Source organism: Nuphar pumila, chromosome 6 (genome assembly GCF_984573655.1).
Source record: "Nuphar pumila chromosome 6, dmNupPumi1.hap1.1, whole genome shotgun sequence".
NCBI lineage: Eukaryota > Viridiplantae > Streptophyta > Magnoliopsida > Nymphaeales > Nymphaeaceae > Nuphar > Nuphar pumila.
Genome location: NC_143254.1, coordinates 115,779,138 through 115,832,547, shown reverse-complemented (window position 1 = coordinate 115,832,547; position 53,410 = coordinate 115,779,138). Strand labels below are relative to the sequence as shown.

The following is a 53,410-nucleotide window of genomic DNA, read 5'->3' as shown; positions in this document are numbered from 1 at the left end:
CTTTTATGTTTTGTTGGTTCTCTTTTGTTTAGAAATGCCTACAAAGAGTTGGTAATGTGCACCGTAACACTAGAATCAATCTACCAACTATGCAATGAAACATGAATCAATTGCACTTATGAGAAATAAATGATTTATTACCTTTATTTTTGAGTTATTTCTTATGCTTCAGAAAGTTCACTTTCTTATGTCTCTTCTCCTTGTAAAAGAAACGCTTTATAGAAGAACCTCTTGCCTAGGATAGAGTTTGAACTCTCCTCAGAGGTTTTTTTCTTATTCTTCTTTTTGAAGGAATTTTTCTTTGCCCTTGGCTTATGTTTTTTCTGATAAGAGACTATATGTGCACTCAACACTCTCTCAACCTTCACTCTTTCTTCTTCTTCAACACACTTGGTCAAGAGGTCATTAAAAGATCACTCATCGGTATGTGTATTGTAGGATATCTTGAAGGGCCCATATTCACTAGGCAACGAGGTCAAAATAAGATGGATAAAAAAAGAGTCTAAAATATCGAACTTTATGTAATTTAGCTGAGATGCAATGTCTCTCATCTTCAAGATGTTCTGTCGGATATGACTCTTACCAAAATATTTCATAGACACCAACTTGGACATTAATATACTGGCTCTAGCCTTATTAGAACTAACAAACTGAGCTTCAATGGCTCCCAAGAATTCCTTTATTGTTTTGCATTGAAGAGTGACACATCAAATGTTCTTAGCTACTTTGGATTGCAAAAACAATAAGCTAAGTCTATTCGAGGACTCCCACTTCTCAAAGGTAGCCTTCTGTTTGGCTGTACTATGCTCTGTAAGAGTGAAAGGTTCGTCAATTCTAGATCCATGTAATCGAGAGTGAATAATATTATTTCTTTCTAATATGAGAAATTACATCCGTCTAACATGGGGATATTACTAAAGCCATCAATGATGAAAGAATCTGGTATAATAAAGAATAAAAAGTGAAGAACTTATAATTGCTAAAACTACTCATGTTGAAAAAGTAAAAACTGAGACCCTTTATTATTTACCTCTTTTGAGACAAACATAATTAGGCCATTATCGTTTTACTTTAATGGAAACACTAATACTCATAGTTGCTTCGTCTCCTCAATTCACAAGAAATTGACTTCAATCCATGCTATGTGAGAAATTTTTGAGTGGGTAATGGTCTGAATCAAATTATCATTTGAATCTTTTTAGTGGTTTGGGTCTAATTAGTAATGGATCAAAACCTGGTATCCACGTAAAACTCAACCCAATGGGTGGACATTGAATTTGGCTTGCATATAGGTAATACTGATATGACTTAATCGGGTTATGGGTCTGCTTGGCTTAAAGTGGCACATTGGATACACTTCCAACATGGTCAGATTCAGATGTTACCACTACCCCGATCCAAATTTGGATGGAGCTGAATCTAGCCCTTTTAACCAATCGGAGAACCAAGTAATAGCATAATAGGTGTCCATTAAATTAAATTTCAGTAGATTAGAACTAGGGGCGGGCATCGGGCCGGGCCGGCCCGCTAATGTACCGGGCTGTTGACTGGGCCGACCAAACCCATTTACTATTTGGCTGGGTTTGGGCCCGATTCTTAACGTGCTCAAGTTTGAAGAGACGCCCATGGCCCAACGTTGGGCCAATGTGAAACATGCCGAGTCTGGGTGGGCCCAAATTAAACGATTACTACACAAAACAATCTTAGCGAACTGTGTGTGCGATTAATGTGATTTGGTGTAATTAATTATCTTTCTTCTAAAATTAGTGTATTTAATTAAGTAATTAAAAGTAATTAATAATTTTGCATGTACCCAAGTTACTATGTGATTTTTAGTTTTCACAAAAAATTTATTTTTATTTTTTATAACACAAGCCCGTCGAGCCAGCCCAGCGTACCCGGCCCGCTAATGAACCAGGCTGGATTTCAGAATGGGCTCGGGCCTAAACCCGGCTTATGTCTGGCCGGGTCGGCTTGGCCCATCTGGCTGCCAGGTTTAGGCCAGACATAAGCCGTCACTGGAGGTTGAGCACCGCCAAAAAACTTTATGTTGGAGCCGAGCTTCATCGAAAGCTCCCCCCTCTCTATCAAAGGCTTGCCAGCCAGATGCCAGATGCCAGATGCCCGCCTGCACCCTACGCTAGAACCACATTCACTAAAAAAATGAACTTATACATATATTCATTCGTTCTTTGAAAAATAAAGACATACAAATTTTTATATAATTCATTCATTCTTTAAAAAAATAAAGACATACAAATTTGTAATGACATACAATGGGAATCACAGGTTGCACTTTCTCTCTTTTTTTTTTTGGTGCCCAATAAAATTAGGCTTACAAATTTCTCTCTATCTATATATATTTTATCGAACTCAAATCAGATGCAGCCTACGTCCGAAACTCCCCGTAAAAACTCAAACTCCGATAACGAACAACTGCATCACATTCACAAACTCGTCACCACGACAATGCAAATCCCCCATCCAGAATGCTCGGAATCATTCAATCCCTCCCTAAATGTAAGCCTTCTTACTCCGTTACCGGCGAAGAAATGCTATCCATCCCTTCACATTCCTCAGATCCTCCGGCAGACAGAGAGAGAGAGACCGGACTGGAATCCTCTCTCCTACATTTTCAAAAAAAGATTGACAAGACCATTCTGCAAAAGCAGGTCTGGCTTTTTGAAACTGGAGACCAGTTCTGACTGGTTCTCACAGCCTTCCCGCTTCTCATAGTTCGGAGATTATATATATAATTACTAGAATACGAGAACTAATGTGTGAAGTACGATTTTTATGGATTTTTTGTTCTTTTCTCTTGAATCTAACTGTAAGAACCCGCTCTTGAATCATCGTATTTTAATGCACAAATGAGATTTTTTAAGGCTTTAAAATCAGTGGCTTATAATCTTAAGCATTGAAAGATCTCAGGTCAATCCATGCTATGTGAGAAATTTTCGAGTGGGTCATGGTCTGAATCAAATTATCAATTGGATCTTGTATGCACTAATCAATATGTTTGTTGGATCTTTTTAGTGGTTCGGGTCTAATTAGTAATGGATCCAAAACCTGGCATCCACATAAAATTCGACCCAATGGGTGGACATTGAATTTGGCTTGCATATAGGTAATACTGCATTCGAATAGGGGGATATGACTTAATCGGGTTAAGGGTCTAGTTGGCTTAAAGTGGCACATTGGATACACTTCCCACATGGTCAGATTCGGATGTTACCACTGCCAGATCCTAATTTGGATGGAGCTGAATCTGGCCTTTTTAACTAATTGGAGAGGAGTTCAACCGAGAAATAGCATAATATGTGTCCATTGAATTAAATTTCAGTAGATTAGAACTAGGGGTGGGCATCAGGCGGGCCCGGCCTGCTAATGGACCGGGCTGTTGACCGGACCGACCCATTCTTAACGTGCTCGAGTTTGAAGAGAGGCCCATGGCCCGGAGTTGGGCCAATGTGAAGCGTGCTGGGTTCGGGCGGGCCCAAATTAGACTATTATTAAACAAAACAATTCTAGCCAACTGTGTGTGCAATTAATGTGATTTTGTGCAATTAATTATTTTGTTTTTAAAATTAGTGCAATTAATTAGGTAATTAAAATTAATTAACAAGTTCTCTTATACCCAAGTGACTATGTAATTTCTAATTTTTAAAAACAAATAATTTTATTTATTTTTATTTTTTATAACTCAAACCCATCGAGCCGGCTTGGTAGCCCACAGACCCGGCCTGCTAATGAACCGGGTCGGGTTTCGGAACAGGCTCAGGCCTAAAATCCTGGCCTAAAACTGACCCATGGCCGGTCGAGTTCCCTTGGCCCATCGAGCTTCCCGGCCGTTGCCCACCCCTAATTAGAACCACATGCTAGCAATTGTCACAAAGCTAAGTTGAAAATGTCAGAAAATTGAGACTATTATTGTAATATTTAGAAATTTGAATTCAGAAGAGGAGGCATCTATTTTATCTTATCAACGTGCACATGATGCTTAAAAAATTACACTGCTACCCTGTGCGTGACGGGAGCAATTATTCTCAAATAACAGAATTATTGCACCAATTTAAAAAAAAAACACAGATACCACACCACAGCACATTGTATTGTATGTCATTAAAAACTTGTAATAACTACGTTACAATTTTGCTCAAAGTTGCCTTCCGTCCATCTTTAAGTATAGAACCCGGTTGCATCTCTTACCCATATCCAAAAAGTCATATTAAAAAAATAGTAAGAAAAAACCATCGTCTGGCACACCTCTCCATCATTTTTGATGAAAGTGGGTTCTACCAATCTTGATAACAGTGAATTGTCCACCAAAAAAATTAAATGCGATGCGAAACCAAATCTTGAGAACTCATCCACCAAATGGAGCTTGATTAGCAATTACTGGAGCTTAGGTTGAGCGGTGCTCATTGGAAGTTGGGAGCACCGCTCACAAAGTTTTGTGTTGCCTGGAGTCGGTGATCATAAGTATGGCAGGCTAAGGCTAATGAAGCTATCCTAGGTTGTTGTTGGACGGCTAGGTATGCAGGTTAAGATCAATGTGGATGTGGCCGATCTTCGTATAATAAACTATTATAAAAGATTCGGGTCTGATAACAGATAAAAGCGTTCATTAGTAAAAAAAAAAAAAAAACAGAAAAAGCGTTCAGAACGGTTATTCTACGGCATAGACGCATTAAAATTTCAATTGAAGTGCTCCACGCAAAAACCTTTACGAGATCGGGCATATATTCGCGCACGGGGAACGTGAAAATACAACCCAGAGTCTGGATTGCGTCAGATGAGACTTTCTGATTTGATGCGTTGAATGGACCAGGCGTCCCCGACACCGTTCGTTGCCAACCAAGTGAGATGAAAGAAAGGAAGATGACGCTTTCATGGTTTATCATGCAAATCGATTCACTCTTCCAAAGCCGTGAATTTCACAAAGGTGGCAACCTTTCAAATCCCACTTTTCGCTTCTCTCTCTCTCTCTCTCACTGTGCAAATTTGATTCTGTCTCGTCTGCCGTGTCTTGCATTCGCGAATGGTGAATAGCGTGGTGCCCCCTTTCTTTTCCTGCTTTCGGTAGCTGCCTGTGCAGGACCTCCACCCACGAAGAATGTTATGGCCTCCCTTGAATCGTCCCCACCAAAAAGGAAGAAGGACGACACGGCCTGAGGATGGGTAGATAGATGCGGATTCCCTTGGTGGGTGACACGGAATTTTCTCCTTTTTGCTCGTATTAAAGGGCCACCACTCGCCTCGAAGAAAGCGGGATCATCTCGACGTTGGTTTTGTTGGGAATTGTCTGGAGAAGCAGAAGAAAGCCTTCCTAAGAATTTTGAGATTGCCTGGTAAACGTATGCCATGCTAACGGTGCCCACTCCATTCGTTTTTTTTTCTTTTTCGTGCTTATAGTTATTCGATTACAGCTGAGGATTCTCTTTTTCGATCGTTAAACGTATTGAATTGTATTGTTTTTTGAAGAAGGAACTGATTTTCGTTGTTGGTATTTGATATTTGCAAGTTTTTGTTATGATAATTCCTCCTTGATTGATTCCTGTGCGTCGGAAATTCATCTGCTGAAGTCGCTATGGTTTCATCTTTTTGGTTGTTTTATTGCTATTTGATTGATTGATTTCAAATGACGAGTACTGTTGGAGTATTGCTTGATGCTTCGAGATGGGGACGAGATGTATTTGCAAGTCTTTTTTCCAGGCTGACTGGCTAGAAATTGTTCAATTTTAAAAGCGTTGCTTCTAGTTTGAATCCTAGGTCGATGATTATGCTGAAGTTGGCTTCAAGTATCTGGAAGCATATTAGAAGTACTCAAACTCAAATATTTCCCAAGGAGTTGTCGAATACACACAACGATGGATCAGTTAGGATCAACAAAATCTTGGTTTTACGAAATGATTCGCTTGGACATGGAAGGTGGCTGTGGGTTTTGATTGCTCCTCTTTTGAGAAAACAGTAGGCCATGGAAGTCCAATCCAAAGATCAAGCTCGATGCACATCATCGGAGCTATTTGACCCAACTGAGATCCATGTGTATAACTTGAAACCCAATTGATATCCATAAATGTTACTATTCTAGTCTCTCCCTTTTCAACTTGGTAATATTTGTGTCTTTAAATTATTGAGGTTGTGTTAGCAGGAAGATATTAGTTTTATCCCATGAACAATGTAGGTAAGGCTTGATCTCATAACCTTGGTGTTGTCTTCTTTGACCTTGACATGGGTTTTCCTCATTTTTTTTTCTTCAATCTTCAATTTCCATGTAAAGCATGATCATTTGCAGCATGGTTGAACTCATTCCATGGGCAAATAAGACTTATCTACATAATCTTGATAAAGATTCTCTGATCTTGAAATACAGGTTCTCCATTTTCTTTTTAATTTTTCAACTGGATGAACTTGTAAAATACGCATCATGTTGGACCTGTATATGTGTGTGCAAGTATATGCATGCACATGCATCAATCATGACTTTAAGATGGTCTTCGAGTCTGTGAAATATCTTCTGGCTAAGAATGATGTATTTGTTGAGAAGTCCAGGGACTTTTGTCATTGTACAAAACATATAACCCCCTATCAGAGCACTTGAAGAAGTATCACAACTTTGTTGCATGCTGAAATACTCAATGACTGCTTCTAGATGCAACAGTGGGTTTCAGGCCTCCTGCCTGGGATTTTCATGTTAATGTATTGATTTTTGTGGAGAAGATATGAAATGCTAATTATCCTCTTTCACCAAGTCAATTTAGTAGATTAGGATGATATTTTGTATTGTAGTTTTTGTGTTTTTTACTCATGTACTGTTTTGAACATTTTCACATTTTCAGGGTGGGATCTTTGATTTCAATTTTCAATTAAATTGAACAGGAAAACCTCGATTCTTCCTTCTTTTAAGAAACCTAGAGTGCAGCAAATAAATTTTCTGGTTAATTATTCCGGGTTCTACTATGGACTACATTACTTATTCACTTCTATGACATACTTTTATAATTGGAGGCTTATGCTCTTTTTTTCTTTCACTGACTCATATAATGCAAAATTCTAAGATGGAATCTCATATAGTGGCAATTGACCCTTTTATGCAGGAGTTCTGCAACCCACTTTCATCTTGAAGGAGACTTTGTACTGAAAATCCATCTTTGAAAATGGGCTTCCTGGACCATGTAAAAAGTTGCACTGATTCATGTAGCTTTTGCTTCATTTTGAATATGTTTCTTTTTTCCAACAGCTCCTTAAGATCAAATAAATTTAAGCTCTTCATGAATTTGTATGCTGAGAATGGTATGGGCTTGGGTCAGGCTGAGACCTGCTCAAACCTTGCCCCTTAAGCAAATCGGCCTGAAAATGAAGCAGGCCTAGTTCATTTTAATCAAATGCTAGGCACATACATGGTATAGTCCTAGCCCAAAATGTTGACTTCAGAGCTGATGTGTAGTCTTGGCGGATCATCCAGCACTAAAGGCTTTGATAAGGTGAGTGTATCTTTTGATTAGCTAGTTTATTTACATGTCTCTGCTGATGCAGGTATCTGATGAAAGATCTTACTGGGTGGGATCCTTGGAAGGTACTCATGCATCTTTTAATTTCTCTGCTGCCATTTAAATGCCGTTTTCCCCTCATTTTCATATCCTTGCTTGTATGGATGAAATCTTTACTTTGGATCTTCTCGTTCATGCAGTATTTTTCATTGGCTGATTTTTGAATGATTCATCCGACTGAATGTTATTCTACTAATGGATATTGCTTTTAGATTGACAGACATTGTTTTGATTTCAAGAAATACTTATCCACAAAAACTTACATGCATGATCATATAGTGAATAAGGCTTCTAAAATTTGAGATTGGGCATCTAGCGTTATATAATTATTTGAAAGATTCTCTAAGCACTACAAAACTTCATATATATATATATATATATATATATATATATATATATAATGGAAATGGAAAGTTACAAAATGGACATGGTGCTAAATGAAACATGATATTGTATTTCTGGTGTTTCTTTTGAAATTCTGAGCGCATATTTGTGTTCAACATGATTGATTTACTAGGAATCTACACTTGAATCATGCATTTTGGATGAAAAAAATGATATTTGGAACCTCGAAAATTTATGAAAATTATAAGCCATTGATTTTTGAAACCTTATAAAAACCTATTAATGCATCGGAATCAAATGCTCCATGAAGTGATTCCTATAAAAACAAGTAGATCACAACTGTATGGTCAGAATTTAGAAAAAACACTGGAAATCCAATAGCATGTTTAATTTAGCACCATGCCTATTTTGTAGGTTTCCATTTCCCTATATATATATATATATATATATGGGCAATGAAGAAAAAATCGATTGAGAAACTAATTTTTGGAAATGTCACTCCATTTTGTAGTCTTAATCAATTTAATAACACAAATGAACATTTCCCATGAATGGTTATATTATGTAAGTTTTGTAATCAGAATTGCTATAGTTGTTTCTTTCATAAAGGAAAAACAGAATTGCTATAATTTGTGCCCAAGGAAAAAATAAATATGGGTTTTTATCATTAACTCAATTTTATGATATATAGATTCACAAACATGTAAATTTTGTTTTACAAGGAATGGCATCTATGTGTGTTTCTTGTAAACATCAAGCAAGAGGAATGTCCAGAAGAAGCCTAACCGCAGCCTCTCAGAAAACATGAAAATTCCCTTTGTTAAGAGCAAAAATAGGACGGGATACGACCACTTGGAATGAATGGAACATCTTATTAGGAAACATAAAATTGTATTCATTTCATCTGTAGAATAACAGATACAGTAAATTGCCAAACTTTCACAACTGCTTGTGTTTTGATGATGGGTAGGTGCAGTCAAGCTACCCTGACCTGTCTGGTTTGATTGTTAAGCAGTTCTAACAGATGGGAAATAGAAAACATATTCTTGAAGAACAAAAGTATCCAATATTATGGTTCTTAGCTAACTGGCGGGAATAGTTCATGAAACAAGGAAAAAAAATGAGTTGGCATTATTCTTGACTATGCCCTTGGTTGAAGGCTACTTTGGACATAGTGTATAATGTCATCAAGATAATAACTCTTGAATTTGCTTCATTCACTGAATAAGGTTTTACATATATCATTAACATATTGCTTTTGGGTATGCTTCATGTGTTAAAAAGGTACACTAATCTGTGTATGTGTGTTGGAGTATGTGTGCACCTCACACACACCTGTGCATGTGTTACCATTGGAGTGCTGTTAGATGTGCTTCATGTGCCACATAAAGTGTGCTTATGCACACACATTCATTTGTGTGCATGTAAGTTTATGAAGTGGTCAACATTTGCCATGGCCATTGTATGTTGACAAGTTCAAGAAAACTCTTTTTCCACTAGAAAATTTCTGAATACCATGGTGGTTCCTTATATTATTTGCTATCATGGACAATTAAGAAATTTTACAAGAAAATACATCACATTTATTAGTTCTACTCTGATACAGCAAGAACCTTTTAGTGTGGCTTTTACATGAATTTACTAAAATACTGTTGGTATAACAATTGATATTTGACACCAATCTGGCCTTTTAAATTTGATAGGGGCAAAAAGTTCTGGTGAAACTTTTACATGTGGCGTGCAAAGCCCAGATTAACTAACAGCAATCAAATGTAAAAGGCCAATTGGCCAAATGATGAGATGCTACTTTTTGGCACTCATCCTTGATAGAAGAAAGAAAGACCTGCTTGTTGCTCTTGCTTTTTGAAGAGAAGCGCCACATAGTTCTGCATGCATGTTTCTGCATACAAGTACAGACACATACATTCATGGTTGTACGTGTGCTCACATTCTTGTGAATATCTATTTCTCTGTCTATCTATCTGTCTATCTCTGGATGGCTACACATTCAAGCACACACATGCACACACGCGCATCCATGCACATGGCCACATATGTGCTTGTGTGTGTGCATTCTTGTGTATGTGCATGAGACACACACATATAAACAGATACATGCATTCATGGGCTACATTTGTGCTTGCTTGCCTGTACAGATTTGTCTATTCCTTCTATCTATCTATCTACTACACACATCCATACAAACCACACACACACACACACACACACACACACACACACACACACACATATATATATATATATATATATATATATATATATATATATATATATATAGAGAGAGAGAGAGAGAGAGAGAGAGAGAGAGAGAGAGAGAGAGATGGCTGATTCAACTAAGTTTTTTATGTTGTAGATGGAGGAGCGTTTAAAGCTGGACGAGAGATACTTTTACAGGTATACTTTAAATCTATGCTCCTTACATGAAGAAGTGACAAAAATTTATGTTATTAATGTGATAAACAATTGATGGCTTGCAAGTTTGTTGCTTATATCCTTTTCTTGATCAATATAATTTGTGCTATTTCATCCATGATACACGATTTTTTGGTTTCATTCCCTTTTATCTGTAGTTTACTCTAGTCCTTATAGAGTCTTATGTGTTGATGACTTCACTTTGGAGACGTATCTCTGAGAATAAGGTGAAGAGGAAAAATACAAGGAGCAATTAGGGATGAAAAGGAGCAGCCCGTGTCTTCCTCAATGTGAGTCTGTGAGACATCCAGTCTATTGAAGTACTTTTTTTAGGGTACAATACATCTTGACCAAACTGCCTTATGTTACACATAGACAACATAAAGATATTGCATATAAAAATGGCACTCATCTAATTGTAATGAAAAAAATTCCCTGAACAACACTTCCTATCAGCCTCCCTCAGGCTGTGTATTGACTCTGATCATGGATAGTTTGCCTTTAAGAAACTAACTTCTAGCTTTCTTCAGTCCCTTATCACACTTCTATCTCTTTATCTTCTATTTTCTCCCTGAAGTACTAATCTATTTGAATATGCTGCACCTTTTGATGAAGGAACTGAATAAATGAAAAACACACGTAATATTTTGAGGCACCAGGCCTTATCTTACATATAGAAAATATAAAGATTATCTACCTATGGTTCATTGCTTTTTACTACTTCATGAGATAATACTTGCCAAAGAACAGAGCCTAGCCTAATATGGATCTTATCATGTTTGAATCTCCAACCTAGTCAGCGTCTAAAAAGTCAACTACAACCACTGGATGTCTCCCTTGCTTCACAAACTTTAACCTATCATTTGATCATCCTGTTCACACGTTGCAAGATGCACATTTTATTTTTGAATGACCAAATCTATGTCAATGATATGGATACATGTACAGATGACTCAAATTCATGGCATAAATTCAAGTGTTTTTAAAAAATTAGGATACGAGGGTGCTATTATGTATTCTACATAGATAAAAGAAACATTTCTTTATTTACTTTTTCTTTTTACATTCTGTAATATTTTATTTAAATTGTTGAAATCCTAATATATTGTTTAAAATTCCTTCCTAAAGTCACTGGCACTATATCTCTCTTTAAAACTTTAAAGGAAAAAACATTTTTTTTAGATCTTGTTTAACATGAATAGATCAGCCATCTTTTCAGTTTTCACATTTCAAAGTTTTTAATTTCACTTCAAATAATATCTTTTACTCTCTTCAAAATGTTATAATGATAGATACTCAAGTGTTTTTGGGGCCAGCCCGTGTCACCTGGGGTTTACCATTCAAGCAACTGAATGGGTTCCTTGTTATAAGAAATAAAGATGCTCAAGCTTTTTATAGTACCGAGGCTGACAACAACAATAACACCCACTCTCTAGTATTGAGATTGATAACAATGAATAGCTCTCTCTCTCTCTCTCTCTCTCTCTCTTACATAAAAGTGAAACAAACCTCTTCTAAGGTAATTAGGTAAGCATTACCATAAAAAAATTACGTTTTTAAATTTTATTTTCCAAAAAACACAAAATATACTTTGACACTTGTTTGACCATGTCCAGCATGGTCAAATGTGTTTGACTTTATCAAACACAGTCAAACACTTGTCCTTAGTGTCTTGCATGGTTATCGGCTTTGGAGGGTGTGTTGAGTTGTGTCACAGGTGACACACAACCATTTTGGCATGTCCATATGAGTCTATGACACAGGACTTAATCAAGGATCATGTGTAAATTGTGATACTTGGTTAATCACATATGAAATATCTAGCTGAGCAAAGGTCAATCATTATAAAGAATCTATAATACCTCTATATGCTTTGAGAATTGCACATGATTTTCTTTTGTTATACTTTAGCCTTTGATTTATAGGAGAGGGTTTATTTACTCATTTTTCAGTTCTTCATTCCTCTCATCTTTAATAGATCTATAGCACACTTTTGTTGAGAAAAGAACATAAGTTCTAACTCGCTATCAACTTCTACTCCTAAGAAGTACTTGACCTGTTCCTAGTTTTTTATTTAATCTTATTCTTTCATTTCATTACTATGTTTCAAGAACATTCCCTTGATCACATTATCCATGTAGAAGAAAAAGATTGTTATTCCATGGCGAGCAATGTTAATAAATAAGGAATAGTCAATAGGATGTCTACTAAAACCATATGATCTTATTTCATCTGAAATTTTTTAAAATCAAGCCCTAGGTGCATGTTTTAGACCATAAAGGAACTTCTTTAATCTGCCCACCTTTATTAGATCCTCTTACAAATACTTGTAATGAGATATAGCGGAAATATAAAGAGTGCTTACAAGCACTTACAACAATGAATAAAAGAGACAATATCACAAATCCACAAAGGGACAATACAAGCACAAGCCTTTAAGAAGGCAACAATATAAAAAGCCTCTTATTGAAAAGAGAGAGAGCTCTCAAGAATGAAAAATATACAAGGGGATCACCCCTATTTATACAAAAGGGAGAGGAGAGAATGGGAGGCAAAATGCCTCAAAAGGAGAGCCCAAAAGGGGGCTCCCATGGAGTCGTTGGGAGCCCCCAACGGTCACATTTGTGACCGTTGGGGGCTCTAACGACTCTATGGTTGGAGCCCCTTTTGGCTTTTATGAAATACAAAAAATAAAATTAAAAAATAAGAAAAGAAAAAATACATTTTAACAAAAACTGAAAATAGTTGTTTTCTAAAACAACTATGTGAATTTACAAAAATACCCCTATCGGGTATTGATGTAATATTATATTATATATACATTATATATATATATATAAGAGATACATTTTAACACCCGGGCGATGACGGAAAGTTTGCCAAGAAGGAACATGAAGCGAGGAGCCGGAAGAGCTTTAGTAAAGAAGTCCGCCAACTGATATTCGGAAGTGACATAAGGTAGCGCAATTGTTCCTTGTAAGAATTCGTCACGAACATAGTGGCAATCCATTTCGATGTGCTTTTTAAAATAAAAACAAAAAAAAATACCAAACTGCCCCTAATGGGCAGACCCTATTACATTAATACAAAAAGACTAAAACACCTCTAAAGGGAATGACCTATTACATACAAGGACAAAAAATAGAAAAGACACACACACACACACACACACACACATATATATATATATATTCCTTTGGCTTTTGGTAAAATTTCTCTTGCTAGCTGGAGTGTTTCTTTCTTATTTATTATATTGTCTGTAGGGTTTTAACTGGGAATCACATAAATATAATTGGTGGCAAAACTTAGAAAATAAAGTTCCTGATATTGGGAAGTCTGGATTTACCTCTGTATGGTTGCCACCGCCAACTCATTCTTTCTCTCCTGAAGGTCAGTTTTTTCTTTTTCTTTTTGCCTTTTCTGCTTTCTATGTTCTGTCTTTCTGGGGAATCACTTATTTTCTCCATTTAATTTTATAGGTTACCTACCACAGAACTTATACTCTCTCAACTCTGCATATGGTTCTGAAAGCCAGTTGAAGTCCTTGCTTGGAAAACTGCACCATCACAAAGTTAGAGCCATGGCTGATATAGTCATTAATCATCGTGTTGGAACCACAAGAGGGCATGGTGGTGCATATAACCGCTATGATAGCATTCCACTATCATGGGATGAGCGTGCTGTTACTTCTTGTTCTGGTGGATTGGTATGTGCGCATGTTCCTGAAAAGTGTCCAATCTTCTCACGTGGATATTGTGCAACCTATAAGTGCTGTCTTCTTTTTTCACCTTGGTGAAGCTGATGATGTTATTTCTCATGTGTTCTACACCAATATATCAGGTGTAATACTCAGGGAATTATCAGCAAGGCGATATCTCAAGAAAATTATTTCGTAGTAAATTTCTGGGAAAATATGGGCTAATTTTAAGAAAAATAGTGTAAGATATTAAAAATCATGCTTTTACTACACAAGCTTTGGGACAATAGCTTAACAACCTATGATGTTAAAATGACACTGAGATGACAAAAATATAATAAAATTCAAACTTGGTGGCATTTTGAAAAAATTTAATAACATTCTGAGAATTTTTAGTTTGAAAAATTAATGGCATAGAATGATTAATTTTGAGTGCCCATGCTATCATGTGAGAATGTTGGACCAACATATTTTCTGTGTTAAAGCTACTAGAATTTTGTTAAAAATTGTTCTGCAGATTATTCCTGAAAGGCACGTTTTTAATTTGAATATCTGAAATTTCTGAAAATTGCTCTTGGTGCAGACACAAATTAGTTTCTTAATTTTTGGATGTCCTCAACTTCGATCTTTAGATAATGTTGAAAATTTGGAAGAATGAGAATAAGAAAATTGGAAAAGGAAAATGTTTAACAGTTGAATATAAAAAAATGTGTCAGCTTTCACAAGAATGCTGCATTTTGCTAGCACTTAAAAAATAAAAATCAGAAAACAGAATAAGATGCTTGTAATCTTTACTAGTGTATTTCCTTTATTCCATGAAAATCTACCATGTATTTAGATTCATTGGAGGTGCAGCATTGTTCATGGTTTCATTGTTTTTTGGAGACTAACAAGCATGGAATGTGGTCTGTTAATTGGAAAGGCTAAATTTGATGGCAAAATTAATCAAGACCTTTTTATTGAAGGTCAACTATATGAGATACGCAATGGTGGTAAACCATACTACATCTAATGGAAACTATTTCTTGATAATACCTAATTTTGTTAGTTCTATTTCTGCATGTCTTATATCTGAACTTTGTGATGCATTTGAGTGTCAATTTTACTGTATTTGAACCATCAAATGACAACACCAGGAAGCAGCTATTCTTTTCCCAATGACATGACACATAAATGAAAGAAATTGATCTGATGATTTATTATAGGTGTTTAAAAGGTTTCTATGCCTTTCTTGGTATTGGGTTGATATAATATGTAATAATTCTTCTTGGAGCAAGCTAGGAGGAGAGAAACTTGAGCGAACAGAGTTTAGCCCCAAAACTTCTATTCTTTGTGTTGAGGCTTCATACTACTTTCTTTTATTAATAAGAAATGCCCTAATTTGGGTGGTACAGAAAAGTTAACATAATGTTAAGTATTACATTAATGCCACTCCAAGGCATATTAAAAAAATAAATAGAAAAAAATTGTAGAAAAAAAGAAACAACACATGGACAAAAACTGAAATAAAAAATACATTGAATGAGGTCCAACTGATACACATAAATAGGTCCACTATGAATGAACGTGATGAAAATACCTCTGCTGTAATGAGACGTCTCTTAACATCTTTGTGTGTTCCTATGACATCTTTTTTTTATTACTAATTTATTTGTTTTGAAAGTGAATTTTCCAAGCATGTCCATCAGAAAAAAAGTTAAGGATTTGATTCCTGTTGCAGGGGAATAGGAGCACAGGGGACAACTTTCATGGAGTCCCAAACATCGATCACACTCAACCATTTGTACGCAAAGATATTTCTGAGTGGCTGAGATGGCTCCTTAAGAATGTTGGCTTTCAAGATTTCCGTTTTGATTTTGCAAAGGGGTATAGATATATATATATATATATTTGTGCTTGCAGCTCTAACTGATGATATTTAAGGTTCAACCTGGAAATTGGTATTCATTTATTTGGTTACTCTGCACTCAGTTATGCTGCAAAGTTTGTGAAAGAGTATATCGAGCAGTCTTGTCCAATATTTGCAGTTGGGGAGTATTGGGATTCTTGCAATTACAATCCCCCTAGTTACCGTTTGGATTATAATCAAGGTATTGGATTTTATTATATTGTCAGAATTTATTTGACTGGTGCTCAATTTATGATTGCTATTTTTGCAGGTCATTATTATGTGTAAAGAGATAATGGAAGTTAATATGTTATGTGCTTTTAGTGTTCATTTGAATTATAAATACATTGAATATTGGCAATAAAATATCTGAGTGTCATTATGCATGTTGGATATCATAAACTGAAAGAAAAAAGGCGGGATATCATTGTACAAACTTTAAGTTGGTAACTGCCTGAGTTGGTTCTTTGGTAGCCAAATAGTTTTTTCCAAGTCGTGCGAAATTATATGCTTTTTAAGTGTTAAAACTTCTAGAAACTGTACTAATAGTAGATTGAGGATTGCTTGTGGTTGCATAAGATGGCTAGATGTCCTAAGAGTTGCACTGTCTTAACTGAGGGATCTCAAGTTTGAATGACACTGGAGAAACAAAAAAAAAGATTGATGATTACATGTATAGGGGGAACTACTTCTGGATAGTCTGTGTTCCTGGCCCTTTCTTTCCCTATTTGATTAAGTCCACCATCATTTCTTGTTCAGAGCTAGACAGACCGGGTTTCATCTTCTATGTTTTTCAAATATGGAATAGATAATAGGAATCTCTATTAAACTGTAATGATGGAACATGGATCTGGAACATTGATCAGGAAAGTTTTGGTTGAAGGCAACAGCAACAACAACTACTACGCCTTCATCCCAAAACAATTGGGGTCGGCGATATGAACCAAAAAAGAAAATCATTTTGGGTCTTCCACATGAATCCTTCTCCTCCAATCATTTCTATCCAATGTCATGTCCTCGGTGAGGTTCAAAGCATTCATATCCTTTCCTATCATCTCCATCCAAGTCTTCTTAGGCCTACCCCGACCTCTTTTAACTAATATATTTTCCCATTTCTCCATCCTTCTAACTGGAGCATCATTAGGCCTTCGCCGAATATGTCCAAACCACCGTAAACGATTCTCTCTCATCTTATTTTCAATGGATGCAATGCCTACCTTCTTACGTATCTCCTCGTTTCAAATCTTATCTTTTATTGTATTACCACACATCCATCTAAGCATACGCATCTCAGCACTGCAGGATGACGAATTGATCTAAAATGGGGGAGTTGAGGGATGATATCCTTTTTGACTCATCCATGGGTGGCAAACTTTAAACCAAGATTTCCCATGGTACATAACATTTTGAGGGTTGAAACATGTACAATGGAAAACTGCTATGTTGCAGAAGGCATGTAGGACTTTACCATGGTGGAAACCAACATCAGAGGTGTTCATGTGCTACCAATATAGGCCCTAAGAGATAGAGCACTGCAGGATGACGAGGACAAGTTTATTGGATGGGAAGGAGGTGATTGGGGTTCTAAGATAAAAACCTGAAACAATCTTCAGTTGAACCAGGGATTTCATTGTTTCTGAGTAAATCAATACAACTGGATCAAATCAATGTCAATATTATTTTCTTGGTTGATTGTGCTAAACAGTGCCATGACATGAAATAATATGAAGTGGTATTTCAGTGGCAAGCTGATGCTTTAATTGTCTTCCATTTGTTTTGTTCTTGAACAACGTTAAATGGCTGTGCTTCTTTGCTTATACGACACAGATGGATGAGAAACCTTAACTTACATGCACAAAATTGTCTGAAAAAATAATCTTTCCTGATGTATACAGATTAAGTTATATGAGAAAACAATCATGTCGTCAGTGAGCCTGAACTCATCTACATGTGGCCAACATTGTGAGTTATGTTTCTCGATTAATTCATTCCTAAAGCTACAACATGACTCCAGTAATCCCACAGTTTCTTGTATTTTCTTTATCGACAATACACTAGCAGATGCCTTTATTTTCATTAATTGAGGCCTTCTTCAAACCCACCATTCTGTTGAATATAATAGAGCGTAAATATTGTAACTTATTATATTCTGGTGCTACGAGTTTCTTCTTAACAATAATATCTTGACTACTCTTCCATACATATCTCATTTTTCTTCTAATAACTTTTAAACCTCTTTGCTCCAGAGTTTTCTCCATATCTCAGATTCTTTTGCCTATATTCCATACTTTGGCTGATAAATCTTGTATTATCTACAAAGAGCATACACTATTGGACCTCTCATATAAATGATGTTATTTTATCCATAGCTACTGCAAATAAGCATGAGCTTAAAGATGAGCCATTGTTATGGCACAACTTTAACTGGAAATACACTTGCCTCTTTGCTTGTGGTTCTCAAGCTAGTTTCAGCCTCAACATGTAGGCCCTAAACCAATTATCCATATAATGGATATGACCCTATGAAAAAAATTGAATAAAACAATATAAGATATTTAAGGCAACATACAATTAATAGAAATAGAGAAAATAGTCTTCTAGTGCTAATTGCTTTAAATTTTCCATATGATTAGCCCATGTCTATGTCACATAGGTGCGGGTGCGGGTGTGGATACGAGTGCGGATGCTGCAATTTAAAAAAACTTGGGTGCGGGGGTGGTCGGAGGGTATATATATATATATATAATTTTTAACAGTTTTAAGTTAACACTGCGTGTATGTGTATGCATTTATATATATAATGTAGACAAAACTGGACTTGGTTAGGGTTAACTGAATCTACTTTTGGACAGAAATGGACCTCAGTGTGGTTGACTTCACCTGACACAAAGGAAGCTGTGTCCAAGTGTCGCATGGGTGCGGGTGCGACGTGGGTGCAGTTCCCTTTTAGAAGAGTCCATGTTACATAAGCCCATGTTTATATGAGTTCCCATAACTTCACTAGCATCTTGGTCCTACCTACTTGAGAAATCTCAAGCAAGGATTAGAATGAATTCATCTGAATTTTGGGATAAGTTCACAATGATGTCCAAATTTCAAACTTTTCTTAATGACCATCACGACCATTTTGCTTGTGCTTTATTATTTGGGGGAATGAATTGGTTGGCCCTAGTTGCTTCCTATGCATATTTGTCTCTTCACCAAATGGACCTGCATGATACCCCGATTAATCCATTTGTAACATCTTAATGTAAGATTGATCTCATGAGGTTCAATCAAATAACATTAAATATGAGCTTTAATGCTTCCATCTAATAGTAGGTCTTCTAAGGATTCATAAATTTGCATTAGGAGCTAGTGCAATTCCTGGTCAAAGCAAAAAAGAGGCAGACTGTATCATTGTGCTTAATTTACATGTAGGATAGTCTATTTTATTGAGATAATGAAGTTTGTATATTATCATAGATTTACTGATATCACCAATTGAAGAATATATTTACCAGCCTTTTCCATATTGTCTAACATTTTGCTTTGTCTTACTTCATGGTTTATACACTAGCGGGCATTGCCAAGATCCAAACTGCTATTTTTGTGTTGGACATGGCTGTGAATTTAAAGACCTACTTCCTATGCGAGGATGTACAAACCATACTTTAAACCATTTTGATTAGCCTCTCTTGTCCCTTGGTGATATTTTCTTTTGTTTTTTAAGTAAGCATTGAAATATCGGTGAACAGATTTTGAGCTTTGGCCTCATTTAATTGCATGAAAGTGTGAATTTGTTCTGTTAATTCATTACTTTTTTCTATTTACCTGTCTGTGTGTTCCTGTTATTGTCCTCCTTAATATCTGTTAACTCTGAACTGAAATATGGACGAATGTTCAAATTTATAGTGTATATTTATGTATTTGTCACTAATTAGTTCCCATTTTCAATGTTATAATTGCGTTGATTTTTATTGTTGAGTACCTCTGATTTTTGGTATTGCAAATAGTGATCAGTGAGGCAGATGGTATCAATTACCACTAATTGGTATTCACCAGGCATTTCTGGATAAATTTTACTCTTGTTATGTTCCCTTTCCCTAGGCATTTTATTCTACTTCATATTAATTGTGTGTTAAATCTACTAATTTTATTGTTTTGGAGTCCGGATGCCTGCTCTTCATCATGAAAAGAACCCTTTGTTGATGTTTCTCGTTTCATGCCAGATAGTCATCGCCAGAGAATTATTAATTGGATTGACAGCACAGGAGGGCTTTGTGCTGCATTTGATTTCACTACTAAAGGCATTCTTCAGGTAATGACGTGGGTGACGTTTCTTTTTTCTTTTTATTTTTTCTTCAGTTATGAGAGTTTGTTTATCGTTCACTGTGTAAAGTGTGTTTGTGCATGCACTGATGCATGTGTGTCCCCCCTTATGCTTGAGAGTCTTTGTCATGTTAGGAAGCTGTCAAGGGAGAATATTGGCGTCTGAGTGATCCTCATGGGAAGCCACCTGGAGTAATGGGATGGTGGTCTTCAAGGGCTGTGACATTCATAGAGAACCATGATACAGGTTCAACACAGGTATAAGTGGGTTGTTTGGTTATCTTTCCTTTCTCATGTTGGATAATCCTTCATTCTTTCATCCTTATCTAACAAAACCTAAGATGAACTTTGCTAGTAAAAATGTTACATGTTTAACGACAAAGTGTCTGTTCAGTAGATCTAATCCTCTGGTGTTGCATTCTCATGCTTTCAGGGTCATTGGCCTTTCCCTTCTCATCATATCATGGAGGTATGATCAGTTCCAGTTTTCTACTGTGTGCCATATATTTATGCATTTTGATTGTACTCGGATACCTTTTAGTTTCTATTTTCTGCTAGATGCTTTTTCTGGAATTCTTAGAATTATTTTTGTGCAAGCTTATTTTCATTATCATTGATGGTGTATCTCATACTAGCAACAACACTATATATCACAGTTGACATCGCTCTACATGAGAAAACCACAAAAGAAAAATGGATTTTGGGGACACCATATACATGCTAGAGATGCCTGACTTTGGCCAGATGCCAGCTCAGATCTAAGTATCACTAAAGTACCAAAAATAGGTGCTGGTCTATATGAAATATGGATGTAGATTAACCATTACTATCCAATTAATGGTCTACTTGAATGGGCCAAAACCTGTAAAAAAGCACAGGCACCTAACTAGCATGTGCTTACAAGTTTGAAAAATATAGATGGGCCAGATATGTGTTCATTTTGTTGGACTTGGAAGAGGATTTCTTTCACAATGATACATTTGTGCAGGATACTATGGGAAAGCTATTATATCTTTATACATGTTAAGCATTAAAAGCTGCAATGCATGGTGTGTGGCGAAAACACAAAAGAAAACATAAAACAGCCAGGGCTACATCCCGTCAAACAAGTAGCAATTGCCTTTTCTTGTCCACAAGAAATTGCTGATTAGTGAAAACAGCATTTCACAATCTATTTGTATTTGGTATATGTACTAACAGTATCCAGTGATTGTTTTTTAATGCCATAGTCTGCAGGAAAGTATCTAATAATCTGGTAAGCTGTAGGCTGTAGAATAGTTGCTTAGACTTGTTTCTCTGTCAAATTTTGTAATTTGGCCATGAGCATCTTCTCAATATATCTCAGCTTCATATGAGGTTTTTGTGTCTTTTCAACAGGGATATGCATACATACTTACACATCCTGGTATACCCACAGTTTTTTATGATCATTTCTATGACTGGGGATCCTCCACCCATGATGAAATTGTGAAATTGGTATATGCCAATACCGTGACACCTTTTAACACTTTTTTCACTGTTTATGTGCGTCCTTCTAAAAGCTATTCAATGTATGCAGGTGGGCATCAGGAGGCAACAAGGAATTCATAGTCGCTCTTCAATCAGGATCATGGAGGCCCAAGCAAATCTCTATTCAGCAATCATTGGAGAAAAGGTGTGCATGAAGATAGGTGATGGGTCATGGTGTCCCAGTGGCAGGGAATGGAATCTGGCTACCAGCGGCCATCGATATGCTGTCTGGCATAAGTGAAAGTCCTTCCAGTGCTGACGGTTACAAGGCTAGTTAGTATAGATGCAGGCTTCCTATACGGTGATTATGATGATGGTTCGTCTATTTTATCTTTTTGTTTCTTCTTAAGAATAATGGCTTTAGTAAAAGCCTAGAATCATTTATGGCATTTTCAAAAACTTGTTCTTGTAGTAGTAACTGAAATTCTATTCTTGAGAATATATTTTATGGAGTATGGTTAATATCTAGAGTTCTGGATCCTGGGCAACAGTTATAATGAAGTTTTCTAGGTATTTGGATGTCAGATAATTTTGAAATTCTATGTTCTCGTAAAAAGTCATGGTTTCTAGGCATTATTGTCACGAAGTGGCACGGAATCTGAGTCACAAAGAAAAAAAAACATAGTAATCTCACTTAAAACAAATGAAATCCAAATGCATTATCACAATTCATTTTACACTACATAGCCAAAAACAAGAAGTAAAAATTAAATATTTTTGTTAATCAAAATATTCACATAATTTACAAGGCATCCTCACCAATCACCACGCACACATACAAACCTATTTACATCCATCCTCTCTCAACTACCCAACAAAAATAATGAGCAATATAGAGGAAGACACCTAATGGTTAGTTTGAATAGTCAAACTAGACCTTGGGACTAGCTCTAATGGTTAGTTTGACTAGTCAAATTAGTCATTAAAGCAAAACCCAAATGGTTAGTTTGACTAGTCAAACTAACCGTTAGAACAAATCCCAACAGCTAGTTGGTCATTCAAAAAATGACCAAAAAAAAAATATTTAGTCATTTAAAAAATGACAAAAAAAGAAATAAAAAACCTAATTTAACCTAAAGTATATATTAAGTATGCTTAGCCTAAATCCTGAAAAGGTACACAGAATTAAAAATTAAATGCACAAAAAGTATATCTTTGATATACCTTGAATACAAGGATAAATAAAACAAAAGAAATACAATATATATATATATATTAGTAATTATAAGGTGCTCCAAGAGTACTTACTCTCACCTAATGGAAACTTTATATTTTCATTTTTCTTAAACTTTTTTTGTTGATCAAACCCTATAGATATGATCTATAAGCATTATTTAGTAGAAAACAAGTTTGGATCATGTGATTATAGCATACATATATGTTTTTTAAGACCTTTAAAAATCAATAGCTCACAATGTATAAAAAATTCATGACTTAAAAACATTATTTTTATCTTCAAAAAACATGATTCCTATCAAATAAACTATGTTGAGTACATCCATAAGGTTTAATTGAGAAGATGCAACCTACAACCATGATTTCTAGTATGTGGGAGTAGGGAGCATTACTATATATATATATATATATATATATATATATATATATATATATATATATATATATATAGAGAGAGAGAGAGAGAGAGAGAGAGAGAGAGAGAGATTTATGTGTTCGTGCTAAACCCATTTGATGCCAAACCGCGTGCTAAATGGGTTTTTCGGCCTTCTATGGTGCTTTTTATGTGGTTCTGGCCCTATAAATGTGTTGGGCATGATCGATTAACTAAGAATCCACACCTGAATCATGTGTTTTCTATGGAAAAAATGATGTTTGGAGCCTAAAAAATTTACAAAGATTTTGAACCATTGATTTTTCGAACTTTATAAAACCCACCCATGTGTTGGAACCAAACTCTTCAAGAGCTGATCCCTATAAAATCAAGTACATAGATCGCATCTGTACGATCATAATTTAAAAATAAAACAAAAAAGCCTGAAAAACCTATTTAGCACGCGGTTTCCCACCAAATGGGTTTAGCACTGACCCATTACTATATATATATAGGATAAGTCTTTGGTGTGGATGTTTATACGGTATCAATGAGTTGAAACTCGTAGGTGCCAGTTTTAATTGAATCTGAACCTGCAGATGTGTTAACATAGTAAATTTGTTAGAGATCAACCCTTGGACCATATGTTTAAAAAAAATACCTTTTTTAAGTTGTGAAAATTTGATGCGCATTTATGGCTATTGATTTTTGAATCACCAAGAAAACTTGCACAAACCAGATTCTGGTGATTCAAAAATTGATCTTCACCAAAATTGACCTTGATGATCATATTTTTAAGGTTAGATTTGCTTAAAAGGACATGAGCAATGAGATATTGCTTGTTTCAACTCATTGATACTGTATGTACATCCACACTAGAGGCCTGTCTCTCTCTCTCTATATATAACATTTTAAAAACAAAACAAGTTAAAAATGCAAATTAAAAATAAGTAATTAGAATACTATTAGACTAATATATGGAGAGAAGATGGTCAAGCATAAAAAAAAATACAAATACAATAAACAATTTAAATCACAAACATTTAAACAATCATGAGAAACACTAATTAAAAATATTTTAAAATCAATTAAAAAATGCAATAACCATTCAAAGTACCAAAGTCATTCTCTACCAAATATATGCAAAACAAATGTCAGCAATGACTCCATAAGTGGCAATGCAGCAGTGATGGGCTATCTAAACTGACAACAAATATCAGTTACTTATACCACAAGAGGTGCACACAAATCACCTTACAAATGGTTGTAAAACTGATAACAAATATCAACTACAACAAGTGTACACAACTCATCACACAAATGGTTATAAAATTGATAAGGTAACAATCTCCAGTTCCAAAGCAAGAGAAGGCTGGAAATAAAAAGGTAAAAAAACCTATAATGAAAAACAAACTAATGCCCAAAAGGAGATAAAGAACCACAAAAAAATCTTTTAAAAAATGAGGGTGATAGATGATTTGAAAAATAATGTTCAAATCAAATTAAAGTTTAGAAAACTTCATAAATATAAAATCCAATACATCAAATAAACAGTAGTTTAGTCATCACAAAAGATATCAATACGAGCATCCATTCATAACAAATCATGCATGCTAAACAAACGAGTAAAATAACACTCACAAAACTAAAGATCAAACAAACATCAGTTAGAGACAAATCAAGTGCCAATACCATACTCACAAACCAACAATTTAAACTTACACAACTCACCTCAACAAACAAACATCCTTGGTTGTACAACAAATGAGGTGCACACAACTCACCTCAAATAGGCCAAAAGAAAGGGAGGATGCATTAAAAAAGAAATACTATGATGGGCTAAACTAGGGGAGTCAACGGGTCGGGTTTACCCGAACTTGACCCGAACCAAACCCTTTAGGGTCCGAGTATGGTGATAAATAATAAGACCCAATTAAGACCCAGGTTCGGACCCGAAGATCCAATTAATACATGGACTCAGGTATAATTTGTGAAATTTTATACCAGACCTGAACCCGACACGAGTTTTGATTAAGACCCACATATTTTCATTGTAAAAATGATAAAAACAAATATGGCTTTATTGGGTATGGTCTGGGTCTAGTTCATGTAGTTCTTATCTGGTTCGGGTATGGTTTTTCTTATAGTGGACCCGATTAGGCTTAGGTCCGGTCCCGATACCATGCCCCAAAACCAGTTTCAAGTCTTATTCCACCTGGGTTTGAACCAAACCCGACCCATTGATACCCCTAGGCAAAACCAAAGCCAAACATGCCACAAGGAAGCCAAAAACCTCAAAAAATAACTTTTAAATCGAGGTAGAAACACGAGACATGTATATAAAACAAATGATTTAAAAAAAAACAATTTTCAAATCAACAATTTCTCAAATTGAAGGTATCAAATCCCAAATAGATATGAGAATCCAAGAGATAGAAACAAATCATACAATCCAATGAAATTATCAGAAGATAAAATTGCTTCAAGCACAAAAAACATAAACAACATCAAGCATAAACACCAAGGTTGAGGTGTCTGGTGAGGCACTCCATGACTAGAAGAAACAAGTACGGGGGCAGAGGATATCCTTGGAGAATACCCCTACTCCCCCAGAATTGTTGACCGGCCTCTCCATTGATGACAATCACAAAGTAGGGAGTCCTAACACGTGTCATCACTTTGTTTGTCCAAGATTTCTCAAATCCAAAGAAGATGAGGGTGTCTGGCAGAAAGTCCCAATCCACTCAGCCATATGCCTTAGCTAGGTCAGTCTTGAAGATGGCACCCTTACGCTTGCCTTTAACTATCGAATCCACTACCTTATGCGCCAACAACCTGCTTTCTTGTAGGCTTCGCCCCTTTAGGAACACATGCTGGTTATCAACTGATAATATGTTCCAAGATGCCCCTCATTCTGTTAACGAAGATTTTGGAGATGATTTTGTAGATGAAGTTGCACAATCCAATAGGTCAAAATTGCTTGAGCCTATTAGCTCCATCAACCTTCAGAATAAGAACAATGTGAGTGGAATTGATTTTCTTTATCATTTTCCTTGTCTGAAAGTTCTTAATCGCCTTGGTCACGTTTTTCTCCACTATGTGCGAGTACTTTTGGAATAAGCACCCTGGAAATCCATCAGGGCCTGGCCCACTCTCCCCATCAAGCTCAAAGATCGCTTCTTTGATTTAATCATTCATCACCTCTCTCTCTCTCTCTCTCTCTCTCTCTCTCTCTCTAATGAGCGGTTATCTTCCTCTCAGACTCTTGGTTCAACTTCTCTTGAGAAAGGCCTTCCCTCCACAATGATTTTCTGAAGTAACTGATGGCTTCCGCCTTAATGTCCACATTTGCTATGATGATCGAGCTCTCATCCAGAACTAGGGAGGTAATGTGGTTCCTCGTAATGTTCTTGTTGTAGAGAGAGTGACAATAAGAGGTATTGCTGTCCCCCTCATTTAACCATCAACATCTAGCTTTTTGTTTCCACTTATTTTCTTCCATCTCATGGAAGTTCATCTTTCAACCCGAGTTCATTTGTTAGTTCATCATAATCACAATTTTGTAATATCGTGTGTTTTTTATGATTTTTAAAATTGATAAATATAATTTTTAAAATTATATAATTATTTAAATTTGATAAAATTATGAGAAAATATATCATTTTATAGGTGACGTTAGCTGGGTCTGGGTGTGGCCCAGAACCCATTGACAAGTCCTAGTTGAGCTAATTAAGATTTGAGATATTTTGGTTCTTAACCTTTAAATTTGAGCATAAATCGAGTAAAAATTGAGTAAAATTTAGGTTAAATTCAGGCAAAATTCAAAAGCAAAATTTAGGTATGAACACCATTAAATCAACCTTAGAATATTGATCGTGTTGGCAGCCTGTTTTTCCAAAATCAAATTACGGTTGGACCAAAAATCACACTTTAAAAAAAGGCCCACCTCTATTTTTTACTTTTTCTAGATTTGGATCTGACTGAATCCACCCCATTTGATCTGAGTTAATATGGATTTGGACCCAGTTTAGGTAAGATCCAAGTAGATTTGAATATGGATTTGGATCTTGAATTCAGATATAGATTCGAATACATTTATAGCCAATTTAAAACTATAAAATCAACATTAAATTTAATAGGATGAGGTAGAGTTCTACTTGTGGTAGAACCCTACCCCATAGAGTCTTTTAGAGGGGGTCGACACCCTTTGGAATATTCTCTAGAATATAAAATAAAAAAATTAAGTAAAATAATTAATTAAAAGAGATAATATCTAGAAGGTAATGTAGAGTTCTACATGAAGTAGAACTCTACCTAACTTAGGCTATCGAAAGGGGACGTCACCCCCCTTCTAGATTAAATCAAATTAAAAAAAAAAAGAAAAATAAAATATTATAAAAAATATATAAAAAGGGGTTGGCCTCTCATTCTCTCTAGAACTCGTGTTCTAGAGAGAGAGATAGAGAAAAAAACCCAAAAACGCGTGTGAGAGAGAGAGAGAGGAAAAAAAAGGAAGAAAGAAGGAGAAGAAAAGAACAAAAAAATTAGTTTTTCATACATCCATCGATTTTCTCTGAACTTCGATCAAGGTATGGGTTTCTCTTTAAGTTCTTACGGAAAGAAATACATATAAATCAATTTATATATAGGTATTAGAGGAATAAAAAAAAGAGAAAATCTGATTATATATATATATAATAGTGCTTTTATAGATGATGATTTCCCTTACGCATCAAAATTTTGAATATATATGTTGATTTCTTGATTGATGCATCGGAATATGTATACACATATACATACCTAGATTTGACGATTTTTCATCCAAGAATAGGCATGTCGATTTTTTGTTTCATGGCTTATGCATAGCAAAAATACATATGATGCATATAATCAGATTTAGTATTTTTTATTGTTCATGACATTGAATATATTTGTGAATATGTACTTGTTCATATTTTTGGCCATGCAAAGAGGAACATATATTTTGGTGTATTGATTCTATTTTCATATAAAGGTAAGCATAAAGTTTTGGATTTGATAAGCTTGATATGCATATATCTAAATATACATGTTGTCGATTGTCTTTTAATGGTCATCCATAATGAATATATATATATATATATATATATATATATATATATATATATATATATATATATATATATATATATATATATATATATATATATATATATATATATATATATATATATATATATATATAGTCTTGTCGACTTTCTTAATTATACAACTGAATATGTGCATATAGTTCATGTGTGATGATTTTTTTAGCATCTTTCTGAAAATATTATATGGTTCAAATTTGTTTTGCTCATGCTTATCGTGTGTGTGTGTATAAGCATAGAGTAGTGTTTAATTTACATTTATTAAATTAATCCAATTAAATGCAGTTAGACATTAGAGTAGAATAAATCATAGTAGTCGAATCCTCATTTTCATCCACTATCATATTTTTTTAGCATAGCTTATGTTATTCCCATCATTGCTGCAGTCTTAATTTTTAATTCAGTTAGTTTCATATAGTAATTCACGTCAGTTTATGTCGCTTGTTATTAAAATTTGATTACCATTTTTCTTTTTTTAATACATCTAGCCGATCTATTTTTTTTCATTACCATTTTAGCATAGTGTAGAGCATGTTATTAACCGATTCTTGTAATGTCATTAGAATAGTTATTACTTGATGGTGGTTAATTTAGATCAGACTCATGTCACGTAATTATTTTAGATGCATTGTTTTTTCTCTTGTTGATTTATCATGCATAGGAATAAATAGCCATTTTTGGATCTAGTATATTTTTTTAATGCACTCTAGTTAGTTAGGCGTTATTCTATTTTAGAGTAGTCAATTTGAAGTGTCGTCCAGCACACTTGTTATTTGTTTGTTATTGAGTACATCAAGTTGGATTTTATTTTTTTTTGTTTTTGATTAATCGGTTATGGTCTTTTGTCTTTTAGTTATTACTTGAATTACCAAAGTAATTGAGTCTTGTCATTTTAGATAGCACTTTCTTGATTCATTTAGATGATGTACCTTAGTTAGTTTTGTGTTAGATCTTGTTAATTAAATAATTAGATACCATACTACAATAGTTAATAGTTACTTTATGTGCTCAGCCATGTGTTAGTTTTAATTTCTTGATTTTCAGCTAGTTTATTTCCTTAGTCTTTTAGCTAGAATGTCATTAGGTTGTTACATGAATTGGTTTCTTGATAGTTTGTTTTACTCTTTTGTCATTTAGTGTTTAGGTTGTTCATGTTAGTTCATGTTTGTCTCATGTCAAGTTAGTTTATTCTTAATAGTCATATTCTTGTTTTTGTGATTTTTCGTCAAACTAACATTGCATTTTTGTTTAGTTTCTCTATTATTTGTTTTCATTTTATGTTTTTGCTTTGTAGGGAAGCATTTAGACGTGCGGTGAGCCCTCAAAAGTACCCTCAAAGAGCCATCTGAAGTCCTGAAAAGGCCCCTCTGAAGGCAAATCATTTCAGTATATAGCCCTTATTACTATAGAGAAGAACAAAAGGGAAGCAAAACATCAAGGCGACTAAGGACTCGAAGCACTGAAGACTTTCCTCTTCTTTTTAGCTTAAGTTTTTATTTTTATTCAATTCAATTAATTTGGGGTTTGTAATAAGGCACTATTCATTTATTTGTTTAAGCCCTCTGCAGAGGACCTCACTCTATTAGTTATTTATTTAATTAATTCTTTTTATTTTTGGCAATAAAGAGTAGTTAACTGTTTGCTTGAATACAAAGTATTTTCCCATTCCCTAAGATCGACCTAGACTCTACCACTCGTGTGAGCCAGTTTTTATATATTTTATTGTCTAACTTTCACACTTGTTTTTACTTAAAATATCTTTTTAAAAATCATTTTCCAAAACTCACACCATTTATGCATGAATCTGTTTATGCTATTTTTTTTACTATTTAGATTTTTAGAGGATTTCGTACAAAGGACTTTGGTTCTTACCCATTTCTTAAAATTTTACAAACACGGATGCTCTGTGATGTCTTGACTAGCTAGGTAGAGACTGTGAGCCTTGTGACTGATTTTCAGTTTTTTGATATGATGGCTTATTTGTGATATAGACGATATTTGATCTTAGTCTATTTTGACAGTTGGTATAAATAAATAAAAATTGAATTATTTTTCATTTGATTTAGTGCACGTTTTGGTTTGTGGTTTGGTATATTAAAAAAAAAATCACTATTTTTTCGAGGGTTGGTTGAGGTCATTATAGAGTTGATATTAGAGCCAGACTGCAAAACCATGCATTGGACTACTTAGGGATACCAATCTGTCTTTGAATAAGACAGAGCTGGTATTGGAGTCTAGTTAGATCTGTCAAAACCATTACTAAAAAGTGACAAACTCATATTCCACAAGCAGTCTCTACATCACTGGTAAGAGCTATCTTGTAAATTTTTCCTTACTGTCTTGAAATGGTTGAATTTCTATATTTTTTACTATAGGAATGATTTTATTTAATTCTATGTGTGTGAAATAAATTTCTGTGTTATAGGACTATGCTTGTTGTTCTAGATCAATCTGAAGGGGGTAAGCTTGATCAGGGTACGAAATTACCAATAAATCTTGTTGACTTTTGTTTCATAGATGTATGCCCATACTCGCGCCTCTTCTTTCAGCGCTCCAGCTGACTGGTAGGAGCAAAGGGGATTTCTCACGAATGCCCTCAACACATTGGTTGCAACAGTGACTACGCATGTCTAAGCGTAGATGACGCAACCAATAATATATATCCATCCCGTAACGGTTACTGCGAACACCGGTACAGTAACATATGAGAAATTCCTAAAGGTGGACTCGCTAACTTTGTAACGCCCCTAACTCATACCCCTTGAAAATGCGGATTTTTTTTCTAAACCATTACGAAAATCTTCCCAGAAACCTAAGGCCTTTACAGTTCTACTCCCAATTGGATAAAACAACCAACCACAGTAGAGTTTACAATTATCATCCAAACCATAGTAACCTATGATTTATTAATCATTAAAGAAAAAGTATCTAACAATAATTGCAAACGACATATCAGAGTTATTTTAATGACATAAAAGTAAATAAGGAAAAAGACTGAGCCACGCTATCCCTCTGTGATCTGTTTAGCAAGTGTGTAACACCCGTGACTCTCCCAGAAGCCAGTCGCTTCACTGATCACCTGCGGCTGCAAAAAATCATAGAAAGAGGAGGTCAGAAATTCGAAGAATTCTGCATTAATTCTATTTGCATCTAAAGGTATGCATAAAGTTTTGGATTTAATGAGCTTGATATTCATATATCTAAATATACATGTGGATTTTCTTTTAATGGCCATACATGCTATATATATATATATATATATATATATATATATATATATATATATATATATATATATATATATATATATATATATATATATATACGTGTGTGTGTGTGTGTTCAGATCTGCCAAGTGTGTAAACACGCAAATTTGGATAGATATGCCAATTTCTCATATTGACAGATCTGGCTCAGATATGCCATGTTTACACATACAGATCTACCGAATTCTCATCTTGACAAATCTGGTTCAGATCTGCCATGTTTACACATGCTGATCTGAACAGATCTGCTGAGTTTTCTTGTTGACAGATCAGATATGTTGTATTTATACATGCAGATTTGTCGAGTGCACATGTTCACAGATCTGGTTTAGATTTGCTATGTTTACACATGCAGATCTGTCGTGTGCATAAGTTCGTAGGTTTTGTACGGATCTGTTGTGTTTATATATGTAGATCTGGTCTCTGGTCAGATCTATCGAGTCCACATATTCACGCAACTCTGGTCCAGATCTGTCGAGGACAGGTTTAATTTATTCCAGACCTGTTTGGCTATAGGCTTATGTAGTTGAATACATGTTGTATTATGATTCAGATCTGCCCAGTAAAATGCTCTTGCATCTAAAAGCATTTTTTTGTTTTATGTTAGTTGAAATACATGATCATGCATTTGTAAATAACTACATGTTTCAGCTTTATTTGATGTGCAGCTAGTATGTTTTGCAAGCTGGTATATGCATTCTTTATGGTCTGACCGACCCATGTACATGTTCGTGAACATGCACATGGACCAACCAACAAGGTTAGAACATGCGGGATTATGGTATAGCTGACCCATATACATGGGTTCAATCATGTACATGGATCAACCAACATATTATAAACATGTGTTTTTCAGTATCGGTCGACCCATGAATTTGATCATGTACATGGATCAGCCTCAATTGTTGCCCTGATAAAAAAATCTGCATAGTTGATTGAGTACATGAGTTTGGTCATGTACATGTTTAAAATTGATATATGCATTCTTTTTTAAATGATACATCAACATGATTTTGATTTGATCGATTTGCAGTGGTACATACCATATGCATGAATCTGAAATTTATTTGATGTTTGCAAAACTATGATCATATGCATGTTTGGTTATTTATGCATGAATTTGATCATGATAATGTGTTCTGCAAGCATCTATTCACCTGTGCATACGTTTGGCTTCATGTGGATTCATTTTGTATGTTTGAATATGCATTATAAACATATTTGGAAACATTGAGTGTGTTGCATGTTCACTGAAATTTTGCAAAGATGCATAAATCTCTTCTGAGATGTGTTGGTGGTCATATGTGAATCATTGTCGGCGATGTAGGCTAGCAGCATGTGTTGCTACAATGGTTATTGATTTTATTTATGCATTTATAAAATTTATTTTTGAAAATTTAATGCTTTCTAAAATTAATTGCACTGTTAAAGTTTTGCAGGCTAGGACCCAAAATTGGTTTTGCGTGTTGATTTGCAAAGTGGTTCTTGTGTAAAGAACTTGAAATTATTTGAAAAGGTAAAAGAGATCAAACATTGTAATTAATATTTTCCTTGATATCTCTTTCATAGTGTGAGAATCTTGGATGGCGGTTTTGGGGGACTGTGAAGATATTAAAATTTCATCTATGATTGTATTCCTGAACCCGATATCGTGATTCACCTCCCACCCAAGGTTTTAGAGAGATTCAACAACTTTGCCTAGGGGTGGTGGTGTTGACTCAATTGTAGTTTGGGTATACCAATAAAGTTATGTCAATGGTTGAAGATTTCGATTGATATCTCGGCATTAGTTGAGGATTTCTAATGTTCTGATGGAAGGTGATGATTTCTGATATCGGTTGAAGAATAAGTGTGAAACCCAGTAATAAAATACAAATTGTGTTAAGCTACAACTTAGAACCTAGCTTGAAATTCAAAAAATTTGTGCTCATTTTGAGTATTCGCTGGTTTAAGAAAAAATGGCAATTAAGCTTGTGTGCATTTAATAGGAACATGCATGCAATAACAACTCTGATCAATAACTTAATATGACATTCATGCATGTGCATTGAATCATGCATTTTTTACTGTTCATTATTAGTTCATACATTTATGCATATTTGGCTTTGCATAGTATTTGATTCTACATGATATTTTATTTAAATGCTTGAATAGAATTTGATTGTGGTAAGCTGTTAATTTTGATATTCCTTTGAAATTTATGCATGAATCTGTTTATGCTATTTCTTTTACTGTTTGAACTTTTAGAGGAATGCGTACAAAAGACTTTGTTCCTTATCTATTTTTTTAAAATTGTTTTACATGCACGAATGTTCAGTGATGTCCTAATTAGTTGGCTGGAGACTGTGAGTCTTATAACTGGTTTCTAGTTTTTTGAGATGATAGCTTATTTGTTATATAGATGATATTTGGTCTTAGTCTATTTTGATAGTTGATATAAATAAATAAAGTTTGAATTATTCTTTATTTGATTCAGTGAACATTTTGGTTTGTGGTTTGGTATATTAAATCTACGTGACCCGATCCTTAGTGAGTTTGCGCAATTTTTTTTTTTTAAATTCTACTATTTTTTTTAAGAGTCAGTTGAGATCATTACACATTCTATGCACTCACTTGACATGCTTCAATCTCCGTGTGAATGGCTTTAATCCCTTATTTGGCCCATCTGGTCAAGTTTTGCTTGGTGTGGCCTAAGAAGGTGAAAACGCACATTGCCCATCATTGAACCTCCCTTTTTTATTATGTTTTCACAATCCACGTGAGCGCCCAATACTTAAAAATTTTGAAGGAAGGTGGCGGCGACAAGGGACTGAATTGATCGGGAGCTCATTATGATCGGAGATCAACTTGGGAATGAGTTTTTCTTCTGAATTTGAAAACCTCTAGATCCAATGAATATTGATTTGTTGTTGGTTGTTCCATGTGTGCGTATTGGCAATTATGATAAGCTACACATTTCAATCATGTAATTAAAGAGGTCACAGTCTACATGCCCGAACCGCAAACCCATTCTCTCCTATGATGAACGGGTAGTATTCCAATCCTCGGAGATTATCCAGTGGGTATCGCGGGGAAGCTGAATAAGTTGCTACAACAATTCCCGTCTTTTGGAGGCCTCATTCTGATAGTGTATATCCATGCGGCCATCACCATGTACTGCGATGAGTTTTTGTTCCACATGTATATAATTCTATCGTTCTCAACTGAATCGAAGTTCCATACCAATTCAAAACCAGGAAAATCTCTCTGTTTGAGGCAACTGGTCCCTGGTGACTTTTCTAGTGGAAAGGCCACATCAACCATGTTCATTTTTAATACTTCCAAGACTTGTCGAAGAGCCCACTAATGCCCCAGTCCCCTAACATTCCAAGTTAAGATCTTCATTAGCTAGGGGAGGGGTTGGGGAACCATATGTTGGGGGCCCTGTTGCACGGTCCTCTATCATCATAAGGGAGCTCTAAGCTACAAAAAACGTCCATCTTCGTATGTGGGGTTTGTTGGATTAACCACCACGATTAACGTGGTGGTTATCCACAATGTGGATACATCCCCATTGAGGGATGATCATGCCGATAAATCAACATGAGATAAAGGGGAACGGTGCCTAACCGTTCCCACCTTATGCATATAAAGGCTGGGTATCATGAGCGACCCATGTGAAGAAAACACGGTGAAAAAGAAGATCGAAGGTCTACTCACCGACTGCATCTGGTAGCCTGGGCTCATGAAGGGCTGCAGTCCGGCTGAGCAGAAATTCCGGCGACCAACTCCGGCGACCTTCGACCTCCGTAAATGGCAGCATCAGGTACGCTGTCTATATTTCTTGTTTTTCTGTTTTGTTTTTTTCAGGGCCACTGCCATACAGTGACGCCGTCTAGTATGCCGCCTCGGCGGAAAACCCCGCCGGACCCGACATTGGGTTATGGGCCCACACCACGCTTCAGCCACGGGGTGTGCTCCAGTTTTGACCAGAAACACAGGTCACCGTGGGGTGACCCTGCTGCTGGTCACCGGCGCCTGTCGCTGACACCAGCGACTGTCGTCGTTGGGCGACAGTATAAAAAAAAAAAAAAAAACTTACCTCTGTTCATGGGGGTTTCCTGTCGGCGAGGACCCCCCCGGTGCTTCACTCCACATCCGCCAGTTAAAGCTCGGCTGGGACCGTCGTCGGCGACTATTGAGTCGCTGGATTTCAGAAATCTTCTGCGGCAACGGTTTTGGCCGGCGGATGGTTGCTTTCGCCGGAGTTGGGGCACCATCTGATGGCGGCGTTGGTCGCCGGCGGATGGCGGCGTTGGTCGCCGGAAGGCGCTGGCGTTGGTTGCCGGCAGGCGGCGGCAACACCCTGCATTTTTTGAAAAAGGGTGAAATGGGTTTCTGTAAACCCTAATTCGACCCTTATCTTTTTTGTTTTTTCGGGTCGGGTTCATTTTTTGAACCGGACCCGCCCACCCGAAACCGATCCATAAGGTGACCTGGATCGGATCAGGGATTCGGGTGGAGACCCGCTCGGGTCCGACCCGGATAAGGTAAACAACCGGGTCAGACCCAGATCCGGTCTTAACCGGGTCCGACCCGGATAAGGTAAACCTCGGGTCAGACCCGGATCCAGCGGTTACCGGGTCCGACCCGGATCTGGTTATTACCGGGTTCGGCCCGGATCCAATCCGAGCTGGGTCTGACTCGGATCCGGTCAGCAGTCGGGTCTGACCCAGATCCGGTCAGTATCGGGTCCGACCCGGATCCGGTCAGTACCGGGTCTGACCCGAATCCAATTATAACCGGGTCTGACCCGGATCCGGTTAGTACCGGGTCTGACCCAGATCCGGTTAGTACCGGGTCCGACCCGAATCAGGACTGTACCGGGTCTGACCCGGATCCAGTTAGCAGTCGGGTCTGACCCGGATCCAGAAGGGTCTAGGCACTATTTGGCCTGAACCGGATCAGGGACTGACTCAGTCCCCTTCCGGGACCGGTTCAGAGCTGTTTTTGGTCGGTTCCTTCCAGTTTCTCACCGGTTCTGAGATGCTAAGACCCTGTTTTCTTAAATATAAGAAAATACAGGGGTTTTGGCATACGGTTATAGGGTTTTAATGAACTTTTGTTCATATTTGACCCGGTTCATAAGGTTCAGAACCGGTTCGGACCCTTGGATGACCGATTCGGGGCTGTTTCAGACCGGTTCAGAGTGCTTTAAGACCGGTTCATGGAACATATGACAAGTTCATTCAGTTTTAGAACCATTTCGAGAGTCATATGTCTGGTCCATTCGGTTTACGGACCATTTTAAGATATAATTTTGCATATTAGCATTAAGGATAGTTAAATGAATCAGTGTTTTCATGTCACCAAAGTGACTGAATACACGTGAGTCATAAATGAATTTTATGCTATCATACAGTTCTTAAGCCGATATGCACATTGTACTTATATTCATGAAATGATAGACGACCCAAAGGTAGTTTTATCGTGTTTGGAATTAAAGTAGGGTAGAATAAGGTAAATGTGTCGAGATACATCACACATGTGTATCCAAAGATACCTTGTGTTGATGGTCTATCTTCACAAGAACCTTAGTTTTACCGAATATGGTCGGTAGGCGAAGTGGTTTCGCGTGTCGGAGCTCTTACCAAAGTAGGACTTTGATGACCCCCTTCACTCGCCTGGAAAGAAGCATATCAAGGGCCTTTATTATTTTGCTTTTTCTACTAAAGTTTTAGTCTCGTATGAATGCTTCCTGATACGTGTCTTTTGTCATGCAGTTTCTAGTTCTGTGATTTTAGATGGCTCTAGCTCTATACCTTTTCTAGATGGATCCAATTTTAGTGATTGGAAAGAAATTGTTTTATTTGCATTAGGGTATATGGATCTAGATCTGGCACTAAGAATAGATGAACCTGCTTCCCTCACTGATCAGAGTACTGCTGATCAAAATATTGCTTTTGAGAAGTGGGAGCACTAGAATAGACTTAGTTTGTTGCTTTTGCAATCTAAAGTAGCTAAGAACATTCAAAGTGCTATCCCACAATGCAGAACAGTGAGGGAATTCATGAATGTCATTGAGGCACAGTTTGTGAGTTCAAACAAGGCCAAAGCCAGTACCCTGATGTCAAAACTGATATCTATGAAATATACTGGAGGGGGAAACATTCGCCAGCACATTTTGGAGATGAGAAACATAGCGTCTCAGCTGAATGACATGAAGCTCACCATCTCTGATTCTTTCTTAGTGCATTTAGTTCTAACGTCATTACCCTTGGAATACGGACCTTTCAAAATCTCGTACAACACACATAATGATGAATGGACATTTGATGAACTCATGTCCAAGTGTGTTGAAGAAGAAGAGAGGATGAAAGGTGAGAAGGTGCAAAGTGCACATATGGCTTCTCATATGTCCAAGGTAGGACCAATGAAGAATGCATTTAAGAGAAATGCTAGGAAGAAGCCAACTGGGGATAAGTCATCCCAGGATAAGCAATCAAACTCTGCTCCCATAAAGTGCTTCTTTTGCAAAAAGAAGGGACACATAAAGGCAGATTGCATAAAGTACAAGAAGTGGTTGGAAAAGAGAGGTAATTTGTCATTTGTTTCTCATGAATGTAATTTATTACAAATTCCTGAAAATAGCTGGTGGATTGATTCTGGTGCTACTGTTCATATTTTCAACTGTCTACAGCTGTTCCTGAGCAGAAGGGAACCAACAATACATGAGAAAAGCATCTATTCGGGAAACAAGATGCGTTCACATGTGAAGGGTGTTGGAACCTGCAGGATTACTCTGGATACGGGCGTAGTTTTAGATCTTCATGATGTCTTTTATATTCCATCGTATAGTAGAAACTTAATTTCAATTTCAAAGTTGGATAAATTTGGATATTGTTTTAAGTTTGAAAATTTCAAATTGTTCATATTCAGAAATTCAATTGAAATTGGTTCTGCATCTGTTTATGATGGTTTATATAGATTGAATGTGAAGATCCAAACTCAGGAGTCTTTGACTTCTGAATACGCATTGGTTGGAAATAAACGTAGCATGACAGATGATAAATCTTACATGCTTTGGCATCGAAGGTTGGGTCATATCTCTGAAAAGAGAATAAAGAGACTGGTAAATGAAGGGATCTTGCAATCTCTAGATTTTACTGACAATGACCCATGTGTTGATTGCATAAAGGCTAAGCATACAAACACATATAAAGAGGGTGCCAAACGCAGTAGTAAGATATTAGAAATAGTCCATACGGATGTATGTGAACCGTTTTTCCCATGTTACACAGGCGAAAAATATTTTGTAACATTTATTGATGACTATTCTCGGTATATGTATCTCTACTTGATTTTCTAAAAATCTGATGTTTTTCAGATGTTTAAGGAATTTAAGAAAGAAGTAGAGAAACAAACCGATAAGGTTATTAAAATAGTCAGGTCCGATAGAGGTGGTGAATATTATGGTAGGTTTACTGAAATGGGGCAAAGGGAAGGACCATTAGCGCGATTTCTTAAAGAGGAAGGCATTGTGCCTCAATATACCATGCCTGGTAGTACCTATCAGAATGGTGTAGCTGAAAGGAGAAATCGTACGCTTAAAGAAATGGTCAGGGCTATGTTGAATTATTCAACACTTCCCATAAAGTTGTGGGGTGAAGCCTTAAGGACTGCTGTGCATATTTTGAATAAGGTTCTTACGAAATCTGTGCCTAAAACTCCTTACGAGTTGTGGACAGGTAGGAAACCATCACTGTCTTATATGCACATATGGGGATGTTCTGCAGAGGCTAAACTATATAACCCCCACATTAAAGCCTTTGATCCAAGAACAATCAGTGGATATTTCATTGGTTATCCAGAAAGATCAAAAGGGTACAGGTTTTATTGCCCATCTCACTCACCACAGATTGTTGAAACGGATAAGGCTAAATTCCTAAAAGATGGTTCAGTAGGATTAAGTGCACTTCAAAGCATTGGTTTTGAGGAAATACAGGATCCAGTTTCATCACCTGTTAAGGAAAACATTGAAAGATACCACATTGTTATTCCTAATGATGGTGTGGTTGATCATTCGATTGTTAATGCACAAATCCAAAGTGAACCTATTGTGGACAATGCGGAAGAGCACGAATAGGATGATCAGGTTTCATCTGAGCCTGAGGAACGACCTGTTTGGAGATCCACAAGGATTAGGAGATCTGCCATACATCCTGATTATGTGGTATACCTTCAGGAGCCTGGTGATTTCATAGATATGGATGATGACCCATTGAATTTTATGGAAGCTGTTGAGAGCAAACAATCTTCGCACTGGATTGAAGCCATGAAAGAAGAATTAGACTCTATGGCTAAAAAACAAGTGTGGGATCTTGTCACGTTACCTAAAGGAGTAAAGCCCGTAGGGTGTAAATGGGTCTTTAAGACCAAGAAGGACTCCAAAGGTAACATAGAGAGACATAAAGCTAGATTGGTTGCTAAAGGATTCACCCAAATGGAGGGCATTGACTATAATGAGACATTCTCTCCTGTCTCAACTAAGGAGTCAATGAGGATTATTCTGGCCCTCGTAGCTCATTATGACTTAGAGCTACATCAGATGGATGTGAAAACAGCGTTCCTCAACGGGGATCTGAATGAAGAGGTATACATGGAACAACCTCTTGGTTTCTCTGAAAATGATCGTTTGATTTGTAAGCTTAACAAATCAATATATGGACTTAAACAGGCCTCCCGACAGTGGTATATTAAATTTTCCCAAGTCATTGTGACTTTCGGGTTTACAGAAAACATTATTGATCAATGTATATACCTTAAGGAAAGTGGGAGTAAGTTCATTATATTGATGTTGTATGTGGATGACATCTTACTTGCAACCAACGATATAAAGTTGCTTTCAGAGACAAAACAGTTTCTTGCATCACATTTTGATATGAAAGATATGGGTGAGGCTGCTTATGTTCTTGGCATTGAGATTCGTCGAGACCGAGCAAAAGGGTTTCTAGGCCTCTCTCAAAGATCCTATATAGAAAAGGTGTTAAAGCGATATGGGATGGAGAATTGTTCTCCTACTTCTACACCCATATCAAAAGGTGACAAGCTGAGCCTAAAGGATTATCCACAGAACGATATTGACAAAGCACAGATGAGTGCTTATCCATATGCATCAGTTGTTGGCAGCTTGCCATATGCGCAGACATGTTCTCGTCCAGATATTTCTTTTGCAGTAGGGGTACTGGGCAGATTTCAGTCTAATCCAGGTTTACCCCATTGGAAGGCTGCCAAGAAAGTCTTGCGGTACTTGCAAGGGACAAAAGACTATATGTTAACGTATCATAAAGTTGATCACCTCGAGGTCATTGGCTACTCAGATGCGGATTTAGGAGGATGCCTTGATAGTAGAAAGTCTACTACTGGGTACGTCTTCTTACTTGCTGAGGGAGCGATCTCTTGGAGGAGTGGAAAGCAGACGACCATTGCTGCCCACACCATGGAGGCGGAATTCATTGCATTGTACGAGACTACTTCGCAGGCTATATGGTTAAAGAACTTCATATCACAGTTAATGGTGGTCGATTCCATTGGGAAGCCACTGAAGGTCTACTGTGATAATGAAGTTGCAGTGTCCTTTTCGAACAACAACAAAAGTACTACGTCATGCAAGCATATGGAATTGAAGTATTTTGTTGTTAAAGAAAGGACAGAGAATCATTTAGTGCATATTGTCAATATTGGTACCAAAGAGATGATCGCTGATCCTCTTACTAAAGGGCTAGCACCGGGATTATATTCTGAACATGTAATGAGGATGGAATTGTTAAACTCTTTTTGACATATGCATATAAATAAAGTGATCACTTTCAGTCATTTGATTCTCATTATGGTTGTTGTTAATCTCATAAGGATTAGAGATTCAACTAAGGACCTTTAGAATAGAATATAAAGTCCATTTTATTCATCAAGTTATTTCTATAAAGTTTTTTCTGGTTAAAAAGATTTATCGTCGGATCAAGTGGGAGAATGTTGGATTAACCACCACGATTAACGTGGTGGTTATCCACAATGTGGATACATCTCCATTGAGGGATGATCATGCCGATAAAGCAGCATGAGATAAAGGAGAACGGTGCGTAACCGTTCCCACCTTATGCATATAAAGGCTGGGTATCACGAGCGACCCATGTGAAGAAAATACGGTGAAAAAGGAGATCGAAGGTCTACTCACCGACTGCATCTGGTAGCCTGGGCTCGTGAAGGGCTGCAGTCCGGCTTAGCAGAAATTCCGGCGACCAACTCCGGCGACCTCCGACCTCCGTAAATGGCAGCATCAGGTACGCTGTCTATATTTCTTGTTTTTCTGTTTTGTTTTTTTCAGGGCCACTGCCATACAGTGACGCTGTCTAGTATGCCGCCTCGCCGGAAAACCCCGCCGGACCCGACAGGGTTTCCCTATTCTCCACCATGGAGGCGCTGCTCAGGCCTCTATCGATGTTAGGATCCATGAAGCCCGGCATTGTACAGTTAGTGATATGAACATGAAGCGGTACTGTCCAACTCAGAGGTTCCAGCAGTTGTTTGTAGTGGCTTTTTGGAATCACGATTCGTGGCTTCTAGAGGTTCGAGGTACCTCTGCAAGTCTTGATAAGGGTTAGTCCTCAGACCACCGACCACCTGTACCCAGGACCGCTGGTCGGTTGGTGGGGATATTGAAGATGGTTGCTGCGGGGGGAGTTAATGGTGGGGCTATTGTCCGGCATGAGGGGAAACGGGAGCTGGGGGGCCGTCGTTCCCTGTAGAAGGCGGAGGCCATCCGGTGTCGATCTTCCACCAGGCTCCCGTTTCTCCCTCTGTATACATTCTAATTTCGTTTCTTTTACTTCCTTAGCTCGGACTAAGTTGCTTCAAGGAATGACTCAACCTAGTTTTGGCAAGTCGACTCAGATTCACCTAGCAGGTGAACCCAGTTTCATCAGCTCTTAGTTGGATCTGGGTCCAAAACCCACCCAAATCAAGTGGAGGTTCGACCCACCTATAATGACAAAACAAAGTTCCATAAAAAAGATTATGCCAAGCTCCTCTCGTTAGCATCAAATAATGAAATTATTAAGCTTAAAATGCAAATACTTTATAAAAATAGACACAGATTAAAAAGAAAAAAATTGTGTTATTAAAGTAAAGTAGAATGAAGAAAAAAAAACAGACAAAAAGGACAAAATCATTAAATCCCTTGGGCTCCGCCAATCCAAGTACACCATATCATGGATCCAAACTTGGATCAAGTATGAATGTTAAAAGAGCCCTGTCTAGGCTACAATTCAACTCAACACCTTTCAGATCATGTCATATTGTATATCATTGGTCATATTCAATTCCAACCAACCCTAAGGGCTAACCTACATGGTGTAAGACTCATGGACAAAGGATCTTCCCATATCCCGACTTCAAGCCCTAATATGTGTGCCCTGTCCCACGTAGCATAGTAAGAAGCTTCTTGGGGGTCGAGAGGGGCAACCGTAGAGTTTTATACCATCGGGACGATAATCGTAGGTACGGTAGGCTAAAACCAGCATGACCAAGTCTTCGGCTCCGGGTGCAATTTCTGCATGTAATATACAATAACATATTGAATCCCAGCCATCCCACATCTCACTTGAGATATGTGAAAGCAGTCCCACTCTCACCTATTCCAAGTGAAACGTGCTGTGAGTAGGGGTGTCAATGGGTCGGGTTTGACCCAGATACGACCAGTACCAAACCCTATAGGGTCAGGTCAGGGTTTGGTAATAAATAAGAAGACATGATTATAATCTGGGTCAGACCCTCAAGGGTCCAATTAATACATGGAGCCAGGTATGGTTTGTAAAATTTTATACTAGACCCGGCCCAACCCGAGTTCCAATTAAGATCCACAAATTTTCAATGTAAAATGATCAAAAACATTATTTTATTCAGGTATGATCTGGGCCAGGTTCATGTAGTCCTTATAGGATTTCCGTATGTTTTTCTTATGGTGGGTTTGATTACACTTAGGTCCGGATCCGGTACCATCATCTCAAATCTGATTTGGGTCTAGCAGTGAGGATTGAAAATAATCAAATATTGGTCATATTTTGACTAAGGTGGCTGGGAAACCAAAGCTGATCGCCCCAAATCAATGATGCCATGAATATAACCAATATATATTGCTCTGTGAGGCTCACCAACTGGGATCATACCAGACGTACACATCTGCCATTGGCTTTTTCTTTTACATGCTCCAGAGGGAGAATTTCTATACAGGGGCAGCGTGTGACTTCTCGTACGGCCAAACCCCATATGGCTCTACTTTCTTCTCTCCCCCCCCCACCACACACACACAAGAACAGATTGAGTGCATAAAGATTCACATGTATCACTGATATGATTCCCACTCTGGATCCTCTGTTACACAATTTGGCTGAACCCATGTGACAGTCTACGAGCAGCATGATTAGCATAAGAAATGCCTTGTGCTGCAAAAGATTATAGGCACGCGTATGAGCTGACAAGAGTTTGACACGTGAGTTTGATTTTTTTTTCTAGAAAAAAAGTGAGTTTATGACACGGAAAAAATTTTTAATTACTAAAATATTATTGTTAATGTTTTAATATTTAAAATTGTTCTTAATGAAATGTTATTCAAAAATATTAAAACGTATTTGCTGATATGGAAAACCATCCATGAATGTGTGCCAGTGTCAATGTCGTATCACAGGGACAGGCAGCCAAAATGCGTGTCCCTGTGACATTGATGTGGCCTAGTCCAGGACAAAATAATTTCCATAGATGACAAGTGAGTGTCTAGCAACGGATATATAAAGAAATTTGGGCCCGTTTGCTTACACCCAAAGAAGAATCAATTTCCCTAGTTTTGAGAAAATTTCTGACAAAACCATTTCGTAACTTCGTGGCTGCAAATGCGAGAAAATAGTTAGATCTCTTATGATTGTAAGAGAAAATGCATAAAAAAAAAAACAATTACCCTTTTTCGAAAGAAAGGGTGTCTAGGGATGGAGAAAGTGACTCCAATTCCATTGAAAAATATTCAGAAGTGATTTCAGATCACTTTTGCAAAGTGCTAAATTGGAAATGGGTCTAATTAACGGGGTGTTTGTTTCACGCATGAGAAAGAGAAAACCCTTTCATGTGAAACTAACTTCTATTAATGGGAAAGTCAAGTTCTATGAAATAATTTTCACATGAAAGAACATTTCTGAAAAGTCATGGATGTTTATGTTTCAGATGAGAAGCGTCCTATCCATTGGAAGCGCTTCAGCCGGCACCAGCTAAGATGCTTATTGATGCATACTGTTTGGAAAACTCTGCTGCCGGAGACAGCACCACCATCGCCCTCACTGGCTCTCTTCCTCATGCATGTGCTCCATTATGGTCGTTCCCTCTGCCTCTCCCTCTCCAACCAATGGAACTTACACTGGTATGCCCACCCATGTATTTGAGTCCCCCATCTCACCTCCACCATGGCCGCCCTATCTCTCTCTCCAACCAATGCAAGGTGGTGGCAGACTGCATCGGCAACATGGTAGTTTTCACATGATGCCTTGGACAGTCTTGGACGGGATTATCAAAGGAAAAAGGAAAGGGGCGGCGCTTGTGATAAGAAACGGTTTTCATAAAAGGCCCACGGTCAATGAGAAACTCCCTTCTCATTGACCATGGGGCCCACCCTGAGGGCGTCTGTTTCATGTTGGTGAGAAATGCTTGTTTTCAAACGAAAATGAGTTGTTTCTTATGAAAACAGCATGAAACAGACGCACCCTAAGAAAAATATATTGTTTTGCATGACACAGAAAACATGTGAGAGACATCACATACCAATCTTTTAGATTTCCGTAATATCCATCGCTCCCTCCGGCTAGCTATGTCGGTTAATGGATTGAGGTGAAAAGGTCAATGCACTAGGGTTGACTGATGTGAAAGGTAGCTTACTTACCAAGCAAACCTGTTGCAAAGCTAATCACCAGAAGAGTGTTGCCAGAGAGAGGAAGAGCAGCTATCTACAACAATAGACGGACCAAAGAGTTCATGGTGGTTCAGTACAGTACCGTAATACATGGACGAGAGAGAAAGACGGGGGGGGGGGGGGGGGGGGGGTATGGTGGTTCAGTTACTTCAGTTCATGGACCGCAGAGAGAGAGAGAGCAAAAAGGCAGAATGGTAACTATGGTTTTCCAGCCTTAACTTTTAATAATTATCCCTGGAGGGGGAATTAAAACATGACCATGATTTGGTTTGCTTCGAAATTTGAGAAGGCAAATGATTACAAACCAGACGTATCTGTAAAGCTAAAAAATCTTTATCTAAGACACATGCTGGTCATGTCAAAGTCAAATTAACTAGCCCTTTTTTACACACTTTGGCAAAGTGTCCAACTTGTCCCCAACTTAAAGGCGATACTGTTCAAGCCCAGATTCTTCCTTCACCATCTAAACAGGCAGAGAGAGAGAGAGAGAGAGAGAGGTGGGAGAGCAATGGAGGGCAACAAGAGACATTTCAAAATCAAAATGATTCAATAAAGCAGCAGATTTTTAAGTCTCTTGGTAGGCTCAAGGTCAATCATGAACATTTTCCACCTCCACTTGTACCACTGCCGCAAATAACCTTCCTCCCCAATTCAGGATGCAGTAAAAAACTCGTACTCACATTCGATTTTCTTTACAGTAAAACCTCCGTAGCCATGTTCCAACAAAAAACAAATTTTTCACATGGTATTTCATGTGTCGAGAAATGCAAATCACTCTTCAAAGATATATTTAACGCCAAAGTATTACCTGCTTGAGGTTTCAATAAGTTTGGAAGATGCAATCATTAGTGCCCATCAAAAAATCCTTTGAAAAACAGTTGCCACAAACTGGAAGGCCAGCGTGGTCATACCTAATGGTCATGCGTAGACATACTTCCCAAGCCAATTATTCCTAAGAACAAAACAGAGCTTCAAAGTTTTCATTGCCATCCTCAATTTTGTTTGCAGGGTCATGTCCTAATCAATGTTTCATTTTTTTCTCTATTTCATTAGAACCTTACATCATTATTATTCATCACCATCATCATCATGGAAAGAAAATGTAGTGGACATATGTGTTAGAACAAGTGATGGACGGCATAAAAAATTAAGCATTTACAAATCCAACAGCAGAAAAAAGAAAGAGGTTAGATGGCGGGACGTAGCCCTAAGTACATAATATGTATCAGCTAATTAGAAACCCTCGCGATGTTTTGCTTCTGAACCATGAAAAAAAAAACGTACCAAGAACGCTAGTAGTGTCTGAAAACTGCACCATTACAAGAACATGTCCTCCCATCTCATCAATTGTCAGATTGGCAGTGTTCATATACGAATCACAACTTGCAACCATCATCATTTGTGTGTATACACACCAAATCATGTACAAGAGATTCATTTATCTATTTCTTTGCTGCTGCATCAGTACCTGAAACATACACCTCTTTAGAAAGAAAAATATATACAAATAAGAAAAACCAAGTAATAAAATTTGATTAGCTCATGGCTGCAACACGAAAAACCCTAAGAATACCAAACTGCTTCTTTGTCTTCTTTTTTTTCTTTATCTTGTGGCCTACCATGAGAAGATGAGTGAAGGATAGAAGCCGGACTGCTCCACTAGGAGTGAACTATCACATGGGTTTTACAAAGGATTTCTGACAGATCTCGTTTGGCAGGATGCCCACCTCCATTGGACTACCAATAAAGGTTTTTCATCTTCTTTTTTTTCAAAGAAAAAAAGATCAGAAACCAAGATGAAAATGAAGGCCTCGTGGAGGTGGACAGAATGCCAACAATCTCTATAAGAAACCCTTCGTTAAACCGATGCAAAATTTGCATAAGGACCAAACGCCCTACATCTTCTCTTCTGCTATAGGAAACTGTACATCGTTTCGAATGAGAGAAGGTGAATGGTGGGTTGGAAAGGGATTTAAGGAGGGAATTTAAGAGTGGGGCTGCAGGCATGCAGAAGAGAGAGAGAGAGAGAGAGAGAGAGAGAGAGAGAGAGAGGTGCAGAGGGGGAGGGGACTATAATAAGCAAAAGCAGGCAGCAGGTAGCAACAGCCGAGAAGTGAGTAATGAGGGGGAGGAGGAAAGATGGGAAGATAGGTTGGATTGTTCTCCCTGCCGTATTCAATACTTCTCGTCCTTCCAAACCCCTCGTTTGTGTTGCATTATCAAATCTTATTCTTGCCCTTCACACACGCCCCTACCCCTCTCAAATACCGATGTGCATATAAGCAACTGTAATCAATCTCTCTCTCTCTCTCTTTTGTTGCGCTAGCAAATAGAGGGTAAATTTATTATGTGCAAATCTGTCTTGCTGCACTAGCAAATAGAGACGGTAATCTCTCTTTGCTCCTCCGAGTGGCAGATGGCTGGAGTATAGTCCGAGTGGCAGCCAGCCTGGAGAGAAGGTGCTAACTTCTTCATCACAGGTTCGACTTTCACCAAATGTGCGGATGCCTTTAACTGGTGCGCTTAGTAAGACTTGGGTGTTGGTGACCCCATCCACGGCTTACCTTGCAGGAGGGCAAACCCATTAAGTGACCCAGGGTTTCTCGTCATAAAAAAAAAGCTCTCTCTCTCCTCTCTCTCAAATTTAAATTGTAAATAAACAACGGTAACCCCTCTCTCTCTCTCTCTCTGTTTAAATGTGTAATAATCTCTCTAAATTTAAATGTGATGTGAAAATAAGCAACACTAACACCCCACTTCTCAAAAATTTAAATGTGCAAATAAGCAACAGTAACATCTCTCTCTAGTTTAAATGTGTAATAATCTCTCTCTAATTTAATTTAAATGTATAATAATCTCTCTCTAAATTTAAATGTGATGTGCAAATAAGCAACGGTAACCCTCTCTCTCTCTCTCTCCCCCTCTCTCTCTCTCTCTCAAGCGAAGTGCGTAATACTTGGACTGGACTGAACTGAAGCGTCACAACTAGGGGAGAATAAGAAAACGCTAGAGAGATTTGAATGTTTATTGGGGGTCGTCTCTTCCCTTCAGTTTTTTTAACCAGCATCGATTGGACAATCCTCTACATTTGGTGGTAGGTAGGGGTGCACATGAGCCGGGAGCTTAGGCTCAAAAAGCTCGGCCCGTTGAAAAAAATGACATTATGCATTCGTGTGTGAGGAGCCCGGTTCGAATCCCGCTCCTTAGATTTGAATGTTTCTTGAGGGTCGTCTCTTCCCTTCAGTTTTTTTTAACCAGCTTTGATTGCATCATCCTCTACATTTGGTGGTGGGTAAGGGTTCACATGAGCCAGAATCTTAGGCTCAAAAGCTCGGCTTGTTAAAAATAATGGCGTTATGCATTCGTGCACGAGGATCGGGGTTCGAATCCTGCCCTCTACACACCTGTTTGAAAACTTTTTTTTAAAACAAGTCAACTCAGCTCGAGCTTTTTGAAACCATTCATGCGTGAGGAGCGGCTAGCCGAGTTGACTTGTTTTACAAAAAAAAAAAAAGTTTTCAAACAGGTGTGTAAAGGGTGGGATTCAAACCTGCTCACTTGGGTGAAACCACCTTTTGCACTTTTTAATAAACAAAAATTATACATATGTTAAAATTCATCATTATAAGACTGCATTAACCGAGCTTAATCGAGTTTCAAAGCTTGATCAAGCTCAGGCCTGAGCTTTTGTTCAAGCTCGACTCAATTACTTACCCGAACAAGTCCGAGCCGAGCTCGAGCTAGGCTAGTTGTGGACCCCTAGTGGTTGGAGCAGAGTCCCACTAAACTTTGCTATAGAACGCCCTTAATTTTATTTATTCCAATGCATCGACTCCTACCAACCAAAATGAATGCCAAAAAGTAAAGGTAACAAGGAAAATCCCTTTCAAGCCATTATTCTCATGCTACTTTGAGGAAAGAAGCACGGCACCATTTCTTTTCCTCTTGCTCGCTGCCCCCTTTCCCAAAAATGCATGGCTCAACTCCTTTCGTCCCTTATTTATTGTGGGATCCTAAATTTTAGTTTATTGAACAGCCAGTTGGGACCATCAAATTCAAGTATTAATGCAGTGGTATATGAGGTGTACTTATGAAGTTTCGTACTGAATAAACTATATGTATAATAGTGGTTATTTGAATATTAGTTTTTTGTTTAGCTTTTAATGAGACGATTCGTAATTCATCTCATGGGCCAAACTGTCAACATGCTGTCCCTGCATTGGATGCTCTGAATTTGCTACAGATTGGATCTCCTTAGATAGGGGTTAGGACCATTGTTTTATCTATTCTGATTTCTTAGTACCATCTTTCCTATTTAATAGACAGTCACAGTTGCAAGTATTGAGTGATGATGGGGGGGGGGGGGGTCTTAGAGCACCTACACCTATCTAGTAGAATTTTTTATTTTTCTAATTTCAATTTATTCAGCAAACCTTTCATGTAAGATCTACATGCATTTTTAGTAGTAAACAAGTTTTGGATGTTGTTAACGTCACCTACATGTATGTTTTTTAATATATTCAAGTTTTCAAAATACAATGGCCGATTATCATGTACCAATATTTTTCACCACCGCAGGTGTTGCTCGCATGGCCAGCAGGATGGTTGCGAGGGTAATGAGATGAAGGCATTGGATCAAACCCCGGCCCGCTGGTGGGTCTGTAACTTTCAGAGGTGGCCCACATAAGGCAAGGTGGTTGTGGGCCCCACTCAAGGTTTTCCTTGCTTGAGGATTCTTTGTCATAAAAAAAAGAAGCAGGACCAAAATTTTATGACTTACAAAATCATATTTTTATGTCAAAAAACATGATATAAGCAGCTTATGCCCCTGGTTTCTGCCAGGCGGTTGTAGGTGCCTCTTCAGCACCGTTGTCGTTATTCTTAATTATTCATTCAATCAGATGCTACAATTGCATTTACCATTGGTTTTTTACTAAGAAACATGTTACTGTTATTAGTTTATTAAGAAACAAGCTGATCATTTTGATAAAAAAAAACTTGTTTTTTATAATGATAAATTTGATACATTGTGGGCTATTCATTTTTTAATATTTTTACCAATCTGTTTAAATAACAAATCTCCTTAATTTATTGCTTGATTGACTAATCCGAACCAGATTCTTGAGGATCTTGGTGCATTTGGTACAGATTTTCTAGGTGGACTTGGTGATTTGGAACATAGTTACCTTAAGAGGTGGGGGAGTGTGCTTAGGAAGCGAGAAGCACCACGTAGGAAAACCTTGTTGGACATTTAGGATTGGGTCCAACTGGAGATGACCCCGTTTGACACAAGGCACACCAAAGAACAAGGAGAAGTGAGGAGCGTTGTTACCCGAATGTGAAATCATTATGGAATGCTAAGGATTCACATGCATGAATGACATGCATGTAGTCCCCCCACTTCTTCTCTTCTATATAAAGAGGTCTTTGGTAGCTTGATGGAAGCAACCAAAATGGTGATCTCTTTCACACAGGGTCCTGCTCACCTTTTGACCTGATGGTCTAAGCTCATCAAGGGCATCGATAGGTTGAGGAGAACGCTGACCACCCACATAGCTTTGATCAGACCGATGATAGCATCTTTCGGTAAGTTGCATTTTCCATTTGACAACATTGAGTTATGGGCCTACAACGCTCTGCACATGTGGGTGCATTGGCACACTCTGTCGACGTGCAAGGTTGTCGGAATCCGGTTTTAGCTGGAGGGTTTCGGTGCTCCCACGGGGTGCCCTCCAACCATCAAAAGCATGTGGCCATCGACAGCAATTGGGTTTGGTCGACAACTGATGTCGTCGGTGTAGGCGCTTTTAGATCTCAAATTTCAAATGTTGAAATGGGGAGATTAGTCCTCTATTTATAGATTTTTTGGTGGATTCTGCCATAAATCCTATGTATTTGAGATCCGGGGATCTAGATCTGTTCAAAGATGAGATGGTAAAATTCTATTGGTCGGGGTCCAAAGGGTCTCTCTATGATTGGTTAAGGGGTTTCCCAACCTAATATCTAGGAAGGGGATATGTTAAAAAGGGTTTTAGGATTTTAGGAATGGGTTAGGTGCATTAAATCTTATCTCACAACTTTTTAAGATAGGGACAGAAGTTCTCAAGGTTTATCTCTAAATGTCACACGTTTTTAGACCAAATGAGCTGCTAATGACACATGCTGATAACAACAATCAAGGTCTTCTAATGACAAATCATGTGTCATTAAGAAAAAATGGATGACACATCATAGACTTGATTGGGTATTGATGACAAACCATGTGTCGTTAGTGAAAAAATGAGTGATGATGACAATTCAAGTGTACTTGCCAATGACACATCATGTGTCATTAGGGGATGTTAACTTGTTTTGGCCATACCTTTAGACTTTGGTATCAGATTAACATGATTTTTGGTTTGTTTGATAGCTGAGGTCCTCTAATTTGATTTATCTTTCGGACTAAAACCTTCAAGAAGCTATTTGGAGGCTAAAAATTAGATTGAAGTTAGCCTTACTTTGAAATAAGTTGAAAACCATTGGATCTTGATATACAAAATGACTCGTCTATAATCACCCAAAATGGTTATGTCTTCCTAAGTCCATAAAAACTCTTTATTCTCAACTTGTTGATCATTATATTTTTGTATTCTCAAGCTTTTCTCTATTTTCATCCTTTTGGCTCTTGTTTGGCTTGAAAGTTCCTGTGTGGGAAAGATTACCTGGTCTTGAGAAGCAGTGGTTCTCTTTAGGCCCAAGCCTAGTTGTATCTTGGGAACTCAGTCACACTAATTTTCAGTTTGTGTATCTTCAAAAATCCTGAAGTGGGGCGATTGAAGTTCTAAAGATAGTGTTCTTAAGAACGTGCCTCTAAGTTTGAGATCTCAATTTTTTAAATTCTTGTTTTTGACCACAATGTTCCAACAAGTATAAGGTATCATCACATTGCACAATAAACAACAAAATAGAAAATAACCACATTGTCCGAAAAAATGACGTTTTCGAAAATGCATACTAATTTGCCAAAATCCTCCCCATGTCCAAAATTGTTGTTTCTCAACTTTTTTAGGACATTTTTACCTTTCATATAAGTGATCTTGTTGATGTTCGTGCGATAAATATGGGTATCTTAAATACCAACACAAAGGATCTGCATATGAAATAAGCACAAATAAGCCCTAATGTCATGCAAAAATTGTCCTCAAATGTGAAACATAACTTTTATACATATGCAAAGTCACATTTAATGCTTATACGAAGCTTCACAAACATAATGCACAAGGGTCAGGAGATTCACACAAAAGTAATAAGAATATTTGTGAATATGAGAAGTTCACATGTTGAATATACGAATATTCAGTAGGTTTACAACTGAGGTCAAAAGGTCCATATATACGAAGTAAGTTCACAAGTCGTCTGCACGAATGCCAGAAGGATGTCCGCAAATGTATGACATGAATATGTCGAACTTGAACTAGAAAACAATTGAAGGTAAGGACATTTGCAAAATCTCGTGAGTGTCATGCTGACAACTATTCTTGTAATCTCCAACCTCCAAACAGAAGAGTTAAAAAGGGATTTTTTTTGTTCAAGTTAATAAGCAAGGAGGGGGAGAGGTCCTTTGCCGCAAGGTGAAAGCTGGTGTACTCTCTGGTGAGAATCAGCGACCTCATAGTCTTTATGAACTGGTAAAGTGTAATCAGTGAGGGGGGGGGGGGGAGGAGATTCTCTTTTTTTCGATAAGAAAAATAGTCTCTTTATATTGAA

The 53,410-nt window shown here is 37.3% G+C and overlaps 1 protein-coding gene across 2 annotated transcripts; it reads left to right on the top strand.

The window, feature by feature from the left end:
• The first annotated feature begins 4,681 nt into the window (after positions 1-4,681).
• On the top strand, positions 4,682-22,202 carry AMY2 (alpha-amylase-like 2). Of its 2 annotated transcripts, none has more exons than XM_090008772.1 (13): positions 4,682-5,351; positions 7,101-7,178; positions 7,540-7,579; positions 10,273-10,313; positions 13,595-13,721; positions 13,811-14,037; positions 15,749-15,894; positions 16,000-16,118; positions 20,128-20,216; positions 20,363-20,485; positions 20,661-20,696; positions 21,605-21,703; positions 21,786-22,202. In XM_090008772.1, the coding sequence occupies exons 2-13, from the start codon at positions 7,161-7,163 to the stop codon at positions 21,975-21,977; spliced, it is 1,257 nt and encodes a 418-aa protein (XP_089864898.1). In that variant the 5' UTR covers positions 4,682-5,351; positions 7,101-7,160; the 3' UTR covers positions 21,978-22,202. The 2 variants fall into 2 exon arrangements, with proteins under 2 accessions (XP_089864898.1, XP_089864899.1); XM_090008773.1 differs by having other exon boundaries at positions 4,905-5,357.
• The last annotated feature ends 31,208 nt before the right edge of the window (positions 22,203-53,410 follow it).

Coding starts and splice junctions, on each gene's coding strand:
- AMY2 (XM_090008772.1), top strand. Junction 10,314..13,594: donor GACGAGAGATACTTTTACAG/GTATACTTTAAA, acceptor TATTGTCTGTAG/GGTTTTAACTGGGAATCACA. Junction 15,895..15,999: donor CGTTTTGATTTTGCAAAGGG/GTATAGATATAT, acceptor CTCTGCACTCAG/TTATGCTGCAAAGTTTGTGA.